Source organism: Drosophila suzukii, chromosome 2R (assembly GCF_043229965.1).
Source record: "Drosophila suzukii chromosome 2R, CBGP_Dsuzu_IsoJpt1.0, whole genome shotgun sequence".
NCBI lineage: Eukaryota > Metazoa > Arthropoda > Insecta > Diptera > Drosophilidae > Drosophila > Drosophila suzukii.
Window position 1 is genome coordinate 1,904,279 of NC_092081.1, and position 62,107 is coordinate 1,966,385.

The 62,107-nt window shown below is 40.4% G+C and overlaps 4 protein-coding genes and 3 long non-coding RNA genes across 27 annotated transcripts; 2 read left to right on the forward strand and 5 right to left on the reverse strand.

Annotated features, from left to right (window-relative positions):
* Positions 1–4,132: 4,132 nt before the first annotated feature.
* Positions 4,133–5,749, reverse strand: l(2)k09848 (lethal (2) k09848). Of its 3 annotated transcripts, none has more exons than XM_017075970.4 (3): positions 5,560–5,747; positions 4,457–5,507; positions 4,133–4,318 (listed from the first exon to the last, which is right to left on the reverse strand). In XM_017075970.4, exons 1-3 carry the CDS (start codon positions 5,645–5,647, stop codon positions 4,195–4,197), a joined length of 1,263 nt encoding a protein of 420 aa, XP_016931459.2. In that variant the 5' UTR covers positions 5,648–5,747; the 3' UTR covers positions 4,133–4,194. The 3 variants fall into 3 exon arrangements, with proteins under 3 accessions (XP_016931459.2, XP_065719854.1, XP_065719853.1); XM_065863782.2 differs by having other exon boundaries at positions 4,280–4,392; positions 5,560–5,749; XM_065863781.2 differs by having other exon boundaries at positions 4,280–4,407; positions 5,560–5,749.
* Positions 5,750–8,742: 2,993 nt separating this feature from the next.
* LOC136116649 (uncharacterized) lies at positions 8,743–9,257 on the reverse strand. Its single transcript, XR_010653670.2, has 2 exons — positions 9,119–9,257; positions 8,743–9,058 (listed from the first exon to the last, which is right to left on the reverse strand). It is a non-coding gene; the product is annotated as an uncharacterized lncRNA (long non-coding RNA).
* On the forward strand, positions 9,249–11,135 carry LOC108010959 (pseudouridylate synthase TRUB2, mitochondrial). Of its 11 annotated transcripts, none has more exons than XR_011603735.1 (6): positions 9,249–9,435; positions 9,489–9,698; positions 9,748–10,350; positions 10,413–10,700; positions 10,767–10,852; positions 10,907–11,135. XR_011603735.1 is itself a non-coding variant. In XM_070994869.1 (4 exons), the coding sequence occupies exons 1-3, from the start codon at positions 9,306–9,308 to the stop codon at positions 10,347–10,349; spliced, it is 942 nt and encodes a 313-aa protein (XP_070850970.1). In that variant the 5' UTR covers positions 9,249–9,305; the 3' UTR covers position 10,350; positions 10,413–11,135. The 11 variants fall into 11 exon arrangements, 6 of the variants coding, with proteins under 6 accessions (XP_070850970.1, XP_016931461.2, XP_016931463.3 ...); XR_011603736.1 differs by having other exon boundaries at positions 10,413–10,681; XR_011603737.1 differs by having other exon boundaries at positions 10,413–10,478.
* A 30,579-nt stretch (positions 11,136–41,714) lies between these two features.
* SmydA-5 (SET and MYND domain containing, arthropod-specific, member 5) lies at positions 41,715–43,484 on the reverse strand. The gene is made up of 2 exons (XM_017075990.4): positions 43,150–43,484; positions 41,715–43,095 (listed from the first exon to the last, which is right to left on the reverse strand). The coding sequence occupies exons 1-2, from the start codon at positions 43,482–43,484 to the stop codon at positions 41,775–41,777; spliced, it is 1,656 nt and encodes a 551-aa protein (XP_016931479.2). The 3' UTR covers positions 41,715–41,774.
* An 841-nt stretch (positions 43,485–44,325) lies between these two features.
* On the reverse strand, positions 44,326–49,223 carry Ars2 (arsenic resistance protein 2). Of its 6 annotated transcripts, none has more exons than XM_065863778.2 (8): positions 49,085–49,217; positions 48,615–48,762; positions 48,373–48,548; positions 48,036–48,312; positions 47,455–47,521; positions 45,429–47,398; positions 45,263–45,367; positions 44,326–44,550 (listed from the first exon to the last, which is right to left on the reverse strand). In XM_065863778.2, the coding sequence occupies exons 2-8, from the start codon at positions 48,755–48,757 to the stop codon at positions 44,481–44,483; spliced, it is 2,808 nt and encodes a 935-aa protein (XP_065719850.1). In that variant the 5' UTR covers positions 48,758–48,762; positions 49,085–49,217; the 3' UTR covers positions 44,326–44,480. The 6 variants fall into 6 exon arrangements, with proteins under 6 accessions (XP_065719850.1, XP_065719849.1, XP_016931474.3 ...); XM_065863777.2 differs by having other exon boundaries at positions 44,326–44,954; XM_017075985.4 differs by having other exon boundaries at positions 48,373–48,560.
* A 56-nt stretch (positions 49,224–49,279) lies between these two features.
* LOC136116651 (uncharacterized) lies at positions 49,280–55,824 on the forward strand. 3 transcript variants are annotated; one of them, XR_010653676.2, is made up of 3 exons: positions 49,280–51,751; positions 51,816–52,354; positions 54,412–55,824. It is a non-coding gene; the product is annotated as an uncharacterized lncRNA (long non-coding RNA). The 3 variants fall into 3 exon arrangements; XR_011603739.1 differs by having other exon boundaries at positions 49,280–50,431; positions 50,648–52,354; positions 54,412–54,870; XR_010653675.2 differs by having other exon boundaries at positions 49,280–52,354.
* Positions 55,825–55,865: 41 nt separating this feature from the next.
* Positions 55,866–59,948, reverse strand: LOC136116650 (uncharacterized). Of its 2 annotated transcripts, none has more exons than XR_010653673.2 (3): positions 59,874–59,948; positions 57,192–57,576; positions 55,866–57,135 (listed from the first exon to the last, which is right to left on the reverse strand). It is a non-coding gene; the product is annotated as an uncharacterized lncRNA (long non-coding RNA). The 2 variants fall into 2 exon arrangements; XR_010653672.2 differs by having other exon boundaries at positions 59,522–59,941.
* Positions 59,949–62,107: the final 2,159 nt, after the last annotated feature.

A 62,107-nucleotide genomic window follows, 5' to 3' on the forward strand; every position in this document is an offset into this window, starting at 1 on the left:
AAAAGTTTTGTGAAGAAGTCGAACAGCTACATCAGCATCTTTGACTTCTAGATTTTTTTTCTATTCCATTAATATTTAATGAATTTTTTACTTTGAAAATACGGTAAAAGAAAACTACTTGCCCGAATTCTTTGAAACTTTGGCATACATTAGTTAATGTGGCTAGCCCAGTGAGCAGTGGAGAGAATTTGTTCTGGTGCTGGATTACAAGTTGCTGCAACTGGGGTTGGACACCCTGTTGAGTTTGGTGTCGCGAATGACCATTGGTGACTTTTGCTTATGACAGAGGTCCCGCGACATCCGATCGAACAGTCGACCTTTTTATAGAGGATTTTTGGGGAAAGTTGTACCCTGGGATGGAAGATTTTTCCGACGTCTTATTGTCTGCTGGTAGACAACACAGCCCTTATAACTTGCTGTATGATTTCGCAGGCCTCTGTAGCATGTTTCTGACCACATCTCACCCAGTTATGATCCAGAAAACAGTTGTTATTTTTATGGTTGAAATACTGGCAACGATGGCATTGTACGACTTCATCCTGTTTGTAGGGTAATTCCACTTAAACACGTTGCCGACATAGAATCTTAACATCGTGGATGCCTTGTTGGTTGAATATGGCCCTAGTTCAACAAATACTACGTTGACGAACTTAGTTTTGTCGAAACGGTTTTTTGGCCTATTGTTCGTTTCACTGAACAATGTGGCCAAGCAAGGTTAGGCTTTCTTTAATGTGTTCATCCGGAGTGGAGTGATGAACACCTCGAATAACCACGCGATAAGATCTATCCTCTTTGAGCTGCCAGGAGTGCTCTACACTTGTCTGAATCTACAGGAAGGATCGAAACGGATGAACGATTTTGTCTGTGGATCGGATATGCCCCTTAAGATTCTGGCAATTATTAATTACAATTGGCGATGGCTTGTGATTGGGTGGGTGTTTGCCAATGTTGTCTTGGCTATTGTTGGATATATTAATGTTGGTAGTATTGTTAATACCTTTTTTACCTACACCCAGAAAAAAATCCGTTCGAAACGTTCAAAAATCAAGAACAAACGTTGTCAAAAAGTGCGTGAGCCCGTTTGTTGACAGTTCATGAACGGTCGTTCGTAAACTGTGACCGAAACTTTAGGGTCGCGTTCCGAACGAATGGTGTCAGTTTAAGAACATTTCGGGCTTAACCTGAGAACATAACAATTTTAAAAAAAACAAGGAAGAACGCTATAGTCGAGTATCTCGACTATCAGATACCCGTTACTCAAAGGGAAATGGAGATATGCAAGCAGCAAAGCGAGATTAAAATGCGCCACCTACCGGCGGTAGACAGATTTAAGCGTTATGGGCGTTAGAGTGGGCGTGGAAAATTTATTTTTGGATCAATCGATAGGTATTGACGACACAAATACATTTCAGTTAAAATTTCTTATCTAGCATGCAAATTGTGGGCGTCACAGGTTTTCGCGGTTTGTGGGCGTTTAAGTGGGCGTGACAAACTTTTTTTAGGTCAATCGATAGGAATTGTTGAGAACAATACATTTCAGTTAAAATTTTCTATCTAGCTTCAAAACTGTAGGAGTTACAGTTTTGGGCGGTTTGTGGGCGTTAAAGTGGGCGTGGCAGTCTACTGAAACAAACTTGCGCTGCGTAAGAAGCTCAGGAATCTGTACGCCAAATCTCAATAGCCTAGCTCTAATAGTTTCCGAGATCTCAGCGTTCATCCGGACAGACAGACGGACAGACGGTCAGACGGACAGACGGACAGACGGACAGACGGACATGGCTAGATCGACTCGGCTAGTGATCCTGATCAAGAATATATATACTTTATGGGGTCGGAAACGCTTCCTTCTGCCTGTTACATACTTTCCGACGAATCTAGTATACCCTTTTACTCTACGAGTAACGGGTATAACGAGGTTTGTGTACAACGCTAGACTTTCTGGACGCCTGGTAGAGATTTATTTAATTTCCCACCTTATGTTTTGTTGTTATTGCTAGAATTCAATGTATTTCGGATATTTTGCTGAAGACAAAGAATTTATATATTATTAGAAGTACATATAAACATTAGAAATAATCTTTTAATAAAACTTACAATTCACAACCGTCTTCTCGCGGACTCGAACCTGTGCTAATGTGTCGGAGGCGGACGCTCTAGCAGCTGGACCACCGAGCGAATTTTTCGAGTGCGGACAATCGGGACACTAGACCTACATATATGTTTTTATGAACGATGTTGATAATTTATCGATTTCGATAGACTTTAACGCGTCTATCGCAGCTTTTTCATGAACGGCGTTCGATATCTGAGAACATTTTTCGCAATTTGGAACCAAGTTGTTCGTCGGTAAAAATTGTTACCAACACCGTTCGATTTTCGTGAACAAACGTTCCAATTGTGGGAACTAAAAATGGAGAACGGATTGTTCGCATTTCATGAAAAATGTTCTTGATTTTTTTCGGTCTTTTTTTTCTGGGTGTACGTTGTTGGATTGACTGTTGCTGCTATCGACGTTGTTGTTGTTGCTGCAGCTACCATGGGTTAAGCCGGTGCTGGTACTGGCCTGATCAGGGTTGTTCCTCAACTGGCTGGTTGTTTAATAAGCTCTTATGAATTCTTCGGTCCATGTCCGAAAGCTCAGCAAATCGGTTTTCAGATTCAGTCGTTTTGGAACTTTTCGAATTTCTCTGCATTTTATTAGCAGAATTGGGAGACCTAGTTTCTGGACGGCGTTTATTGTTACTTGGAGTCCACCAGTCTCCATCGTCGCCGGCTATGGCTTCCAGCTCGGGTTCAATATCTTTGAATGGTAAAGGTTGGGCGTTGATGGAGCTGGTTTTATAAATGCTGATAAATTTGTATAGTGAGGAATTTAGAGCACAAGTCATAGGCTTTTGTGCCTTAGGTAGCTTTGAATGAATGTCAAATTCGAATTTGGAGTCCGACAATGCAAAATATGTGTAGTTAATTTAAGTAATTATTTTATTTTATTTTAAATTTAATTTATTTTATTTTAATTGAAGTTTTCCTTTTATGTAATTGTTGGACAGAGTTTTATTATACGTTCTATTCTCGTTGACATTGACTTAGGAACTGCGCTTAAAGTTAAAGCTTATAAAGAGGCACAGCATAATTGACTGGCGCCTCGTGTTAACATAATTGTTCATTCTATGGCTTATCTTGAGCTTGAGCATGCTGATAAGGTCCACAGCGTTATCTGCAAAAGCCAGCGAATGAACGGCGAGAGAAACTAACCAAAAATAGCTACACTGTAAGAAATTGTATATATACAATAATCTAGATATATAACTTCCATGCACGGAAGCAGTCGTAGCCTAGTGGGCAAGGTGTGCACCTTGCAGCCAGGAAGCACAAGGTTCAAATACGGGAACGGAAGTTTGTTTTTTATATTTTATTTTTATTACGATTTATATATGAATTGAAACTCGAAGTAGCGGTAATTAACAAGATCAACAAATTGCAACTATTGCCTTTTGATCTCTGTTTCACTTGTTTTCGCGATACACCAGATCTAACGTAGCGTCTGAGCACTGTCACTGCACCTTTAGCTGCTGGGTGTTCGAAAACAAATTGGTTTGCCACGAAGGTGGACTTGTCCATAGAATCTTTACAACGAATTTCGCAGCGATGCAAAATCGCGTTTTCACTCCACAAAAGCATGATCGAGACGAAAAAAAAAAATGTATGTAAGAACAAGTTCTATTTTATAAACCTTTTTTAATAAAAGACATTTATATTATTTCACAAATTAAATCACCAAGACATGTCTCGCATGATAACTCGTGTATGGCATAAGTAAAATAACAGTGAGTTCAAAGAAAATGGCGTACGAAGCTGTCATGATAGTACGGAGTCGATCATCCCATAGAAATATCTCATGTGAGATTTCAATGGTGCTTCACCGGTGACATAACGCCTGTCATCCGTGATTCACCAAGTGAACCGCGATTAAAAAGTGATTAAGGGAACTGCAGAATAAATTTATTGAAAAAAATTTACATTTAAGAGAACAAAGGAAAATTGCTTACACACAAGTGCTATTTGTTTGCCGCAACTGTATATCAACTTAACTAGACCCATTTCACAATATAGATAGTAAAATATACGTCAATTCTTTGTTAATATTAAATCTTTTATTATAAACTGTTTAATAACTAGTAAACAAATGTCGCTTTAATTTTGTACACCTTTTCTTTTTTTCGACTTCAGGGACGTGATAGCAGACTTCCGTTTTAGCTTGTCCTTTGATTGTTTGATAGCCGCCACTTCTGTTCCTTCCGAGTCATCATCGCTGTCGCTATATGGAACATGTGAGATTTTAGTTTATATATGTACAGAAAAATACACTTTCACATGGTGAGCGCAATTGTCCTTAAAAAGTCCACCCTAATATACATACATATGTATAATAATAAAGTTAAATATAATTACTTACTTAACAGTGGGCATCTGATCGAACATTTCCTCGTATTCATTGTCTACAGGTGTTGCACTAATGCTCTTGATTTGCCTCACGTTACTAACGACTTCTAGCTCTGCATCACCCTCAGGCTGTTCAATTATCTTTCGCTCACTTTCCAGCTGTCGAATAATAATCTTGGTGGCCTTCGATTTAACGTAACATTGGTAGAGCAGCACTGTAGATTCAGCGTCATGGATGCGAACATATCGGTCTAGGCTAGCAGAGCTTAGGTAACTCCCAGTGGTATCTAGATGAAGATCACTGATCCCACCGGTGAATCCCTTGTAAGTGTGCACATGCGTATTCATACGTCGAGTGTCAAAGGCTTTTAAAGCACCCATTGAGGTCCCAGTGTAAATAAAATTTCCCCGCGCCACTAAAGCTGTAAAACTCATTCCGTGCTCGTCGCTGGCAAAACATGCGATCGGACGACGCTGCTTGCGCGTATCGTAAAGTCGGACGTAGCCGGTTCTCGAGCAGGTGGCCAGCACACTGGGCCCATCCACAAATCCCACGTCGCAGTCCCAGACAGGCACCTCCAGCTGGAGATAGTCGTTGGGCAGGTTCTTAGAGCTAAAGATCTGCTTGCCGTCGGAGCTCAGATCGTATACCTTTAAATTGTTTTGGCGCTCCTTTCCGCCAGTGGCCACAATGCTCCTGACCTGCGCGCACTGACGCAAATTGTCCATTTGGTTGCCCGTGGCAATAACCACGGGCTCAGATTTCTTTTCCGCCTGCAGTTCAAGGCTCTGTATCTGTCCGTTCCCAATGCCGGCAATTAGTTTGTCATTGTACCGTGCCAGTCCAACGATCGGAGCGGCGTTAAAGAATACTGTCTTTTTGGAGCGCCTCCCATCTGAAAAGGAGTGCAGCTCCACTTCGGTCTTAGCTCGGCCGAGAAGGATATCCGTCTGGTCCTCGTTGCCAAAGGCCAGCGACGTGACGCGAGAGTCCTTGCCCAGGGCTCCAATATCGCTCAAGTTGCTTTGTCCATGTGGAGACTTTTCTGAAGCAGGCACCAAATCTATAAAGATGACAACAATTACTGCAATGCTATTCGTCGCGAACAGACTTACATTTAAAGGAGCCTGTGTGTGTTCCGACATACAGTTCGTGCTTTTCAGTGTAGTTTGCGTGCTTGATATTTGCCGTAGTCCACTTCATCGTAACACACTGTTCTGCCCGGAATATAAGTTTCCAATAATAAGTGCGGAGCGAATATAAAATAATTTTACATTACACGTGCAGAGCGAAAAGTGTGACCAGGCCGAAAACACCGAAATATTCCAAAAGAGTAATATCTACTGCACACAGCGGCTAAAAATTGCAACAGCGCTGTTCTCGTTCACATAGAGAATCGCTGAAGCTATTTTCTATTATTTTCCCATTAATTGGCCGGTCGTTCCAATGGCAGTTATGTGATACAGTATTACGATTTTTGAAAAATTGTATTTGATATTCTGAAACATAAAACAAAATGGTACTCCCAAGAGTAGGAGGTAATATAATAAACAAGAAGGGAAGCACTTCAATGTTCTTATGCCCTTGCTGGTCGTTCCCGTGGCAGCATTATAAGTGCAGAACTTTCCGATACTTAGAAAACTAAAAACTAATTATACAAATTTTAAAATAATGTTCCATTTCAACTGACTACCTTGTATGCTTACCGAAAACGAAATATAACGGTCTATGTATTATTTTCACAATAATTATCCAATCATTCCTATGGCAGCTATATGATTAATATTTGATTTAAATTTTATTCGAAATTCTGAAATACCAAAATATTAATATTCCCATGAGTGGGAGCTATAGGATATAGTTGTCCGATCCGGCTCGTTCCGACTTATATACTACCTTCAATAGAATTAAGACTTTTGGGCAGGTTTCGTCACGAAAGAATCGGACAGACTTGGCTAGTGCGACTCGTCTAGTGATGCTGATCAAGAATATATACTTAAAGGGATCGGAAAATGACTGAAATCAATACACCCTCTGGTAAATAAATGTTTTCATTATTTTTTCGATTATTCCTATGGTAGCTATAGGTAATAGTTGTCGGATCCTACTGGATCCGACTTATATACTGCCTGCAATAGAAATACGACTCTTGGGAAGTTTTCATTCCGATAGCTTTAAAACTGAGAGACTAGTTTTCGAAAAAACGGACAGGCGCACGTACAAACGGACATGGCTACATCTACTGGTCTAGAGATGCTGATCAAGAATATGTTCTTCTCATTTACTGCGTTGCAATATTTTTGACTGATTAAACCATCTGCAAGGGTATATAAATAGTGAAATACTGAACTGATTGGCCGCGTTCAGAAGAATAACATGATCACTGATCACTGTTGGATCATTAATCAGTGATCAGGTTAGTTTTGCTGAATGCTCATGATACATTACGACGGCAAAAAAACTAAAAGATGATATTTCAAAAACTGCACCAGAAAATTTTAAATGTTTTTATATTGGTCATAAGTTTTTTTACAATCACTTTTGAAAAAATGGTTTTTACTAAATATACATTTAAAAAAGCAAATTCTTTTGCCACCGCATCTGCAGCTTTGCACACAAAAACTGTGAATTTTTTTAAACTCAAAAAGCCTAAACAATTGTAAAGAATTTAAATTAATTCACGTTTTTTTATAATTCTGTTGATTTTTATTGATATTTTACTCATCGATACACGCTAGCAGTAATGTATCTTGCATTAAGAAAAGGTAGAGTACTATTTGTACGCTCCTTTTTTTCTAATCATGATGCAACAATTTTTGCATTTACTTATTTGACTCATCGATACACGCCTGCAGCAATGTATCATGTATCAAGAAGAGGTAGAGTACTACTCTAACTTTGAACTTGCGAAAACGGTCTTACGGTTTTTTAACTAAATACATTTGTGAAGCAACAATTTTGGGAGGGGAATGCTGCTTTTTTTTATACAAAAATTGTACGTTTTGGTGCAACAGGTGCCAGGAATTGCCCAGAATGACACAAGCTGTAGGTTGGTCATATTCCGTTGCTGAGCTCCACACGTGTATTTTTTATGAGGAAAAACCCCCCCTGTGGCCTTTGGAGGTAGAGAAACATTGATGGTTTATATCTTTTTTAGAAACCTCGATGATTCTTGGCGACCTGCGACATTATTGAAAAATCAATAAAACCTATTCACCACTACCACTACAGCTACCAAGTTCCGATTCAGCGACTTTTACTTTCATAGAGAACACACGTGCTAGAAAGAGACGGGGAAAAGTCGTTACAACTCGCTTCAACGGAAAATGGGACCGCAGACGAACACAGGCGCTCCGAGTCGTTGGAACAATAATTTTTTTATATCGGCGCCATTGCAGTTAAAATGCAATTCCTTCTCAAAAGAATCCTGAAACGGCAAATACATAAATGACCGAAACTGGTCACAAAACAAACACTGAATAATACACTGGAATACTGAATCGATTTCCGTGTGTGGGCTAATTTTTTCGTTGAAGCGAGTTGTAGTGACTTTTTCACGTCTCTAACCATGGAAGTGAGCGATAGGCAAATACGCGGCTAACGTTCTTTGTCGGTTCTGTTTTTCAGCGCGGTACTCAGGAAATACCAGAAAAAATACCTGATTTAGCGAGTGAATTTCGATGAACGCCGTTAGCCGCGACCCAAACGAATACGAAATTTGAAAAAAAAAATTCGTTGAACATTCCATTCATTTTTATTTTGATTTCATTGTGCACCATCAGACTCTTCTTTTTTTAATTGCCCCATTTGTTTTCCGTTTGTCAATAAGCCCAGCTGCTTGTTGATGACCATGCTACATACATTGCCGGTGAACTACAAGAACCAAAAAGAATACGTTTTTTCGACTCGTGAAACTCTTAGCCGATCTGCGTACTAGGCTTTACGGTGGATAAAGTCGCTAAAGCGGAATTTGGTCGCTGAAGAGAAACCCCCTCTGTGTGAACGGGGTTTTAGGCTTTTTTGCTAATATATTTTTGGTAGATGGTGGATGGATCTCTAAGGGAAGACGCTATAATCTGAACTCCTTTATTGCTGAAATTTTCTGTTGATCTTTCAACAATCCAGCAGTTAAGGGAATACCCAGAATAAGGCTCCAAAGGAATACCCAAAACAATTAATTTCAGGTTCCCCAAACTTTCACCCTAGGCTGTTTGGACAGGGATGGATTGCCATCCGTGCTTGCGTGTTTGCACACATCGATGTTTTTCGATGTTTTTTAAAAAAAATTCGATGAGACATCGATGGATTCAATAATTGTATTATAAAATATAATTTAAAAAATATTGGTGGAATTTGTATTAAAACTAAAAAAAACAATTAATTTATACAAGTAACATGCTAAGAAATAAAAATAAAAAAATAAAATCAAAAACAAAAACAAAAGTTCAGTCCATTGAGATCATCTTAGATTCTAAAGGGAATACTTTGTAAAGCTATGATAATTCTTGTTAACAAACATAAGTTGGTCAACGATACCGGACTTCAACCGGGTACGGCCATCTGAAATGATTTGGCCCGCCTTGCTAAAGGCTCTTTCTGACTCGCATGACGTGGCTGGAATACATAAAAATTAATTAAACATTATTATTAAGAAAAAAGTAACAAATTACAAACCTTTAGCGTGCTTTTGTCCTTCTTCTTCTTTGAACAGTGAGGGACCTAGAAACATCGATGGTCCAAAAAAAAACATCGATGTTTTTAGAAATTTGAAAAACATCGATGCATCGATGTTTCCATCGATGTTTCCATCGATGTTTCTGCACCTGTAATAAAAACCTATGTAATGGAAAAGGATGCATAAATGGCTCTTACGAAGGTCTATAATGCTGCCACAGCCTTTAAGAACTTGGGCGGCGTTCTCAACGTGTACAAACCTGCAGGCATGAAGGTAAAGCACGTGCGCAATGCCATTCTTAACAACATTTGCAAGGGTAACATCAAGAAAAAGAAAACAAATTTCGAAAGTAACTAGGCTCTGCTACAGGACTCAACAAAATGGAGCAGCGGGAGCCAGGTAAATTGCGGGAAGGCAGATTCCTGGGCACAGGTACAGCCGCTGATCCTGTACTGCACAATATTGCTTTCCAGACGGATCAGTCAGACCACGTTCTTTCCGCCGGACCTCGATACCTTCCTCGAGACCTGAGCTGCTCCACAGTGTCCAGCCTGGGGGATCACACCAGTGGAGTCCTTCGTAAGTCAAGTTTCGCCCACTATAATCAGTGATAACGATAGTTTTGCAGTTTTCGGGATCAATAGGGGAACGGGTCAGTCTAGCAGCATACGAAAAAGCCGGCCAGTACGGGTCTACCACATAACCGGCCGCCTTGGCAGCGCTACAGAGAACCACTTGCCAGACTCACGAGTCACTATGCGCGCTAACCATCGACACGTGTCAGCGGACAGGATTAGCGGTCTGGCCGCCTCCATACAGGCCTCTCACCAGCGCAAAATGTTTGAGCTCTGTGGCGTTGATTTGCAGACCCAGGAGGCTTACGAACTGGCCTGTAAGGGGCTCCTTCGCCCAGCGGACGAAAGCCAACCCGTTGTTTACGGCATAAGGCTTGTCCACTTTGAGCGGCCGCACTTTACGTTGGAACTGCACTCTATCAACGAGACGCAGGAGTACCTGGTCGCCCTAGTGCACGATTTGGCCTTAGAATTACGCACTGCCGCGCATTGCTCCCAGCTGCGCTGCGTGCGGCATGCCCACTTTGATGTTAGGGATAGTCTGCTCAGAAACTCTTGGCACTTGCCAGGCATCATAAAGAACCTGCGCCATCAACGAGACATACTACGGGCGCACAATCAACAGCACCGAGTCGAGCTAAAAGCCATACACTAATGTAAGACTAAGTAATTTTCTGTAAATATTGTTAATGTAAATGTTGTTAAATAAATGCTTCAGATTAAAAAAAAAACATAGAAGATCGCTTTGGTCGAGTACCTCGACTATCAGATACCCGTTTCTCAGGTAAGAAATCTAAATCTGGAATCTCAGCTTTTTAGCTTTTGCAGATCACAGCATTCACATGGACAACGGACATTGCTAGATCGACTCGGCTGGTGATCATGTACATACATACATATATACTTTATGGGGTCGGAGGCGCTTCCTTCTACTTGTTACATACTTTTCCAAGAATACTATATACTCATTTACTCTACTAGTAACGGGTATAAAAACAAATTAGTGGTAGAGAGTTTTGAATTTCATTCCACATTTATTTCTCCAATTTTTACAAATTTTTAACATTATTAGATCAGTTCCAAATGTAAGAAACAACGTATTTGGGCAACAAATTTGGTATTTGGAATTATGTAAAAACTGCTACATTCGCATCCTACGTATGTATGTACATATGACTCCGCACTAGTTTGTTTCCTTTACTTTTTTTACAGTCTGCCGATAGCGCATCCCAAATCAAAGGTGATTTGCAAACCATCAATGAGACAATTTATGTCCTCGTCTCGCCACAAAACCGTTTTAGTTGCTTCAACTATTTTTTTTGGAAAACTTGTCACAACTGGATGTAACCGTTAATAATTAAAATGCCTTAAAAATATTAAAAATACTAAGCAAGAATACGCTTTATAAGAAAAATTAAAACTTTTCTATGTACCATTCAAATTAGCATTCCCTGACTATCAGATACCCGTTACTCTTGGAAGGGGGTGCGAGGGAGATGGAGATAGCAGCAAAGCGACTGTTTCCAAGATTGCACACCACGCCTCCCCATAACTATGGGGAATTTCACAAAAACCGATTTTATAAAAGTCGTTAAAGTAGTTTTGTTAATCTGAATGTATTAGGATAACGTCCATCTAGAATGTGACTAACGGAAAAGTTTAACAGTGCGCACCACTGTTAAGTTATCAGCTGTGAAAGCCTGTTTTTATTTTAACGAGGTGGCAGCGCTTAAAAATGGAAGAAAAACCTCAAAATCGACTGCAGGAGGTCAGTGCAGATGAAATAGGACGCCTAATCCAAGCTGTTACCCATAGTTGTGGGACTTGACCGACAGGAAGCAATACCACAACGGGGGAAAATCCGCAGAATAGTTGAAGTGCTGGTAGAGATCCACTAGAGAATCCCAGTGAGAAGGAACATGCCGAGTGGGACCTCGCTCTCTACATGGACATGTTGCAGGGCGTGTCCTTGCTAAGAAAGTAAGATCTGGCCAAAAGAATTTGGTTGCCGTTTACTAATAGAAGTATCTTTTTAGCAGCATAGAGGTGCCAATTGCTCTGCCGCTCTCTTTCGAAATTTAGGCTATGATGCCACCTAGGCGAAAAAAGCTTATTTCCCCTCTTTTTCAAAGTTCGATCGAACTTGTAATTCATTCCCACCTCATTCTGCACCGCTCTTGCTCACTGTTTTGTATTTGTAATTAATCGTAAACAATATTGCTGTTGCTTCGCACCTAAGTTAGCTTCAAACTTGGCCTTGAATTGGCTCTTAGCAGAGGTTGGGCAGAGGTTCGGGCAGAGCAATTGGCGCCTCTATATAGATTCTTACTCTATGTTAGCAGAACCACCAGTAATATGATCTCCGACGACCTCTCCGTTAGGACTCCGTACACCACCACCACCAGCTACTTTGCAGCTTAAGCGGAGCTAGAGGACCCGCTGGCTTTTATAAGGAGGAGGAAATTAGGGCGCCCGCTAAGGAACAGCCATACCCTCAAAAAGTGCGCAATTTCTCTAAAATTTGGCTTCTAAGACCTCTAACCTTAAAATGTATAATTCCCGCATTTTTGACTGGTAAAGGTAAGTTTGATGTTATCTTAAAAAAAGAGTATGCATACCTTTGTTATTAAATAACAACTATTTAAAAATTAGTTTACAACTTCATTTCACTTACCTTAGGTTGATATAAATGGTTTAAGTATTTTTGCTAAGAATTATAATGATAATAATAATAAAACTTCGATTTCGCTTAAAAAATGGGGGAAAAATGTTGAAACAAAGAATTTTTTTATTTAATAGACAAAAAAATTAGACTGGACCACCCTCCTTTTTTATTTATACTCCTTTAAATTTTATATACTTAATCCCCATAGTGCATTGCGCCACAAGCGTAGATTCCTTTATTTGCTTACTCGCAAGGACGCACGCAGCTTCGCCTGCGAATATTTCATAAATAGATCGCTGTAGTGTGCTTTACTTTTGACTTGCTTCTATCTCTGCTACATATTTATACCCGTTACTCGTAGAGTAAAAGGGTATACTAGATTCGTCGGAAAGTATGTAACAGGCAGAAGGAAGCGTTTCCGACCCCATAAAGTATATATATTCTTGATCAGGATCACTAGCCGAGTCGATCTAGCCATGTCCGTCTGTCCGTCTGTCTGTCCGGATGAACGCTGAGATCTCGGAAACTATGAGAGCTAGGCTATTGAGATTTGGCGTACAGATTCCTGAGCTTCTTACGCAGCGCAAGTTTGTTTCAGTAGACTGCCACGCCCACTCTAACGCCCACAAACCGCCCAAAACTGTAACTCCTACAGTTTTGATGCTAGATAGAAAATTTTAACTGAAATGTATTGTTCTCAACAATACCTATCGATTGACCTAAAAAAAAGTTTGCCACGCCCACTTAAACGCCCACAAACCGCGAAAACCTGTGACGCCCACAATTTGCATGCTAGATAAGAAATTTTAACTGAAATGTATTGGTGTCGTCAATACCTATCGATTGATCCAAAAATAAATTTTCCACGCCCACTCTAACGCCCATAACGCTTAAATCTGTCTACCGCCGGTAGGTGGCGCATTTTAATCTCGCTTTGCTGCTTGCATATCTCCATTTCCCTTTGAGTAACGGGTATCTGATAGTCGAGGTACTCGACTATAGCGTTCTTCCTTGTTTTTTTGTGGATTCCTTAAGAGGCAATGCAAATATTTTAATTAACTCTTTCATTTAATTTCAAAACTACAATTTCTTCAAAACTTTTCTATAAGCCATATTTTTGGATTTTCCCACTAGTGCTAGTTATTATTATATTAATTATACCCGTTACTCGTAGAGTAAAAGGGTATACTAGATTCGTCGGAAAGTATGTAACAGGCAGAAGGAAGCGTTTCCGACCCCATAAAGTGTATATATTCTTGATCAGGATCACTAGCCGAGTCGATCTAGCCATGTCCGTCTGTCCGTCTGTCCGTCTGTCCGTCTGTCTGTCCGGATGAACGCTGAGATCTCGGAAACTACGAGAGCTAGGCTATTGAGATTTGGCGTACAGATTCCTGAGCTTCTTACGCAGCGCAAGTTTGTTTCAGTAGACTGCCACGCCCACTCTAACGCCCACAAACCGCCCAAAACTGTAACTCCTACAGTTTTGATGCTAGATAGAAAATTTTAATTAAAAGAATATCAGTGGGAGAATTATAAAGAACTTGTACTAATGCATATATGTATACGCGCACACGCACACATATCTTGTTTTCAGTATTTTGGCTTTGATTAGAATTCTACTTGGATGTTGGAGACGGGTGTAAGGAAAAGCTGTGAAACTATTTCTTTATACGATTATATTTGTTGAAGCATAGGAATGCAATTTTAATGTGATAATTACAAAATTAGTTTATAATTTAAAAATAGTTTTGCCCTTTGAAAGAAATCTGATTAATCTGTTAAAGAGAGCGGCAGAGCAAATGGTGTCTCTACATAGATCTATGGGTGTCTCTACTTTATGATCTGGATCGCTCTCACTCACTGTTTTGTTTTTGTATTGGAACATCACCACAATTGCTGTCGCCATAGAGTAAGAGTCTATATAGAGACACCATTTGTTCTGCAGATCTCTTTGGAGACTTTGCCAATGATGTCACCCAGGCGAAAAACAATAATTTCCCTAGTTTTTAAAATGTTTGATGTGACTTTGTAATTTTTTCCCGCGTTGAGTTTTATGGGAAATTATATATCCGCACCACTCTTACTCACTGTTTTGTTTTTGTAATTGAACCTTACTATGTTGACTTATTCGTCCAAGTATTCAATTTTCGAGAATACCAAAAACAATACTAGAAGTGTAACGAACCGCTTCACCTATGGATATATTCTAGGCCAGTTGATGCCTCGAGGTACCAGAGCACGCGACAAAATACTATCCGGCTCTGGCTCTTCGGCTATGGGTGTGATGGTCTTGATGATATCTCGGAATGCCTATTCATAATAATACACAGATATTTGCGTGCATCACCAAACTAAACCCGGGACAGAGAATCACACACATTAAATAACTGCTTGACGTTTTCTACTTCTTCCCATTCCGACTGGTCTGCCCTTCTCGCCTCCTTCGATGTTTGGGAGGTCCTGGTCACGCCAACCCTACCAATGGTCGCTCAGCCCTTAACAGCCAGAGCGACCCCTTTCTTTAAGTGCTACCCTACATTACAAGGCAACGCTAGCTGCGGCCAGTTTTTCGACTTAGCAAAACATTATAAAATTTTATTAAAAGCTAGAAATATAAACCATTACATAAGCTAAACCGTGAAAAGGCATGCAAATAGACAAATAGATAAATATAAACAATAAATATATACATATAGTAAAATGAATTAATAGTCATTTTAAAACATTATTGTTAAATATAAATGATTAGCTGAAGAATGAAAATTTTTCGATAGTTGCTTAAGAATATTTGTTTATCATTTAATAAAATTTGTTTCTATTTTTTTCAATTTAATTTAATTTAAAAATATTTAATATCATTTTAATATAATTTAATAATTTTTACCACTTATATAGAAGGATGCAACGCGCTATACATAATAAGCTTTTAGCTCAACTTGAATTACATTTAATTTTACTCCCTTTTTTTCCCTGAGTTTAGCCATTTTGTTTCTTTATTCCTCCCATTCGAATTACATTTAATTTTACTCCCTTTTTTTCCCTGAGTTCAGCCATTTTGTTTCTTTATTCCTCCCATTCGTTTCTTTTCTTTTAGGTAAACAGTTTTTTTTGATATGATTGACTTTTTCTTATGGAACTTTATATATATTTTTGAAAACTCACCACACCTTTATCTATCCAACGATGAAAGCGCTTTCCTCGTTGAAGATGGCTAAAGAAATAGAATAAAGGAAGCACATGTACAGCCATATATATATTTTTAAAGGCAGGGGAAATTCAAACAGCTATTATGTACAGCCCGTGAGACACTTTTGATGGTCTTAGTTTTAATCTGGGATGTAACTCGAAATAAATCCCCCCCAAAAATAAACTTAACTTTTCCTTTTCTCCTCTTCTTGGCGAACGAAAACTTATTTCGTAATCTTAAACAGAACTCTAACAGTAAATTTTCCGCTTCTCTCTCGCTCCCAGATCGGGATTTGGCTGGAACAGCCAGGATTTCCGGCTCGACTAGATAACTTTAAACTTCCAAAAAAAAAATTTTAAAACGCAGACCGAGGCGGCGACATCATATGGGCTCTCAGAGACAAGCAAAACAAACAAATCTGCTCGATCGAACGTGGGTCTTTTCGATTCAAATGAATGGTTCGATGGTAGGTCGTCGCCTGATTCTTCGTGCTGGATTAGTCGAATATACTTTTGGGCCGGGGCATAGGTTATAGAAAACAAAAGGTCTTATGTGACCAAAAAAAAATGGGGCATATAACTACGCCCTTTTAGTGCGCTGCTGCTTCAATTCGACGAAACGCTTGCGTTGAAATTGGCTCGCTCCCAAGATGTTCGAAGCGTGGATTGCGCATGCGCCCGTTCGATTTGTTTAGATTTGCCCTCTCTCTTCCTTGGGGCCTTCGAACACCACCCAGTTGCTGCCTAGAAAATCCGAATCTGCCTATGCACTCGCTTTTCTTTCGTTTACCCTTTAGTTACTGCTGGCCAATTAGAATTAATATCCCTTCCTTTTGGCATTCTATATATGGACACTCGCGTGTATTTTCGAGTCGGTATCACTGTGTTATTTATGACCTTACTCTGCAGCCGCCAAAAACGGAAAGATCGACGACAACGCCGGAAAGTGGCGGTAACCCCATGTCGAAGGCAGGGTGAAAGCGGAGACGGGAGACACTTGCAACTGTCGCTCTCTCGCGGCTATCATATCCATCTCAGTTCTAGTGGCAACTCAATACCCCTTCTCCGACTGACCAACAGAAGGCGATACAAATGTATCTTTTCCTCGAGCAAGCGCTACAAGCCCATCAAGATCAGATTAGGGGTAAACATTCCAAGACTGAGAACACCACAGCTTGCGAGGCTACTGTTTGATATCTGTTCGTACCCAAAGGTGCTCAACATGACCACACCCAACAAATCAAGCAATAGCCAAGTTGGGAACAGTACCAGGCCCTCAGTAGCACCCACTGCATATGAGAATTGCTGATCAGCATATTATATTTCTCACTAACTCGCCGTCTCACCAACTCAACGTCACACTGACCCGCCAATGCAGTCAGCACATTTTGCAGTGTCAGCCAACTACGCAAACTGCTACCATAATCAAAATTTCCTGATCTACTTTAGAATATAGCTTACTTCACTAATCATTACAATAAACTTCCGTGTTCCAAGTAGTATATAAACATGTTCCAAATGAAGAATAAAACAGTTATCAACACATCTCATAACTCCGCGATTCTACTTCCTACCTCTGGGAATAGGGCTCGTAATACACTATCTTCACAAGCAGCTAACCTACGAGAGCTCAACCTCCGGCATCGCAGTAACGTTCGTTACCATTGCCGCGACGCTATCGTCCTGCCAGCAAAGCGTCCCCGTGCCAGCGACAAGTGTTCATTACCCCCTTGTCCCGCGGTGTGACCCGGACCCCCGGTGTCTACTTCGGTTAGGCACAAACAATATCCTTTGCATGGAACCGGCCAACATAACGCCCCTGTAGATCCTCGAGATCATAATAAACTTGCCCAATCTTCTTCTTCACTTTCGTTTGTACGAACGATGGACCCAACTTCGCATTAATCCAGCTGCGAAATTGCCCTGATTGAAATTCCTTCGATAGACCTCTTGACCTTCACTTAAGGATACTTCCCTTGGTCGCAAATTACATCTTTCCTCGTTCTTTTCAAACTGTCTTTTCATCACCTTAAACGCTTTAATGCGGACAAGATTTAGTGAATCTTCCTTTGAGAATGAAAGTTTCTAAAAGGCTTCAGATTTAAATTGTGACCCATTATCTGTAATAATAGTCTCTGGCACACCAAAAGTATGGAATAGGTCTTGCTGCATGTATTTAACTATTACGTCCGCTTTTAGATTCTTCACTGCCTCCAGAAACACGAATTTACTGTAGTGGGTCAGCACAATAAATATCCCTATACGGACCCAAAGAGTCCACATATAGTTTCTGAAAGGGCCTCGCAGGCTCTGAAGCTCTTCCCATCGGTGGTCTCAATGTTCTATTCGGAGCCTTAGTCATCTTACATGTTTCGCACGCCTGAATATTCTCTTCATCCTTTAACAGCCGTGGCGAATAATAATAACTTCTTAGCCTTTCCCATGTCTTATGAATCCCACCATGTGAAGCTAAGGGATCATTGTGGGCATTCTTAAGGACTTCGGGCACCAGGCCCATAGGAATCCACAGCTTCTAGCAAAAGTTATCGTGAATCGGATCCCCAGACAAGTGTTCAGTTTTTCTATAGATAAATCCATCCGCTACTTTTAAATCCGGAAGACTGCCCGCGTTGGCTTTAACTTTCTCGGTTAGCTCGACATAGTCGGATTCCAGATCAACCACTTACCCATGACTAGCATCTACGGCGGGATAAGGCGTCAGGGACTACATTGAGCTTACCGCTCCAATGCTCCATTTTAAAGTTGAAACCCTGGAGTTTCAACGCCCACCGAGCAAGCCTAGAATGCAGATCTGTCTGCGACATTAACCACTTGAGAGACGCATGGTCCGTGATGACTGTGAAGTCATGACCCTCAACATATGCACGAAACCGTTTTATGCAAATGATAGCAGCCAAACACTCTTTTATAAGACTTTTGCGCTTTGTTCAATTTCTTCGAGACAAATGCTTTCGGATATTCTTCGCCACTGTCCGATTTCTGCACTAAAACACCTCCTACTCCGGAGTTACTGGCGTCGCAATGGATATAAAATAGCTGGCTAAAATCTGGACTACGCAGAACTGGGGCAGCACAAAGCATCTTCTTCAATTTCTTAAATGCTTCCTCTCCTTCAGGAGTCATAATAAATTTCTGCCTGGGCTTTAAAAGGTTTGTCAAGGGTGCTGATACTGCTGCAAAATTGCTGATGAATTTTCGGTACCAAACGATCATTCCGAGAAGTCTTTTCAATGATTTTGGTGTCCTGGGCAATGGAAAATACGTCTGTTCGTACCCAAAGGTGACCATGACCACACCCAACAAATCAAGCACAAGCCAAGTTGGGAACAGTACCAGGCGCTCAGTAGCACCCACTGCATATGAGAATGGCTGATCAGCATATTATATGTCTCACTAACTCACCGTCTCACCGACTCAACGGCACACTGACCGGCCAATGCAGTCAGCACATTTTGCAGTGTCTGCCGAGCCAACTACACAAACTGCTACCATAATCAAAACTCCCTGACCTACCTACCTACTTTAGAATATAGCTTACTTCACTAATCAGTACAATAACCTTCAGTGTTCCAAGTAGTATATAAACATGTACCAAATAAAGAATAATTCAGTTATCAACGCATCTTATAACTCCGCGGTTCTACTTCCTACCTCTGGGAATCGGGCTCGTAATACACTATCTCCACTAGCAGCTGACCACGTTAGCTCACCATCAGCGCAGCTCCGCATCGCCTGTGGTCCGGCATCGCAGTAACCTTCGTTACCATTGCCGCGACGCGATCGTCCTGCCAGCAAAGCGTCCCCGTGCCAGCGACAAGTGCTCATTACTCCCTTGTCCCGCGGTGTGACCCGGAAGTGTCTACTTCGGTTAGGCACAAACAACGTCATTGCAGATATTTTATATGGATCAGTCCGCACTACTCCTTCTCCTACAATATGACCTAAATACCTGACGGTTTTCATACAAAATTTACTTTTCTCCACGTTCAACGTTAAGCCAGTAGCCTAAACATGGCTACCAACGGAACAATGAGCAAATTATCAAGATATACAAGGACTTCGTTCCTGAGTTCAGCCAGTATCACCTTGTCCATTAACCTAGTCATCGTCTGAAAAGCGTTCGTAAGGCCGAAAGGCATGTCTTTGAATTGGTATCATGGCTTGCCAGGAACTGTAAAGGCGGTTGTGTCGCGCTACTGTGGATTTAAATGGATTTGCCACTAGGCATCTTTGAGGTCGATGCTAGAAATGAAGTTGGCTTTGGGAAGTCGACTAAGTATTGCATCTATTTGTGGTAAAGGATATGCATCCCTTTTTGTAACGGCATTCACCTTTCTGATATCGAGGCAAAGCCGAAACTTTCCTGGCTTTTGTACCAACACAACAGGCGAATACCAAAAACTATCCGACTCCTCAATTACGCCAAGGCTGATCATTCGGTTCACTTCTTCATAGAGCAACTTCTCTACCGCTGGCGAAGCCGGAAAGTGTCTTTGCGTCTCCAACATCAATAGAGTGAGACAGAATGCTAGTTTTCCCCAGTCTCAAATCCACAAAAGAAGGAAATTTACCAACGACAGCTTGCAACTCGGCATGTTGGGTACTAGGCAAAACATGAGCATCACTAGTCAACTCGTCTATATTCATCTCGGGTGGCAAAAGCTCAAAGACGGTCCAGAAATCTATCCCCAAATACAGATCTTGGCTTAGTGAAGGAATAATATACAGTTCTAACTTTTTTATCTTTCCCTCATACGGCACTGGTATTTTATATTGTCCTATGACTTTCTGCTTTAACCGTCGGCTGTATTTGCTGTGGTTGCCACTCTTTTAAACCGTATTCTCTGCCTGAGAATTTGTTGGGCCAAACTCCCTCCCACGGCACTCATGGATGCACCTGTATCTAAAAGGGCCAGGTACAACTCTGTCTAACATCCGAATCTCAGCGTACGGGCGTCTATCCTGGTTCTTATATCTGATAGCATTAATAGCTTTAGCCGCTTGAGCCTATTTCTTATTCTTTTCGCATTCCGAGAGAAGGTTCTAACTGGTTTTGTTGTAAAGTTTAGTGATGTTTTGTTTTTCAATATCTTTGGCCAGAAAGTTTGAGACCTCCCCTTACTACCTAACTCTGGTGCGCCTAAAGTTATTGCTGATTGACAACGGAATCCGCTGGCTTTTCTCGGGGGACCCACGGCTGTTATTGGGGTCGTGTGTTCAACTTCGCGTTTTCTTGACACCTTTGGCAAGCATCCTTGTAAGTTTTAGGCATGCCGCATGGTGCAAAATACTCTTTTTTTCACCTTGCACTCGTGAAAGCGATGACCCTCTTGCCTACAATTCCAGCACACTAACCTGAAAGCCTCTACTTCTGTTACCTGATCCACAACCGAAAACTCCGAAGCACAATCATAATCCTGCACAAACTCAGATACTTGCGTCCGATAAGGAGATGGCTTATGATACCCATAAGTACTCTTCACGTCCTCCAGGAACCCCTCCCTACGCCGGCAAATATCCCTTAGCTTCTGCACGGACTCTATGCTTTCATTTAAAAGCTCGTGCCTGTTTTCCGGTCGTAAGTTTTTGCGAAAAGTTTCGATTAGATCCTTTTTTGGAATGGTGCTTCTAGGCAATCCGAGATTTGCACAATGGCATCGTAGAAAGAGTCAGAACTTTCCCTTTTTCTGCTTTCTACCTCGGATTGATTCTCTCAGATCCACATCAGTACGCGTATCTCGATACTGTTTGTGTAAAGCTTCAGTAAGCAAATCCCACCTTGAGCTATCCGAAGTTTTATGAAAGCGCCAATAAAATTTTGCGCGCCTTTCCCTCGAACAGGCTATGCCGCATAGTAAGTCAAACCTTGAATTAAGCGTTTGGCGTGTTTTATACACACTTAACCCGTCTTTATCTCCATCAAACCGCAACTTCCAACTACTAGTAATCTATCCGACCTTATCGGGACGACTGCTCAAATCAGAGCTTGTAAAAGCTGAAATGGGCCTGTCCGGCATTTCAATCTTCCCTATCTCTGACGGAACTCTGAAATTGTGGATTGCTTCTGCCTGCCTTGACGGCTCTTGAATCTGGGCAGACAAAGTTGCCTAAATTATTAGTGCCAATCGATCGGTTAGTTAAGTCAGCAGTTCATTTTGCACCATCTCCAACTGCTGCGCCACAATGGTGCCGATAGCCTCAGCGTCCGCGCCAGTAGTTGCTAGTTTACCCAATGTACTAGCTGTTCCTTTTTTCTTAACGCTTTCTCCTTTGGGACGGCAACCAGTGCAACTGCCCTTAGCCTTGAAGATTGTCTGTACAATCTTTGTGGCCCCCTAGCTCTCTAGGAATTTGGAATTTGGAATTTCGCAGTCTTTCTGCGATGCGCAGTTTTTTGAGTACTAATGTTACTTCTGATTCATTCATAATATTCACCAGATTAAAAGCGGCTGGCGTCCCTCCAACCCTTATACTCAGATCTCTTCGTTCATTTTCGAATCTCGTTCAGACAAAAAACACGTGTTCTGCGTCTTCATTATCCGACTCGCAGTGAGCAGTGCGGATAACGTTCAAATTAAGTTTCTCACGAGTGAATATACGAATTTGCCATGGTTTGAATATTAAAAAATTTCTGAATTTGATTATAATCATAATAATTAAAAATATAAATGCGAATTTGATTAATATTAACGTAACTGGTATTTGAGATTGTTTAATTTGAATAAATGGATTTAGTATGTTAATATTATCAAATGAGAGTTCCGAATCATTAGATATAATATATTCGGATATTAAAAAATCTGTATATTTTCGAGCTGTGATGTATTCCAATATCTTATTGTCTACATTGGTGTAGAAAATATTATTAATTATAGAGGTGCCATTAAAAGTAATTAAATATGACCCATTTAAATGAGTGTCAAATACAGTTAAATCCATTTACAAAAGTGGCTCCATCTTGGATTACATCTACATTTTTATTTTTTTCTCTGATTTTGTTACAAAAAGATTTTTCTCCATTTAGTAATCTGGTGAAACAAGAACCTTCTGGGTTAAGTGTGCAATAATTATTAAATATTTCTGCCTTAAAATAAGACATTACATAGTACTTGTTTCTACATTTTGCGACATGATTATCAATTAATAATTTTCCATCATCATGTGAAATGGGTCTTGAATTGTAAACGTCACAACGATCGGTAATAATAGGGTATTTTATGTAAATTATAATAAGATCTTGATGCAAAGCGATTTTAAATTCAGATATATCTAAAAGGTCTGTTATAACTACAGGTCTATTTTCGTGTTTATAAATTTCTTGTATATCGTCATTGTTTAGAATTTGAGTATTAAATACATCGATTTTGGCGACTGTAATTGTGTCCATTAAATTCATAAGATCGTAAGTAAGCAACGCAGACTATATTTTCTAAGCGGAATTTCTTGATCTTTAAAGGCTGTTTTGAATTCTTTAGATAAAGATTTTATCTCTTTAAATATTTTAGAATTAATAACGAATTGATCGTTATTATTTTGTATTAAATCATCGATTTTATTTTGGACAGTTATGAAATCATTATGATCTGGTGTTCCCGCTATCCATTTTCAAATAGTGCCTATTTCATTAATGCCTCTTTTCGATCTACTGGGTATAACTTGGGAGATAAGTATTTGGATAATTTTTAAATCGTGGGATATTTCCCAAAGAAAAGTGTTGTTGTCGTGACTCTTTAGAAATTCTGTTTCAAGATTAATAATATCTCTATAAAGACTTATATTAGTTATATGAAATAAATCTGCGTATGATTCATAAATAAGAAGATCTTTGGTATCCTTGTAAAGAAGGAAATCATGGTTCGTGTAATCCATAATTTCGGATATGGTTGTTGCTACCAGCAATTATAAGTACATTTTTGAAATCATTATCTGTAATTTGAAACAAATTATTTAATATTATCTTTATGAATCGTACGGTTTCTGTTATTTATAATAACTTTATTAGGGAGATTTTCCTTAACTACTTGTTTTTTATATCTAGAATTAAGCTTGTTTCTTTCCCCATGTTTCTTTTCATAAATTACCTCTTCTTCGTGATAATTCTTATTTTGTCTATCTTTATTGTGGAAATGGAATATTTTCTCTTGAGCTTGTTGCAGTAATTTAGGAATATCTTCGTGTTTGATTTTATTAAATAATATATCAAAAGGTCGTTGGTTAGTTATTGAGTGAATTGTTAGATTATATTTTTGTGCTGCTTTAACTATAATTTCGGAATAATCAATTAGATTAAGCTCATCTTTAATGCAGCGAGCAATTTCTGTTAAAGTAGAGTGTGTTCTTTCTATTTGTCCGTTGGACGTACTATGTCGAGGATCTGCAAAGAATAGAGATATCCCATTTATTTGAGCAAAGGATTTGAATTGGGATGAAGAGAAACTTGGTTCGTTATCTATCATCAACGACTTGGCTAATGGAAATTGTTGTAAAATTTCTGAAACTTTATTTTCTATATTTAGTTTGTTAGGGATTTCTTTTACGACCAAATATTTCGAATAGGAATCTATACAAGTAATGAATATAAGATTTTGGGCGTAATATATGTCAAGATGCAAATTTTCACCTTCTCTTTCTGGAATAGGTGCTCGACCGATAGGAATCTGTACTGGGTGTCTGTTGTATTTGTTTTGATTGCAGATTGTGCAATTCTTTATAAATTTCTTAAGCTTTTTGTATAAATTAGGCCAATAATAGAGTCTAGATATTTGTTTATAATTTTCATCAAACCCTCTATGAGCTCTACAATGAGTTTCTGTGATTATCACAGATCTGTCTTCAGCGTCTTCGACATCCTGGACAAATGTCTTAGTGTATAAAAATGTATTTATAAAATTGTCTTTAAGTGGTTTTTGAATTCTATAAAAATCTTCTAGAGTACAGTGAACTCCTATTGTTATATTGGGTGGAATATATTCTCTTAATATTTATATTAAATTTTCTGGAGTATCATACTCTATTATATGTCTAGTGTTTCCGAATACATTAATCGACTCATGTATTGTATACCTCCCCGTTGCTATTAGCAATTGTTGCTTAAACTGGTTTAAGGGTTTTCGGGTTTCTTGTATAACATTCTCAAAACTACTCTCTGCTGAATGCTGAGTATTTTGATCTGAGACCGATGCGTTACTTTCCGTTAAGTTATTAATTTGTATCCTTGATAAAGCGTCCGCAACAACATTTGTTGCTCCTGGCTTATAAATTATTTTGGGTGAATAGCTTTCAATAAAAGAATACCATCTTTTCATTTCGATATTTGGATTTTTTTGAGAAATGGAAAATGAAAGAGGTTGGTGATCGGTATAGATCTCGATGTTGTTAACCCCATATAAGTAATTACGAAGGTTTTTAAAAGCCCATAGTATGGCTAAAAGTTCCTTTTTATTTGTCGCGTATAATTGTTCAGTTTTGGTTAGAGTTTTTGAAATAAATGTTATTGGTTTTCCTTCCTGAGAAAGAACCGCACCAATTGCTAAGTCAGACGCGTCAGTTGTTAGTGTAAATTTTTATACCCGTTACTCGTAGAGTAAAAGGGTATACTAGATTCGTCGGAAAGTATGTAACAGGCAGAAGGAAGCGTTTCCGACCCCACAAAGTATGTATATTCTTGATCAGGATCATTAGCCGAGTCGATCTAGCCATGTCCGTCTGTCCGTCTGTCTGTCCGTCCGGATGAACGCTGAGATCTCGGAAACTATGGGAGCTAGGCTATTGAGATTTGGCGTGCAGATTCCTGAGCTTCTTACGCAGCGCAAGTTTGTTTTAGCAGAGTGCCACGGCCACTCTAACGCCCACAAACCGCGAAAACCTGTGACGCCCACAATTTTCATGCTAGATAAAAAATTTAACTGAAATGTATTGGTCTCGTCAATACCTATCGAATGATCCAAACAAAAATTTTGCCACGCCCACTCTAACGCCCATAACGCTTAATTCTGTATACCGCCGGTAGGTGGCGCATTTTAATCTCGCTTTGCTGCTTGCATATCTCTATTTAGCTGAGTAACGGGTATCTGATAGTCGAGGTACTCGACTATAGCGTTCTTCCTTGTTTATTATAGTCCGGTTGTACTAGTTCTACTTGTGCAATTAGGCATTCTTAGGAATTCGTATTTCCCATTATTTATTGAAAATTAGGTTTTTTTGTATGTCAGGTTCGTACATGAGAATCTGATGAAATCCAGATTCCAAGTCAATTGTTGAAAAGTATTTGGCTTTTCCGAGATTTGATAAAATCACTGAAGGGTCCTGCAATGGATACCTATCAGGTATAGTATTTTCATTAAGTCTTTTATAGTCAATTACGATACATAGTTTTGAAATTCCATCTTCATTGAAACCCTTTTTTGGTACCACTAGTACAGGGGAATTATAAGGACTTCTACTTGGCCTTATAATTTCTTCTTTTAGCATTCGACTTATTTCAGAATTTACAAAATCTGAAGCTGATAGAGCATAAGGGTATTGTTTGCTGTAAATGGCCCTATCATTTACGGTGTTTATTTCACCGCGTATATCTGTCCTAAAAGGAATCTTCATATTTATTTTTGAATGCTCTTCATTTATAATATTTAATATTTCATTCTCCAGATCTTTTCTTGATGATATTTTTATGTTGTTTATTTTTTGATTGTCGGATAGTTCAACGACGGCGTGTTCGGAATTTTTAAATTCCAAACTTTTATTTTTGTCGGATATTTCAACGACGGCGTGTTCAGGATTTGTGTATCCTAAACTAAATTCGCTTTGATTACCCATTTCAGATTCGGATCTGATTTGAGCCTTTTTATCAAAGTATTTTTTTAATATAAATTCTTTTAATGGAAGAATGGTGTTTTCTTCTGTTAAAGAATGTTGGTTTAAATTGTTTCCGTTATCACAATTTAATTTTTCTTCTATTCCGTTATATTTAATAACTCCCTTAGCTGTATCGATTACAGCTCCTATTTTTTTCAATAGGTTATAGCCGACCAGTAAATCTGAGTCTAGCCCTTCTATTTCATAAAAAGTATATCGCGTATCAAAAATAGTTATCTTATGATAATATTTAATTATTGAATATCAATTCACTGTGGAAGCTTATTCTTATTTTTATAAAATCCTGTTTTAATATAACACGAGGTTGCCCCAGTGTCAATTAATATTTTAAATTTTAAATTTTTTTTTTGTGTCATTTCTAATTAAGTAGGGTAAGCGTACTCCTGACTTTTGTCTAAAAAATGGTTCTCCTCAAGGTTATTATACCCGTTACTCGTAGAGTAAAAGGGTATACTAGATTCGTCGGAAAGTATGTAACAGGCAGAAGGAAGCGTTTCCGACCCCATAAAGTATATATATTCTTGATCAGGATCACTAGCCGAGTCGATCTAGCCATGTCCGTCTGTCCGGATGAACGCTGAGATCTCGGAAACTATAAGAGCTAGGCTATTAAGATTTGGCGTGCAGATTCCTGAGCTTCTTACGCAGCGCAAGTTTGTTTCTGCAATGTGCCACGCCCACTCTTACGCCCACAAACCGCCCAAAACTGTGGCTCCTACAGTTTCGATTGACCCAAAAAAAGTTTGCCACGCCCACTCTAACGCCCACAAACCGCCCAAGCCTGTGACGCCCACAGTTTTCATGCTATATAAAAAAATTTAACTGAAATGTATTGGTCTTGTCAATACCTATCGATTGATCCAAAAAAATTTTCCACGCCCACTCTAACTCCCATAACGCTTAAATCTGTCTACCGCCGGTAGGTGGCGTATTTTAATCTCGCTTTGCTGCTTGCATATCTCCATTTCCCTTTGGTCCCTTTAGCTGAGTAACGGGTATCTGATAGTCGAGGTACTCGACTATATCGTTCTTCCTTGTTTTGTTTTATCCCACTTGTTCTGGCTATAATTATTATTTTGATATTTATTATAGCTTTGATTATAGCCGTTGTTAGCCCTATTCTGAACCTGGATAGACTCGTCTACCTCCATTGGTTCTGGTTTATTTAGTGGCTGCCTATAAGTGTTCCACTGATTTTGTTGGTTATTATTAAATCTACCCTGGTTCCAAGAATTATTTTTGTTCTGATTATAATAACCATAAGTATTTTTGTTCTGGTTGTTGTCATGATTAAACCTTAAATTATTATTGTTTCGCTGGTTATTGTAATTGTTGTTTTGTTGTCTTTGCTTGTGGTTGAAATGTGTTTGACCATTTCCACCAGAGTTTGGCTCACTATTTTTTCTTTGAGTAGTTGAGAAACTATTTGCGAAATGCGCCCTCATGTTGTTCCTTTCCAATTCCTGAACTATGACCATTGCATTCGGTAGGTCAGGTGGATTCATTGAGAAAATTGTATCTGAAATTTGGCCGTTGAGGCCGGTAATGAAAACTCCAAGAGTAGTCTTCCTATGTTTTTCATTCATTTCTGCTGTTATCGGTTTGTTTCTACCGTAGGTCATAATTGTTTTATTAATAAGTAGAGATAATTTTCTATTAACTGTACCATAATAATCCATAATGGATAATTTTCCCTGACTCAAAACACTTAATTCCTGTTCAATAATATGAATAGGACGTTTGTCGCTAAAGACAAAGTCAAGTCTGGCCATTATGGCATCGAAATTTAATACCGTACCGTTATGGGTTAAGGCATCGTTTGCCATTCCCGTTATTTTGTTTCTTAATATTGATAAGGCGGAATAAAATCTTCACTCCCTCTGGCATATTGCCCCATGGCTATATTATTAATAAGTAGAGATAATTTTCTATTAACTGTACCATAATAATCCATAATGGATAATTTTCCCTGACTCAAAACACTTAATTCCTGTTCAATAATATGAATAGGACGTTTGTCGCTAAAGACAAAGTCAAGTCTGGCCATTATGGCATCGAAATTTAATACCGTACCGTTATGGGTTAAGGCATCGTTTGCCATTCCCGTTATTTTGTTTCTTAATATTGATAAGGCGGAATAAAATCTTCACTCCCTCTGGCATATTGCCCCATGGCTATTTCAGCTGATTCTCTCCAGCTTACATATTTATCTTCTTCTCCTTTATATTCCCTAACAAATTTGATGATCGCATAAGATGTGTCGCACTTGATATTTGGATCTATAATCTCTATCTGATAATCCTCAACCGATTTAATTTTATGAGAAAGTTGCGATCTTAAATTAACGATCTCCTCCTTTAATGGATTCAATTCAAAATTTACAATTTGTTTAATTAAATCTCCTACATTTAACATTGTATTGTTTGTAATCGCCTGATGATGTTCTTGAGGCGGATTTATGTGGAGTCTTTTATTTGCTCCAGTCTGGCTTGTTGAAGGTTCTGACATTTTGAGAATATTTTCGAAATCAGAAATTAATTCTTCCACTTTGTATAATTATATTTCTTTTTTACAAATTTCTAATTAAATAATAATAATAATAATAAAAAAAGATAGTATCGCTCACGAATCGTCCTCCTTATTTTTCTTGTCGTTGTTTTTCGGGTCGTCGTTTTCTTGGATGATGATCCTGCTTGGGGTCGTCCTTCTTTTTTGTATCTTAAGGTCTTCCTTCTTTCTTCGATTTTTAAATTAAGGTCTTCCTTCTTTTTTTAGTGTCTTTTTGTTGATGATTTCGAAGATTTTTGTTAATTTTTGTTTTTAAACATTTTTATAATTTAAATTGTTTTCCCAACGGTTATTTGTTTCGATGAATTTTGTTATCACTTTTTAATTTTTTATATTGTCCGAGCAGTGAATTTATGTTACGATCACTATTTTGTAATTTGAGATTTAAGGGGATTATTCCATTATTTATTTTCCACCTTAGTTTTTTGATCAACACCAACTTTTTAAATTTTTGCCGGTTGTATAGAGTTTAAGGGGATTATTGCATTTATTAATTTCCACCTTATTTTTATCAACAAAAGCTTTATATATTCGTCGGTTGTATCGGGTTGTTGGCCGCGCAAAATTCCTTTTTCACTTTTAAACTTTTTTGGGTTTATTTAAAAGCTTTGCTTTAGATTTTTTAATCACACGGCCCCACGTTGGGCGCCAATTAAGTTTCTCACTAGTGAATTGATTAAAAAAATTTATTTTTATTTTTAACAACCACTTATTCACTATTACAATTTTTCAATAGGTCGAACTTATTTAATTCACTGCTCTTATACTTTTCCTCGAATTGTTCTACTGCTGGATTCGGATCTTAAAAACGGACTGCCTGCCATCTAGTTCAATGATCAATAATTAAACCTAGGCTTAAGAGATTTTATCCCCAAAAATTGATAAAGAGAATGACTCAAGAGAGTCGGAAAATAGGATGATGCAATCTGCAATTAAGCTCTCGGCTCAAAGTTGTTTATAAATTGGGTAAGAGCCCCTAAATAATGTGTCATATAACTTTCATGCTTAAACCTATTCAGGTAGTATTTAAAGCATCCATGTCCTGTCAGCAGTTGCGTTAAGTAAAAGTCCACATGTCCATGCTTCCGTCCCAACCATCTCTGCAGTTCTGGGATAAGCTTATAGGTCCATCGTCCTTTGCTAGTATTTACCCAACATTCTTGCCACTTAACAGTGGTAAGTTCTCTGCACCTTTTCCGTAGGGATTCAGCAGTTGTAACCCATGTGCAGGTCAATCGGTGTGACTCCCGATATCACCAGCGCCGCCTCATGGGATACCGTGCGGAACGCACAGCATACCCGCAGGGCACACAATCTCTGCACGGAGTCGCCGTCTTGCATATAACTTCCATTTTTTGTGGCTCGAGCCCATATGGGAGCAGCGTACATCAGTGTCGCCGTGAAAACGCTAACCGGTAATCTACGTCCTGGTTGCCTCGGTACTCGATTTTTCGCCATAATTCGCGAATTTGCAGCCGCGGTCCTGCTTGCCTTGCCACTAGCGTACGCTAGATGTTCTTTGATAGAAAGCCGGTGGTCGATCATGACACCCAAGTATTTTAGACTTGGGCGAGATGTAATTGTGGCTTCTCCAGTTTTGATAGTAGCAGCCGCCACCATTTGCCTGCTACTTATCAGGACTGCTTCAGTCTTGTGCCAAGGCGAGTCCCTTGGAGTCTAGCCATGCGCTTGCTCGTTTCTTTCCGCATCTGGAAGTTTCTTTGCCGTAACTACTATGTCCACGACATCCGCGAAGCCAATGAGTCGTGCCCCTTCGGGCATCGTGATCCTAAGGATCCCATCGTACATGACATTGGGGGACTCCCCCGCTGACCCTGTGGGTCGATTGCCCGAAATCAGTTTCGTACAGGAGCAGGCGGCCTTCGAAGTAGCTCGCTATAACTCTCTGTATATACACTGGTACATTTAGGTTGCTCAGTGCATTTAGTGTGTGGTACCAGCTAGCGGAGTTGAAGGCGTTTTTAACATCCAACGTTGCCGCCATGCAGTACTGCTTAGTGCCGTACAGCCACGTTTTCCCCTCAATGTGCGATTTCGCACAGTTTACCGACGGCGTCGATGGTAGATAGCCCCTTCCGAAAACCATACTGCATCTCTGAGAGACCGTTGGTTCCGACAAGGGCACCTTCTAGCCGGGAGTGGATTCTTCTTTCAAGAACTTTTCCCACCGTATCCAGCATGCAGAGTGGCCTATACGAAGAAGGCTCTTCCGCCGGCTTTTCCCCCTTTGGTATGAGTACCAGACGCTGTGTTTTCCAGCGACTAGGCAACACACCTTCTGTTAGGCATGCGTTATACATGTCAACATACTCTTTTGTATTTGCTCTTATGGCAATTTTAAGAACTTTATTCGGGATTCCATCTGTTCCCGGTGTCTTGTCGTCCAGTATTGTATTCAATACCCGGAGGACTTCTTCGGCACTTGTGAGCTTTATGCTCGCCGTGTTCACTATCTGTGAGATTCGCGCCATACTCTCTTGCTGTGGCTGACTGGGCATGTCGGTGATAAGCTACTAAATGCCCGCAGCCGTTTTGTGACGAGTTTATATGCGAAGCCCCATGGGTTGGAGTCAATTTCTTCGCATATATTATTAAAGCACCTGCGTTTGCTTTCTTTTATATATAAAATATAACTATAGTTATACAAGGTGAGTTCCAAAGTAAACAGGACTTTAAAAAAAGAGACAGAACAAATAGTTTTTCCGGCAAAATCAAATTATTTTATTCAAAATAGTCTCCTTCTGCTTTAATACAGCGTTTTGCACGGTCCAAAAGCATGCCGAACGAGTGTTTTATCTCGTTGCCCGGTGTGGCCGCCAGTAGGTACACAGAGAGAATTATTTAAGTAATTTGTACTCAAATTGAGTATTTTTGTACTCAAAAATTTAGCATGAACAAAAATTCTCACATTGAGTGCAAAACACTCACTTTCAGTACAAATTTCTCAAAAAATTTGTACTTAAATTGAGTACATTTGTGCTCTTTATTGAACATTTTTCCTCAATATGAGTACAAACTGCACTCATTTTAAGAAATAATTTAGCTTGAATTTTAGAATCGAGTATCCCCTTTTCTCAAACTGAGAAATTTCCAGCGCTCAAAATGAGAAACAAGTTCTTGATAGTGAACTTCTAAATTCTCAAATGAAGAACTGTTGCGCTGAAACCCGCTCCACCCATTCCCAGAAAAAAGGGTAAAATATTTTTTTTCATTATATATATTATATATATTATATCATGAAACAATAAAATTAGAATGTTATTAAATGAACATTTAAAACGCATTTTGAAAATTATATGTGTATGTAGTATGTACATTGTACATAAAAAACTAAGAAAACTAGACACGTGCTTCACGCCACTTACAATCACACATACATATGTATGTACATACATATTGACGTACACGTTTTGGTAATATTTTGGCAGTGTTTGTTATAAACACAGTTAAAATAAAAAAACTTACCCTCGAGGTACGGAAGGGTCGCACGAATGTCCAATTCATAAAATAGTTTTTTAGCTTTGTGTTACGCGCACGGCTTGACTTAGCTAAATCACACGGCAAATGACAGTCACACAAATGCGGCGCGCACCACTTTACACACCCTTTAGTGAGAGAGAGACAACCATATACTCAACGAACTAAAGGCCGCTCATCTCTCGTCTTGTTCGCAGAACGGAATTCTCTAGAACTCCTTATGAGAATTCGCAACTCATTTTTGAGTTTATCGGTTACTCATAATGAGAATATTTTCCTGCTAATCTGTCGCCTTGGATTTCCGCAGCTCCATATTTCCGATTTTTTGCTATTATTTGCTACCCATTCTCCGGAATTTTTATACCCGATACTCGTAGAGTAAAAGGGTATACTAGGTTCGTCGGAAAGTATGTACAAGGCAGAAGGAAGCGTTTCCGATCCCATAAAGTATATATATTCTTGATCAGGATCACTAGCCGAGTCGATCTAGCCATGTCCGTCTGTCCTTCTGTCCGTATGAACGCTGAGATCTAGGAAACTATACAAGCTACAATACTGGGATTAGGCGTGCAGATTTCTGAGATTCCTGCGCAGCGCAAGTTTGTTTCAGCAGTGTGCCACGCCCATTTTAACGCCCACAAACCTCAAAAAATCGTAGGTATGAACTTGGATATCTGGGAAACTATCAAAGATAGAGAATTGGGATCTCCGATTTTAATTCCGTAGCCTTGCACGCAGCGCAAGTTTGTTACGCGAATATGCCACGCCCACTCTAACGCCCACAAACCGCCCAAACCTGTGGCGCCCACAATTTTTATGCTACATTAAAAATTTTAACTGAAATGTATTGGTCTCGTCAATATCTATCGGTTGATCCAAAAAAATTTGCCACGCCCACTCTAACGCCCATAACGCTTAATTCTGTCTACCGCCGGTAGGTGGCGTATTTCAATCCTTTGGTTCCTTTAGCTAAGTAACGGGTATCTGATAGTCGAGGTACTCGACTATAGCGTTCTTCCTTGTTATTCCTGTATTGCTTGCTTATGAGTGCCATGTCTACGTTTTTCTCGATGACATTTTGCTCCAGCAAAGATTGGGTTTATTAAAGATTTAGGTTTATCTGAAGGAACTTAATTTACCCCTAAGCCCTTGCATTCCCCTCTCTGAAGTACGGGCATCTCCCACTCATTGTTGGGTGGTCGCAATCTTTCTCCTTTTTGCACTTGCATAGCATGCAGCAGTTGTAGCATCCTTTAAAGCAGTCTTCCTGAACCCTGCAATTCCCTGCTATTTGGTTAAACTCCATTCACCTAAAACACCTTTTTGGTGATATCTTGTTTCCCCTTATTTCAAACTTGGCTGGCATCACTGGCCGGTGCCTTATGCATCGCCTTTTTGCTGTTACCGCTAGCGTTTTCCCAGTTTCTTGGCCCCTGGGTCGCTTGCTGTTGCCGCTCGCGAGCACTTCTGCGCAGGTTTTTTTAGCTGTCTCCTTAGCTTTTTCCTGTTCTTCGATTATGCATTGCACAGCCGACGGGACTTCCCTCTGGAGATAGTCAATTTCGTCGACTATATCCCTCATGGGGTTTGTAATGGAACGCTTTCCGTCCATTAGCTTCTTCAGCTCCCTGGCATTCGATCCCAGGCAAGTCAGCTGTTTCAGCACACCCCCTGATCTTCATCAGCAGCTTTTGGGCTGCTTTATTCTCCTGCTGAGGGATGCTAGGCTGCCTGCCTCTGCACTCCACCATTTTTCCTGGCGATCTCGCCATTGCATTCCCTTTTTTAAACGGGTCAGCTCCCATGTTGGCCCAGTCAGGTAGACTGGACAATGGCGTGTGGAAGCCGTCGGCAACAGCTTGCGCCGCCAGGCTTTTGTTTTTTTTTTCTAATTTTTTAAAGAGCCACCTAAAATTTCCCCATGTGCTACGGCACGCACTTATGTGCCTGCACCCTGTCTGAAGCTTGCTGCTATAGCACCCGCAGCCCATTTCGCACACTACGATCAGCTGACAGCGCAGGCGCTTTCCACCACTGATTTAGTGTTTGCGAAAATAGAAAGCGCAAGTGAAAAATTTGACAACAACTAAACAAACAACGAGTGTCACCTACGACCGGCCTCTGCCTGGCCGCCAAACCTGTTGGGGGTAGATTCCCAGGCTGCTCCTAGGAGTCGTCCAAGGCCGGTCATCTGTCCACCAACTGATGTCCAGGTGCGTGTCCAGATGCTCCACGCCGGATGGCCGGCTGCACTTTTGGCTTTATGCTGAAAATTTGAGGAAAAAAAACGGAGCGATTTTAAAAGGCGTCCGCACTCTCTGCTTTCACAACTCTCTTTTCTATGAAAACGGTCGAGCCCCTAGTTTGTGCATGTCATCCGTGGTCACCTGCCTCGCTTATGGAAGCAAATGCACCTGCTAGTCCTATGCGGGTTGCACTGTGTAGAGTATACACACGTCTGTTTGCTTCCTACTCCGATGTTGTCGTCTGCGGCCCGCTAGGCAATTCAAATTTGATGAAAGGCTACACCCATGGATATATTCTAGGCCTCGAGATACCAGCGCACGCGGCAAAATACTATCCAGCTCTGGCTCATCGGCTATGGGTGTGATGGTCTTGCTGATATCTCGGAATGCCTATTCATAATAATACATAGATACTCGCGTGCATCACAAACTAAAACCGGGACAGAGAATCACACACATTAAATAAGTGCTTGACGTTTCCTACTTCTTCCCATTCCAAGCAACATTCCTAACCACGTTAGATCAACCACAGCCGATGGTGAGCTGCGTTAGCTCAACCTCAGCGATGCTGCGTTAGCTCAACCTCAGCGCAGCTCACCATCGGCTGTGGTTGAGCTAAAGTGGTTAGCTGCTAGTTGAGATGGTGTATAACGAGCCCTATTCCTAGAGGTGGAAAGTAGAACCGCGGAGTTATAAGTTGCGTTGATAACTGATTTATTCTTCTTTTGATACATGCTTATATACTACTTGGAACACGAAAGCTTAGTGTAATGATTAGTGAAATAAGCTATATTCTAAAGTAGGTCAGGGAATTTTGATTATGGTAGCAGTTGCGTAGTTGGCTCGACTGACAATGCAAAATGTGCTGACTGCATTGGCGGGTCAGTGTACCGTTGAGTCGGTGAGTTAGTGAGACATATAGTCATGTATACCCACACATAGCCTCACTTATTAGAATAAGATCACGTTAATGTGTATATACATGGCGCTAAGCTTTTAGTTGTAGCTTTCAAGTCTAGAGAAGAAAACTTGGAACATTACGCACGCATCAATAAAAAACCTCTTTGTTAAGCGAAATCATCGTTTTCGTAAAACCATTTTTACTCGACAAAGAAGTCGATGAAGGCTGAATGGATCAATCGACCTTTTTGGGACACAGAAGTCTCAACCCTAAAAAGCAGCGATCAACACCTACATCTAACGGACACAGAAGCCTCGGCTTGGAAGGCAACCTCTCAGCCTTCCACATAACTATATAATATGCTGATCAGCAACTCTCATCTGCAGTGGGTGCTACTGAGCGCATAGTACTGTTCCCAACTTATCTACTGCTTGATTTGTTGGGTGCTGGTCATGTTGAGCACCCTTGGGTACGAACATTCTACCCCCATTGGAGGTACCTTCAATTAAGGCGTGATGTCGGTCAGCCCTTGGACGAATTGTATAGAAAGCACCTAACAAATCTTTCCTTCAGTTGCGGAGGTTCATGTTTGTGATAAAGATCCTTCATATCTTCTTGATGCTGCTTAACACACCCCTTTGCGATAAAATTGACATTACCGAGGGGACGGAAATTGTGCCCTCGTAGAACTTGATCATTTGGCACGTTCTTTTGGTTAAATTTAGAAATGTTGAAGAAAAGTCAGACTTCTTGTAGGTTTTAAGATGATGAGAAGTCGGTTTTGTATTTATTGGTTTTTCTCTTGCAGTAAAAAGTTCAATCAGCTGCAATGAACCATTATATGTAGCGGTTGATTCTCGATCGGTCGAGTCAGTGTCGCTAGTTCTTGATTTGCTACATATATCGTCAGTCTCTTTTATTTTATGATCCGTCAATGCTAAGTTCGTTAAATGAATCCCTTTTTCATCGAGAGAAATCTCAATCTGCCGTTTGCTATCTTCTTTATCAAATTGATTGTCACTAGCCGGATTTTTATCTTTCGTTACTTCATAAGCAGCGTTCGGTCCTGCAACATAATCTGCGTCTTTTACCAAAATAGGGTTGATTTTCGTATCAGATAAGGTTTCTTTATTAAGAAAACCTGTGACTACATAACCAAGCCTTGTGCCTTGTGCCAAAGGATTATTAGGTCCTAGTCTAAGAAGTTCACCGGTTATTACACGAGATATACATCAACCCCTAAGGTTAGGTCAATGGGTCCAGGTTGCCGAAAGTCAGGATCTGCTAACGACAGTCCCTCGGGAATATTAAGATCTGTTGCAATCGGTACTGACGGTTGATCTGTAATGACTGTGGGAATAATAAATACCTCTACTAGTGTTTCAAAACCTGAAGTATCTGATGAGAGCTTTAATATTGACCTAATTGCTGTTCTTATTTTCCCTCCGATTCCAGATATTTCAATCGGTGACGACATTTTTTTTAAGAGATAGCAGATCTGCCATCCTCCTTAAGATAAGATTCACCTGTGATCCAGCATCTATTACAGCGCGACATGTTTGTGGTTGACCGGTTGGCCCTTGTAATAATACCTTGGTGGTCGCGAGCAGATGATATCCTCTAGGGTTGTGGTAGCCTGCAATGGTTGCTGCGCCGGCCACTGGATTGCTAGTCGGTCCTTGGTGTAACAGGAATGATGCCGTTCATCCACAGTTTTCAACCTTATGAGCTGTAGACAAACAATTTGTGCACCTATTTGAATAATGGCTTGGCGCCGTGTTTTGGGATCCATTTCCTGAACACGGCTACATGCTCTAAGAACTGAACTGACTGATGGCGGAGTGTTGCAGTAGGTTGAGCGCTTATCATCTCCAGCATGCAAGCGCGCCGCTCAATAAGCGTCAGTACACCCCTTAACGTTGGAATCTCCGTTCGTGCATGCGCTGAATTTTTCAGTGCAGCTAGAGACTGTTTTTCTGATAAGAAAACACAGGATTGGATCCCAGGATTTTGTGCTGACATAGAGATTTTTAAGAGTACTCATTGAGTTTTTGATAGTGTCATGTAAGGCACTTAGTTGGCATTTTTGCAATGGCCGTTCTGGTACCTGGCGTTCATTCGCAACCAGGTGTCGTCATAATCACCCTGTGAGAAGGAAGTGTCTGTCCAAAGGTTCTTGCTTTTCCACGAAGCGAACTCTGTTGAATGTAGTAGTAGTTTTTGACTGGCCGAATATGGTTTATTATGTACAAATTCCACAAAGAGATCATGGAACCGTGGCCATTTCGTATTCCTAGTATAGTGTGTGGAATTGGGTTAGCTCTGCTTCTGCAAGAGCTACTGCCCCAGGTGTGCTGTTCAGTTCATTGTGGGCCTGTTTTAGTAGCGCCCAATGGAGGTCCAGGTGCCTTTGTAGGGCTAGAGTGACCGTTGGAGCATTAGAGGCTAATGTTAATGATGATTCCAATTCGTTGCATCTTCTCTGCAACAGTCGGATAACCGTGTCAATCGCGGAGTCTTTCTTGATTGATCTCCTGTTGTAATTTTTATGTTGGCCGAAGTTCGTCAGGAGGCCTTCGGAAGCCCGCTTCCAGTCGGCATGTTGTCCAAAATATTTTTAGATACTAGTCGTGAAGCGTATTCACTTCCAGTGGGTAATGCCGCTTGTTGGACTTCTTCATATAGGTCGCAAAACTGCTGCTAGAGATCGTATAACTGATTCAGCTTACTGGAATAATAGCCGTCTCGGTGGCGTCGTTCGACCGAATCCCCGCCATAATTCTTTATGAGCTCTTGGATCTGTACTTGTAGCTCATTTTGGTTGTCTAGTATTCGATTGTGTAAATTGATTCTTGTGTGACATGTTTCCTCTATGAGTGATGTAGACATAATGTGTTTCTTGGAATCGAAGAATCCTTTGAAGCCGGATAAAGTTGTGTGTTCTGTGAAGCTGGATGAAGCTGTGAATCCTGTGAAGGTGGATTAAGCTGACGATCCTGTGAAGCTGGATGAAGCTGAGCATCTTGTGAAGCTGGATGAAGCTGAGTATCCTGTGAAGCTGGATGAAGCTGAGCATCCTGTGAAGCTGGATGGAGCTGAATATCCTGTGAAGCTGGATGAAGCTGAGTATCCTGTGATGCTGGATGAAGCTATGAGTCATGTGAAGCTGGATTAAGCTGAGTATCCTGTGAGGCTTGATGCTGAGTATCCTGTGAAGCTGGATTAGCTATGGTTTCCAGGGCGGGTGGATGTAGTGTTAACTTAACGGTACTTTTCACTAGTTAGAGGTTCAGCTTTTGGTTGGAAGGGGTGGTTAGAGTGTTATCCTTTGTTGGTAAAGGATCACGTCGGGGTCACCAATGTTTGTGCCTAACCGAAGTAGACACTCGCAAGACGATCGAGTCACGACAATGGTAACGATGGTTACTGCGATGCCGGACCACAGGCGATGCTGAGCAGCGCTGAGGTTGAGCTAACGTGGTTAGCTCATAGTTGAGATAGTGTGTTACGAGCCCTATTCCACAAAAAAGGACAGGGAATTTTGATTATGGTAGCAGTTGGGTAGTTGGCTCGGCTGACACTGCAAAATGTGCTAACTGCATTGGCGGGTCAATCTACCGTTGAGTCGGTGTGTTAGTGAGACTATTATATTTCAGCATTAGCAATTCTCATCTGCCAGGGGTGCTACTGAGCACCCGGTACCGTTCCCAACTTGGCTACTGCTTGATTTGTTGGGTGCTGGTCATGTTAGGTACGAACACGTATATTATTTAATTACATTTTTTTCTACTTTTTATACTAGTTACTCGTAGAGTAAAAGGGTATACTAGATTCGTCGGAAAGTATGTATCAGTATGTATTCGACCCCATAAAGTATATATTTATTCTTGATCAGGATCACTAGCCGAGTCGATCTAGCCATGTTCGTCTGTCCGGATGAACGCTGAGATCTCGGAAACTATAAGGGCTGGGCTAATGAGATTTGGCGTGCAGATTCCTGAGCTTCTTGCGCATCGAAAATTTGTTTCAGCAGCGTGCCACCCCCACTCTAACGCCCACAAACCGCCCAAAGCTGTGGCTCCTACAGATGCTAGAATAAAAAACTTAACTGAAATGTATAGTTCTCATCAATACCTATGGATTGACCCATAAAAAGTTTGCCACGCCCATTTTAACGCCCACAAACCGCCCAAACCTGTGACGCACACATTTGCCTGCTAGATAAAAAATTTTAACTGATATGTATTGGTCTCGTCAATACCTATAGATCGATCCAAAAAAAATTTGGCACGCCCACTCTAACGCCCATAACGCTTAAATCAGTCTACCGCCGGTAGGTGACGCATTTTAATCTCGCTTTGCTGCTTGCACATCTCCATTTCCCTTTGGTCCCTTTAGCTGAGTAACGGGTATCTGATAGTCGAGGTACTCGACTATAGCGTTCTTCCTTGTTTTTTTTTTAATTTAATATAGATTTTTACTTCCTTTTACCACTTAAATAGAATACATAATTAGCTTTTAGCTCAATTTAAATTACATTTAATTTTATTCATTTCTCTTTTCCTTCTCATTCGTTTCTTTTCTTTTAGGTTAACCATTTTTTTATATTTGACTTTCCTTATGGGACTTTATATTTATTTTTGAAAACTTACACCTTTATCCATCCACCGATGAAAGCTCTTTCCTCGGTGAAGATGGCTAAAGAAATATAACAACTTATTATGTAATCTTAAACCGAACTTAACACTAAATTTTCCGATTTTTTTTTCAGATCTCAGATCGGGATTTGGCCATAAAGTAAGAATCTATATAAAGACACCATTTTCTCTGCTTAAACCTCTGCTGAGAGCCAATTCAAGGTCAAGTTTGAAGCTAACTTCGATATTTCAACACATCCAACAAGTGCAAAGTAACAGCAATAGTGTTGAGGTTCAATTTCCCATAAAGCTCACCGCGGGTACAAATTACAAAGTCACATCAAACATTTTAAAAACTAGGGAAATAATCGTTTTTCAGCTGGGTGGCATCATTGGCAAAGTCTCCAAAGAGAACTGCAGAGCATATTGGGTCTCTATATAGATTTCGCTGGAACAACCAGGATTTCCGGCTCGATTAGATAACTTTAAACTTCATAAATTAAAAAAACGCAGACTGAGGGGCGACATCATATGGGCTCACAAAGCAAAGCGAAACTAACAATTCTGCTCGAACGAACCTGGATCTTTTCGATACAAATGAATGGTTCGATGGAAGGTCGTCGCCTGATTCTTCTTGCTGGATTAGTCGAATATACTTTTAGGCCGGGGCATAGGTTATAGAAAACAAAAGGTCTTATGTGACCAAAAATAATGGTGCATATAATTACGCCTTTTTAGTGCATTGATGCTTCAATTCGACGAAACGCTTGCGTTGAAATTGGCTCGCTGCCAAGATGTTCGATGCGTGGATTGCACATGCGCCCGTTCGACTCGCCCCCACTCTTTTTTGGGGCCTTCGAACGCCACACAGTTGATGCCTAGAAAATCCCCAAAGAGAATTACGAATCCCGTTAGATACGGCTCAGCGCCAAATTAGAACTAATCTCCTTTCCTTTTGGAACTGTATACAGGGGTGGTCAAAAGTATTTTCACAAAACAAAAGTTAAATGTACTCATAATTTGAACTTACTTCTTGTTAACTTTAGCATCAATGGAAAGGTAATTTAAATGCCGTTTGAATGATACAATACATTTCTTAACCCATTCAGTACTTATTGAAAAGGACGAATTTGTGTGAAAATCAACTTTTTAAACTTTTTTCCTCGACTTGAAAACTTAACTTTTTTGATGCAGTTTTTTTAAGCAAAAATAATAGGAACTGCCAAAAGAATTTTTCAAAAATAATTTTGCTTATATTTTTTATGCTTTTTTAAAGGTGACAATGTCGGAATAAATTTGTATGAAAAAAAAGGAAAATATGGCTCAAATTCATGTTTCTAAACATTTTGAATTCTTTCGCACTTGAGTACAAATTCCTACCGAAGATATTTTCTTGTAACCCCCTACTAAAAACATTAAGTGTATTTGCTCAGATAACTTGTTTAAAAATCGTGTTTTAAAGTGACTTTTTGGTGGTAACTTAGGTTTTTCGACTGAAGTCACGTTTTTGGTTATAGGTATAAGCCAGAATTAGATTTTCACAGTGAGAGATTTCCTTTTGAAGCTTGGCGTTTAGTTTCTTGCCCGCTACGGATTCTTTCTCCTTCTTCATGACCACCTGCGCTTCCTTGAGACGTGCCTGCGCCAGTTGCAGAAGAGTAATTCCCTCTGATGATGTCCTTCGAGCCTGCTCCTCCAGAGTATGTGCCATCTCAATCAGAATGACCGTCACGTAGATAGCGAGTTTAATACTGTACGGATCAAGACGTTGGCAAACGCTGTATAACTCATCGCAGATGCGCAGTTTTCGCTCCAGCTGCTCGTCGCTAAGCTCACACAATTGCAAGCCATCTTCGTTGCCATAAAGCTGGATCAATGTGTGTCTAAGGTTGAACGTAAGAAAATGGTTTGGGTGCAACATTTGAGACAGGCGGGACAGAAGCAATTCAACCTGACTCGCGGAAGGACATCCGCTCATAAGGCCCTCTACCTGCTCGGTCATATGGGTCTGCAGCTCAGTCACGTAGGCGGCGTCCACCTTCATTGGGCAAGAATTGCACTTCCACTGTGTTTTCTCGTCCAGCGGATCCACAGGCAGATGGGTGCCAGAGCATGTTTGGTTTACATCGCCCAGACACGCCAGTGCACTTATATAGGTACCGTATTCTGTTGGATCCAAACAGCGACTGCACTGGCAGCCAAAATGCTTTGTTAGCCGCAGATGCTGCTGGCGTAGTTGTGTGCCCCACAAAATATTAGTATAGGTGATCCGTAGGTGTTCGCCCTTTCGCAGGTCACAGCCAGCACGCACAGCAATCTGCTTGTTGATACGATCGAACAGAAAGTCGCAATTCGGCTGACAAGCGTGCTCCATCATGCAGGCCTGACGAAACAGCCCGCTTAGTTCCACACCAGTCGGTTGCTCGATGACCATAAAATTTGTTTCGATGATGCCGCACAGTCGATGCAGTAGCTCCGGTCCGTAATCGTCCAAAAGGCTCGGCTTTAGTCGGTGTAAAAACCGCTGCTGCAGGTAGCTGACAACCCGATTTTCTGCCTCCTCGTAGAGCTCGGTGCCCCTGCGCTCCTCCTCGTGGGACTGCATCTCTAGCAGGGCAGTCCACTTTGCCGGATTTTGTCGCTGCAGAAGCAGACATTTGAGCACCAGTAGTGCATCTCCCCTAAAGTAATCGTTCAAGGAACGGACATTTGAACGAGGAGGTGGCCCCGAACCCAGGCTAAGCACACTGCACTCCAGGTCCTCGTGCTGACAGCCGGCGCTGCAGACTGGCCATTGGCATCTAAAAAATTAATAGTTAGAAAAGATGCTCTCCAAGAGAAAAAGGGTGTTTCACCTGCGACACTGGTGCTTGCCTAGACGGCTCGGCATAAAACAGGCCACGCACGGAACGATGGAGGCCTCCTTCTCTGCGTCGGAGAGGTACCACTTCGGGCCCACCACCAACGGCTCCTCGATAAAGATTATCTGACCGGCTGCGATGTCCTGGGTAACCATTAGATACCTGCCCAGTTGAGCATCCTGCTCCTCCCTGAATGGCCTGCAGCTGCGCTTGTGCTGCGGCCAGTGCTGCTTCTGGTGCTCTCGACCGCAGTAACGCACTATTTTGCACCTTGTACAAGCCTGCGAAGCAGCCACTCGGCAAACAGGACAGTCAATGCTCAACTCCATTGTTGCTTCTGAATGGGTACTCTTCCACTACCAAACTGCTCTACATTATTACGTTGGCAAAGCAAATTTTCTTTTTGACTCGGTTGATTTCAGCACGCCGGCGACTGCGGGCTTATTTTTAGCACGCTTTTACAAACGCATATCTCTTGGCCCTAGCCAAGAGAATTAATGTATGTACATTAGGGTGGACTTTTTTAAGGTCATATTAGCTCACTATCTGAAATGGTAGTCATTCTGTACATAATAAATTAATGCAAAAACAAAAAATTGTACTTTAGCACAAAAAAAGATTCTTCCTTTCCTTAATTTGTCAACTTTTTTGTTTTGATCGAATAAAGGAAATAAATGTAGATTATTTCATGAGTTAAATCAGTTCGAAGTAGCCTAGAGCTCAGAGCGTAAAGCTTCTGTTTTTGGAACAAAGAGGACCGTGTTCGGTCCCCGAACAATCGCTTTTTTTACTGTACAGGAGACTTAAATTAATTTTAGTGGTATTTACATTGAAATAACAATCGTATTTTATAATTGTGAAGATCGAGCATAATGTTAGTCCATTAAATAATGGTTAAGGTTATTAAAAACAAGCTGTCAAAGTTAAAAATCAAGTCTACGGTATCTAATTTTTTTCAACTATTTCTTTCTGCTATGCATTAAGGCTACCAAAAGGAAATATTTAATGGGGTGAGAGAATGACCTTAAAAATTTCATACAAAAAAAGTCCGCCCTAATGTACATACATACCTCATAGAACCGCGGTGGTCCTCGCACTGCTCTCCGTCTACGATGGGGAAAATAAGAACCAATAGTGTGCCTCTCCACAAAGACCTTGGTACCTCTTAAATTAGCTTTTCATGTTCACTTTATTTTGCTTTCAATCTTGGAATACAAAAGTATACCATACAAAACAGGCGTCAATTGAGATAACTTAGTTTGAGTGTATAGCAATTAATGTGATAAATACGATTAATTTAGTTTGTGATCTACGCACAAATAGTTTTAGTATGGTTCTTGCGGCGCGTCCAAGTCCCGGTAGTGTGATCTGGGCCGATAATCAAAACCACCGGGTCTGTAAGCAACGGAAATGAATATAGATATTGAAATTATTTACGCAAGGCTAGTGGCAGGACAGAAATACAAAATATTACAGTGTTTTTGTTTTAGGCTATGGATACGAATTTATTTTTGGAAATGAAAGTTATCAACGCTGTTTGTCGGATTCTTGATACAATTGGCATAATATTGTACAGGAAAACGGATATCAGTAGTCGTATATAAACCATCTTTATATGCAGTAGATACCGTTCCTAGCATTGCTTGAACTGCTTTTAAAACATGAGCTCGCCAATAAAAGCTGCATCGAGATGGCCTGTCTGTATTGTGCTAATCAATTAGTCAAACATATCGGAATTGGCAGGCGCATCCAAATCATGGTAACCGATAAGCCGGCGCTGGTGTTCCAAAGGCAATTCTCTGCAAAAAATTTGCGACACAAAAAAGTTGTGACAAATTTTGATTTAGACCAACAAGAGAAAACAAAGTAAAAAAAAAAGGAAGATAAAGGAACGACTAAATGCTATCGGGTTGCGAGAATTAAATTCTTCAGATTACCAAGAAGTATGTGAAGTGTGAGGATTCTCTATACGATTCTTGGCAAAAAAAAACTGAGCAAAACAATTTTATCGGATCGATCCATTTATCGCTTCTAAGAAATACTACTGTGAATCCTATTGTTGATAGAGCTCATACAATATAAGTTTAACTGTTGGTGATATACTAACCTGCGAACAGGAGGAAAGTTGCGACCTCCACGACCCCCACCCATCATAGGTGGGCCAAAACCGTAGGGCATCGCCGAAAATGGTGGGTACATTGGCGGGCGGTAGCTAAAGTTAAGGAATTAAATTAATTACTCTCCTGTATAAGAGGGGCAGCTGCTTCACTCACCCTCCTCCTCGTGTGGAATCGGATTCCGGGCGCTTAGAGCTGCCTGGGTGCTCGGGAAGCTGCGGGCGCTTGGGATCGCGCAGGTAGTTGTTAAAGTACTGCACTTCCTTACGCACCTCGTCTACCTTTTCCTCGTGCTTGTTGAATATGTGCTTGCGAATAAACTCGGGCCCTTTGAACTTTTTTCCCGACAGAGGGCATAACCACTTGTCCTTGGCCAGCTCTTGAGTGTTTGCCTGCACAAACTTTTCCACCTCGGTCTCGGCGTCCTTGGCACCAAGGTCCTTAATCTCTTCGTCGCTGAGTAACACTATCTTGGTGAGAAACTGTTGAAGCTTGCTCTCGTAGGTCTTGATATACTCTTGCACGTCGTTGCTGGTCGTCCGAGCAGGTGCCGGACCGCGGGCATGGATGATGCCACACCGATTGGGCATCTCGTCCTCGTATGGATATTCGCAGTGATTATAATAATCTACGGAGTGCACAATACGCAAATAAAGTACTAGGCGGTCCAGAACGGCTATTAACTGCTCGTCACGCTCAATAGGTTCACCCTCACTGTCCTTGCTCTCGCCGGTGAGACCCAAAAGCTCTTCCTCCTCGGCGGACGCCTCTTCGATAAGGTAATCGGTGATGTTTTGCAACACCGGATTTTTCGAATTGAAGCCATACGTGGAAGAACTGCCATTCGCTGGGAATTTGCTCACACGGTTGGCATTTGCTTTGTTTGCTGTATCTGTCCACAGATTAAACCTTTCGTCCAGATTTAAAGCGATCTTGGCGCACAGCTTAATGTCAGATCGCACCACCTGCTTGTGGGCGGTAATACCGTTGGCTGGGCGTACCCGTCGACTTAAGTCTCGATTGACAATCGCTCCCATTTCGCAGTCCCGCAGCCGCTGGTTGTTCAAACCCCAGCAAATTTCTTTAATGTTGACGTCCCGCATGAAGGTTATCCAGCCGCGGCGATACCAACGGCGCTCTACTAAGGGGTCTGCAATTGCCACTCTAAGGTATCCGTTAAAACGGTTGCAAACGGCCTCAATCTCGGCTCTTGTTATAGAGGGGGCTAGGTTGCGCAGAAAGATAGAGGAGGTGCGATGCAGGGCTCTTGGTTGACCATCCTTCACTTTGTCTAGGTCAATGGTTTCGGTTTCGACTGCATTGCTTTTATCAGAAGAGCGCTTTTCTTCTCCCGCTTCTGCTTTGCCCCCGTCTCCATTTTCCCTTGCCACGCTTAATGCTGTTTCCGGTGACTTTTCTGTCTCGGCACTCTCCTCTCTATTCCTTTCTGCGACTGGGGCTTCGACCTCAGAAACTGCATTTTCTAGTACCTTTTCTGGTTGACTTTTCTGTGCCACCTTTGCATTTGCCGTTTCTTGCCTGTCGTTTTCCGCATCGGCTTTTTGCTGACTTCTTATTCCGTCTTCCACGTCGTATTTCTCCTTAAGCTTCTCATCATCTGAGCTAGAGCTGGATTCCGAGTCGGAAGAGGAGCTGTCATCATCGCTGTTAATCCGTTTGCGTTTTTTTGTCTTTTTTTTATTTGGCTGCTTGTCCTCAGTGCTGGAATCGATCACCTTTGAATCCTCCATCACCTCTTTCTTGGGCAGAACATTTTCAGCTTCCTCCTCATCCCAGTTCTCCTCGTCAGAATTGACAGACTTTACAGTTTTCCGCTGAGGAGAGACGACTGGGAACGAACCTTCCTCATTCACCTTCTCCTCCTTGGGACTCTTTATTGTTTCGTCTGTCGTCCTGGCAGAACCTATGACCTCCGCCTTTCGGTCATAGACTACCGGATCCTTTGGCTTCTCGTCTAGCACTTTGAGATCCTCGTCAGTGCCGCCTTCCAGTTTAATAACACAGGTGTCCAACACACGGATCAGGGCATCACCTTGCGAGGAATCCACTTTCACCCCTCCAATAGTTCCGTTCTCGAGCAACTCCACGAAAACATCAGTTCTCCTCTGTAATAAATGAGTTTCAGAATGACTTCTTAGATTAGTGGATTAAGTAATAGTACCTGAAGAAAGCCTCGCTGCTCCTCGCTGCGCCTTACACTGTCCTCGGGGTGGTATTTATTTTTGAACCTGCAGGTAAAAAAGTATTACGTAAATTAGTACGGTGGAAAATAGAATATTTCCCTAATTGGTTTTAATTTCTACTTTTTCGCTTATTCGCCAGGCTGTTGATAGTCAGATGGTTAATTTTTCACTTTTTATATCGATTTTTTTTGTGGAATTATCACCCAAAATCTTACCTTTCAGGCATAGCGCTTTCGTTATTTATGGGTTTGATTTATAGTTATTTGGGTTTTTGCTCGACAATCGAATTAAATAAATCGCGGTTTCAAAATAAGAACACACCTCGGCATTGCTCGCCGGGTAATTAATAAATTTTAATTTGGTAAATATCAGTTAGCAGCTCTGCGAGATGGCGCACAACCCTCAGAGAAGTCTCTGTCTCACAAACCCAATAAGCTGCAGAGAAAAACTTAATATACAAAATGTTATGAGTGTCGAACAAGACAAATAACGCAAGGGGCCTGCAGAGGCAGAGACATCAACGAAACCGTAGTTGATGCACCGCTGGTCAGCTACTAACCATTCCTCGTCCTTGTGGGCCACGAAAAACTCGTTAAGCTGCTGGCGCTTAAAGTCCGTCTTGTATTCGGTGTACTTGCGCATCACTTCAGAATCGGAGATGTTCTCGTCCTGAGTGTCTAGGAATTGTTTCAAGTTGAGCATGGCCGGCTGAGTCAAAGTATCGCCGCCGCCGCTTACAGACTCCCGAGGAGGTGGGGCATGGCCTGCGTGGGAGTAGGCTGACTGCATGGACTGGTAGTGGTCGTTCCAGGCTTGCATCAAATAAGGGTCATAGCCTTTATTGGAAGAGTTTGCTTTTTAGATCCTTTTTGAAAACCAAGACCCCTTGAACTTACCCCCGAACCGAGGATTGGCGCGCACATCCCCGTCGCCCCAATCGGGGCGCATCCTTTTAGCGGGAGGTAGATCACGGCCGGGCGATCCATAGCGGGCCCTGGGCCCAGGTCCTCGGTAGTCGCTGTAGTCCGGCCTGTGGCGGGCTCCCCCACCGCTTCCGGCCGAAGCTCCGCCCCTGAAGGGATTGCTGAAACGTCCAGCAATGGTGTCATGTAATAGTTGAATGGTGACCTCCACTTACCGATCTGCCCACTCGTCGCGGGCGCCGGCGGATCCGCCCACCGGGCGACGATCGTCCCGGCGTTCCGTTCGGTAGCTGTCACTGCGTTCCCCGCGGAACTTGTCTCGCCGCTTGCGGTCGTATTCGTCGTCCGAATCAGCCATTGTGTCTGCAAAGATGAGATAGAGCTGTGTAAGTGAAAGCCTCGTACCTAACCTCACTCCCAGGCTACCAGCATCATTTCGATTTGGTCTATTTTAAGGGAATGGCTGAAAGATTCAACCTAGCAGGAGATTAGATTTGTATGTAGGTGAATAGCAATTGTTGTTTTCTGTAAAGCCGCCATCTTGCAAATTTGCTTACAATTGCTTACGTGTTTTGTGGCTGGCTAATCAAACACAATTTACTATACTTTTAACAGAAGTGCGTGAGCTTCGGGATATAGACCATTTGCAAAAAGTGTTATCAATTTAGGAACAACAGGCAATTACCTTTAACTTTTCTTTCTTTTTGGTTTTAAGTTACTCTCAACCTCGAGTAGCTGAGATAAAAACTTTATCTTTACTAAAATAAATTTCCCACGTCTGTCAATCAGTGAGACCGTTTTTGAGTGACGCAATATACCGTTTAGAAAAATATTTCGCAAAAGAAAATACCATACAGCCGTGTCTTTAATAGCCTATTCAGACTGAGGAGGCGACTTTTTCTTCCATAAGAAATACTCGTGCTAGAAAGAGAGGAAAAAAGTCGCTACAAATCGCCATACCATACACGCCAATCGATTCAGTTTTATTCAGATTTTTTACGAGCTTAGGTGATTTTTGTACTTGCATAAAAAAGTCAACGAAAACGGTATTTTCAATAATTTGTTTTCATTTCGGTGCACAGTTGTACGTTGAGTAACATTTCGACATTTGATTTTCACGTCTTGAATTTGAAAACATGAATATAACAAAAAATTAAGTTATCGCGAAATTCACATTGCATACTGATACAATGTAACCACAACCACATACGCACATACATGAAGAAGACTATTTAAATCGTCGTTCAGCCTAGTACTCACATCGATGAAAACCGCGAAATAGCCATAGGAGTGAGCGAGAGGCAAATACGCGGCTAGCGCTTTTCTACTGGTCTGTTTTTCAGCGCGGTACTGATATGAGCTATGGAAATACCAGAAAAAATACCAGATTCAGCGCGTGAATTTCGAAGAACGCCGTAAGCCGCGGCCCAAAGAATAAAAAATGTAATCTTTGGCGTTGTTCATGCAAAAGGGGTGTGGAAACTCAAAATGAAAAATGGAAGGAAAGCCCCCAACGCGCCTGCAGTAGGTCAGGGCTGTTGCCCAATATTGTGGGACTCCCCGACAGGAAGCAATACCACAACAGGGCAAATCCGCAGAACAGTTGAAGAGCTGGAGGATATCCACTACAGAACTCCAGTGCAACGGAACATGCCGAGTGGGACTTCGCTCCCTATATGGACATCCTGCCGGGCGTGTTCTCGCAAAGAAATTAAGTTCTGGCCCAATAGTACTAATAGAAGTATCTTCTTAGCAGAACCACCAGAATGATCTCCGACGATCTCTCCATTGGGGAACCACAGAACTCCACCTCCACCAGCTACTTGAAAGGTAAAGCGGAGATGGAGTACGCGATGGCTTCTATAGAGACGAGGAAAAAAGTGCGCTCGCTAAGGGACAGCTGGAGGAGCCATTGCCAGCCATTGTCACTTTCGTGGGCGACTTCCTGCAGCATCAGCGGAACAATCCCGTTCCCAGGACGATGGCGAAGCATCCGTGGGACGGCAAATAGGAGGCTAACGCCCTTCGTCGGGTATGTTTTTCAGCGAGGTACACAGATGAGCTAAGGAAATACCGGAAAAATACTAGATTTCGGGATACACATAAAAAACTGTAAATAAACCATTTACATAATTTAATTGCTTGTAGTTAATTAATTATGGTATCAACTTAAATTATAGACTTAATCTTAATAGCGCATCAGTAAACGCAAAATTGCGACGCACTTAAAAATCCCATCTCTTTCTAGCCGTGTATTTCTTATGGAAGAAAAAGTGTCTAAAGCGAAATTTGGTAGTTGAAGCGGAAACCCATTGTGTGTGAATAAAGTAACACAGTAATACTCGCATACTTTTGTCTGACAAATATAATTTACGATTAAATAATAGTATGTAATTATCTTTGCACTTAAGTGTAAATATAAAAAATTTATCAAGTAAAATGTTCGAATAAAATTGTTATAACGATTTTTAGACATTTTTGTATACATTACATTGATCCTTATAATTAAAATGCAATTACGCCCAGAAAAATGTTTATGTTAGAGGAGTGTAGGGTAAGGTGCCAAGTAGGAAAAGGTAACGAACTTGTCAAATCACACATAAGACGTTCCGTAAAAAATTCCATATAATTATAGTCGATTTATCTTATCGTGCCGACAATACATTTACAATAATATTATTAAGAATTCGCGTAATTTGTTCGTGAGGTAATTATACCCGTTACTCGTAGAGTAAAAGGATATACTAGATTCGTCGGAAAGTATGTAACAGGCAGAAGGAAGCGTATCCGACCCCATAACGTAGATATATTCTTAATCAGGATCACTAGTCGAGTTAATCTAGCCATGTCCGTCTGTGTCCGTTTTTTGTGTGTATACATCAGTTCGTCACCTTACCCTACTACTTTCAAAAGTAAGAAAATATTGGTTTACGTTTAGAGCTGTAATTTCGCCATCAAACTCTTATAGGAACATGCTCAATAGATGTCAGCAACTTTCTGCTTTTAAGCCTTTGAAAAATATTTATTTTTGGAGAATTGACATTTAAAAAAATGAATGTTTCGTTACTATAGCCTAGTACTCACATCGACGAAAACCGCGAGCTAACCATAGGAGTGAGCGAGAGGCAAACAGGCGGCTAAAGCTTTTCGTCGTGTCTGTTTCTCAGCGCGGTACTCAGATGAGCTAAGAAAATACCAGAAAAAATACCGAGCTTGCGAGTGAATTTTTCGAGGAACGCCGTTAGCCGCGGCCCAAGGAACAAGAAATTTAATTTTTGGCGGTGTTCGTGCAAAGCGGTGTGGAAACTAAAATTTAAAAATGGAAGAAAAAACCCAAAACCGCCAACAGGAGGTCAGTGCAGATGAAAATGGACGCCTAATCCAAGCTGTTTATTATTCTGGCACTTCACTAACAGGAAGCAAGCAAGATGAAGTGTTGGAGGAGATCCACTAGAGAGTCCCAGTGGGAAGGAACATGGGACATCGCTCGATCTTCGACGAGCTCTCCAATGAGGTCTCCACCTCCACCAGCTACTTGACAGCTAAAGCGAAGATGGAGGACGAGCGGGCTTCTATAGGGAGGAGAAAATAAGGTCCCCCGTTAAGGGACAGCTCAAAGAGCCATTGCGGGTGAACTTTGAACTTTCGGTCACACTACAAATAATACAAAGAATAAGCCGATCTAAGTACTAGCCCTTCAGTTCCAAAACAAATGTTCACTTGTGAATCACCTTGTGAGACCCGTGGGACATGTCCTCTTGCACAAGTGAAGACAAGTAACACTCCATATAGGCAATTGTACGGGATATCTGCATTTTCACAAGTGAAAATTCAAACGAAAATTTTTCGAAGTCCCACGGAATTTCACTTGTTCCTTACTCATTTTTCGTATGGCCTATCACGTGCCGGTGTCATGTCCCACGTGAAATCACTTGTGAAAATAACAATATTTCTAGTGAGTTTTCACTTATGAAAATATAGAATTTAAAATACATACATATTTATTTACTTTTAAATTCATTTTAATTAAGGAATGTGCCGAAAAGAAACTGCACACTTTCAATTGTCAAAAGCTCTCAGTGGGAGCTTTCGATCGTGCCATGCGATGCACCGTTAGAAAGCTCTATTAATTCTGCGTTGTTTGCATGTTCTCTTTTCAATATTCGTTTTGCACATTTCGCAATGCCTCGAATTGAAGAGCATGTTCGCCAAAAAATTGTGCACAATTACTATACAGAAAACGGTGTTTCGTACCGAAATTTGGCAAAACGCTACAAAGTTAGTGTTAATAGTGTTAAAAATATTATAATCAAGTTTGGGGAGACATGCTCTCTAAAAGATTTGCCAAAGACTGGTAGGAAAAAAGGTCCAAGGGATGCCAGCGTCGATAAGAAGGTGCTGGCCTTAATTCACAAAAATCCCACGATCTCAGTTCGAGATTTGTCCAAAAAAACGCGTACGAGTACAAGTATGGTTCAACGCATAAAACAACGGCATGGACTAAAGACGTATAAAAAACAAAAAGTTCCAAAAAAGAAGTCTGCGTCAACAAAACGTCGGCAAAACGAGAGTGCGCAGACTTTATGATCGCTTGCTCACTGATGCAGTGGAATGCGTTGTAATGGACGATGAAACATATGTAAAATTGGACTCCAAAACTTTACCAGGCCCCCAATTTTACACAAAAGCCAAAGGTGAAACAGTTGACGACTCGGTCACCAAAATTGAAGTGGACAAATTTGGGGAGAAAGTCCTGATATGGCAGGCAATTTGCACCTGTGGCTTAAAAACCAGCCCATTTTTTACAAAAGGCACAATTAACGCTGACGTCTATCAAAGAGAGTGCATTAAAAAACGTTTAATACCATTCTATCGAAAGCACAACGTGTCGACAATATTTTGGCCAGACTTAGCGTCAGCGCACTATGCCCGGTCAACATTGGCGCTCCTTGAGGCGGAAAACATCAAGTTTGTTTCAAAAGAGGAGAACCCACCAAATTGCCCAGAGCTGCGTCCCATTGAGAGATATTGGGCCATCGTTAAGCGAAATTTATTAAAAAATGGTAGTCTCTCCCAAAACAACATAGACATGAAAAAAAACTGGATGCGTGCAGCCGGCAAGGCCACCAAGGAGGGTGTGCAGAACCTGATGAGAGGAGTTAAACAAAAAATTCGCTCAAAAATAGGATGTTAATTTTTTTTTAATTCTGTTTATAAAAATTGAACGTTTAAGTTTTGCTTTAAAAAAAAACCAAAGAAAAATTGAAATCGAATAAAAAACATGAAAGTTATAGTAGAAAGAAAGTGTGCAGGTTCTTTTCGGCACATTCCTTAAATAGTGTTATTTAGGTTTTCTGTTAAAGGACAATTACTGTTAGTACATTGGTCTTCGCCTTCCTTAAAACTTTGTCCGGGTCCTCCGAATACTTGGCCAACGCTTCTGAAAAAATTTATGGGCATATGTTTAAAAAATGCGTTTATTTGCATATTTACCTTTAGAGCTGTGTTTCAACCTTTGCGGGATTTAATTTCAAAACATTTCATTGTCCACTTTCGGCTAACGGAACCCACTGAATACTTTAATACTTTAAACTAAGATCAATGCACAACATATTAATCTTAATATAACACTTACCTGACTTTATTATTTTCACTTTAAAAAACGAAAAAAGTAAATCTGCTGCTTCGCTGTTGGCGCGTGCCACTGCACCTATACCCTTTCTAAAGCAAAAAATATCCGACTGTATAATTTTTACTTCTTGAGTAATAAATACAATATGATTTTTTTTTAAAACGGTAATATAAAAATGTTTTAAATATTTAAATCAATTTTAAAGGACTACATTTCTGTAACTTAACAAAAAAATTATATTGTAATATTAATGTATAATACGTAGGTATAACACTATAAGTAAATTAAATTTGATTAATATTAATATAATCAAATAATTTATTTTTATAAAACAATAATAGATTTTTTTTCGATATACAATAATGCTCCTAATATATTAGGGCGTTCACATGTCGCTGCGCCACAAAAATTTTTCCGCCGAAATCTTAGTCGCAAGCCGAACATAACGGAGAGACGAAAAAAAAATAACGGACCGGCCGAAATTTGTCTCTGAGAGCGCCGAGTACAAACAAATTATAAGACAAAGAAAGAGAGGGATCCTCCGATTATCTGCCTCTCTTTGTTGCACGACCGTTTTCGTCGGGAGTCTTCTACTCTGCGTCGACTTCTCTGCTGACGTCAACAGCGGCACAGCGTTTAAGGCACAAAAAAAAAAGATTTTTGCCTTGAGCCATGTCACCGCGTCCCTACTGCAGAACTGAAGGGTAGCACTACACCCCCTATGTTAGTATTAGTTTTGTAAACTTTACTATGATTTAAAATAAATAAATAAATGAAGCATACTTTTGTGATGACTTCTGAATATGTCAAATAAACATTAAACAAATTAAAAAACAATATTTTACAAACAATATTTTTCTAATAATTTGATTATATATAATCTTATAAGAATCTAAAAAGATAACAAGAAGAAAAAAATAGAAAATTTTTTTAGGTCGATTTTTAAATAAACGTTGAGGTGAGAGCCTCCGAAAGTAGCAATTTTTAACGGTTCATAAATCATTAATGACATAATATTTTTTACTGATGTTCTTTTTTTTAAATTTGTTTTCTCTCAACTTAATCGTGTATGAAAATGGATTGAGTGCGTCTTCTAGTTATTTTTATAAAAATAAAAAATCGAAAAGTATATAAAATGTTCCGATTTTGGCTTGGATTATCTATACCATATAACATTCCAAAAAATTTTACTTTTAGTTCGTTGATAAGTTCAATCTTTTAAGAGAAAAACGTAAGAAACTGCATCCTTCTAACTTTTTCAAGGAAGAAATTACAGATTTTTGGTCAAAAAATTAACTTTCTGGCCCAGTGTGCTTTGGAAGGTTGCGATATTTAATGTGCAAATAATAGAAAGGCTTGCAAGAGTATAGAAACTTCGGTTTCCAAAGCTAGCTTCCTTTTTTTTTTTTAGGTTTTGATATAAAAGTATTTATTTAAATTTAAGTTTCTAAAAAAAATTTGATTGCCTTTTTGTGCTTCTTTTTAGAAAATCATCTTTTATCAAAGAATAAAATAATAATATTTCTAGTTGTATCGGATGTAACAAATAAATTTTAGTTTTTTCCTCGCTGCAAGCGTTTTATTTAATTTTTATAATTCAGCTATAATGGGAAGAGAAACTGGACGAATTTATATTCTCTTTCTCGCGGCAAATCTATTCTGTGTTCAAGTTGAAGAGCTATTGTAATGTCTTAGAAATGTGAAAAAATAGTGATATTACCAAGGGTCTAAGGGTTTATGTGTGTAGCTTAAGTACAACAAAAACTAAATGAAAAGATATTATTAAAACAGAACTTTTGACGTTTTCTCTCACTCGCTGAGAACTTTTAAGCATAATGCAGAGGAATGAGTATGAATTGTTTGAGGAAAGATTAGAAGGTTTATTTTAAAATTAAAAACTTCGTGGACCGGCACATAGAGTGGAAGACCGATTTCTCAAAGCAAAGATAGATATGTATAGTCATACCATTTGTTTGCGAGGTCAGACAAGGCCGCTACGAGAAATCTTTAAACTTGACAACCAAACCAAGCATCGAAAAATTCAGAACTTAAGAGAACAACATTCTTCGACTGTGCTAACTTATTTTACTTAATCTAAACTTAGAACTAATGGTATATAGGTAAAACCTGAAAGTTATGTACTAAATCTCGATTTTTTGTTGAAAATTGCAATATTTCGATGTTTGTTACTAGGTCAGGTACATAAAATAATTAATAAATTAATGTTAAAAAATTACGCTAAACTTAAAGATAAACTGTTAAATACTCGTACCAACTGTTGGGACACCCACGGTCCCACAGGGTTTCCACTTATTTGAAGCTCTGGTTCACAGAAAACAGATAGCTGATATCTTTATTTAAATTCAAATGAGTTCACAATTAATCAAGTTATTAACATTTTTTCTTACACTTTGGTTTGCCGCTCTTCAACTTCTCATAGCATCATTTTCTTCTTCTTACATTCCTAAGTTTTCCAATAGTAACAATATAGAGATGTCCCTGGCTAGCATTGTTGAACAACTTAAAAGTATTTTTAAACTAAAACCTAGTACTCAGATCGGCTAAGAGTTTCACTAGTCGAAAAATCTTATTCTTTGTAGTGTGACCAAAGTTTTCAAAGTTCACCCGCAACCCATGTAGCATGGTCTTACTGTTAAGCAGCTGGGTTTGTTGCCAAACGGAAAACAAATCAATTGGAGAAATTTAAAAAGGAAAAGTCTGCTGGTACACAAAGAAATTTAAATAAAAATAAATGGAATGTTCAACGAATGTTTTCATTTATGTAAATAAGTAGTTTAAAGCTTCCTTCTCGTCCCACGGATGCTTCGCCATCTTTCCCGCTCCACCGCAGTACAGGTCCGAGTCCCATTAGGCATATTGGACCTTGAGGAAGTGGGAGAACGGGGTTGATCCGCTGATGCTGCAGGAAGTCGCTCAACATCCTGGCAGTGGCTATGGCTTCTCCAACTGTTCCTTAGCGGGCGCCCTATTTTCCTCCTCCCTATAGAAGCCAGCGGGTCCTCCAGCTCCGCTTAAGTTGCCAAGTCGCTGGTGGTGGTGGTGTTCGGAGTCCTAATGATGAGATCGTCTTACTGGTGATTCTGCTAAAAAGATACTTCTATTAGTACAACGCAACCAAATTATTTTGCCCAGATCTTACTTTCTTTGCGAGGACGCGCCCGGCAGGATGTCCATGTAGAGGTCGAAGTCCCACTCGGCATGTTCGTTCCCACTGGGATTCTCTAGTGGATCTCCTCCAGCACTTCGACTGTTCTGAGAATTTGCCCCTTTTGTGGAATTGCTTCTTGTCAGTGAATCCCACAATAAAGGGCATAAGCTTGGATTTGGCGTCCTATTTCATCTGCACTGACCTACTGCGACCGGTTTTGGGGTTTTCCTTCTAATTTTAATTTTTAGTTTCCACATCGCCTTTGCACGAACACCGCCAAAGAGTAAATTTCTTATTCTTTGGGCCGCGGCTAACGGCGTTCATCGAAAATTCACTCGCGAAATCTGGTATTTTTTCTGGTATGTCCTTACCTCATCTGAGAAATAGACCCGACGAAAAGCGTTAGCCGCGTATTTGCCTCTCGCTCACTCCTATACTTAGCTCGCGGATTTCGTCGGTCTGAGTACTAGGCTTAACAGACTTTAAATTCAAATAAATCGACTTTTGAAATTGGACAGTTAGCGCGCGGCTAAACCTTCTTATTAGCCTCGCAACACCAACATTTTTCAGATTTATTGAAACATTTAAAAAGATTTGAGATATTCACCTTCGAAATAAGGCAGAAGGAAATATGGCAGCTATAAGAAAAAAACTACTGATTTTAATATTTTTTTTTTCAAAAATCAAATTAAGTTAAGAAAAGTAATGGAAAAACTAGATGGATTTCTAGTATTCTAGTACGAATCGGCTGAAATCGCGAAATGAAAGCGTGAATTCGGCATCGCATAAACACAGTATATGAATTCAACCTGAAAGCGTGAAATGGTCACAATTAAACTCCGGTAACTCTATATAACTATCGAAGTTGCCAGATCGATATAAATACATAAATAAAATGGAAACTAGTTTTTATCTTTTATTTTGATGGTAGAAAAAATGTTATACTTGCACACACTTTATCTTTAATTTTAGCAAGATTATTTCATTCGAATCTAAAAAAATTTTCGGTTTTATTATCGTTCACACCTTTTTCCACCGGTCCGGCATCTCTGCCGGCTGAGATTGATAAAATGCATGAATTCGGCCGCGTCGCATGAACAGGAGCAAATTTTATTTCACGCTTTCAAGAAATCATGAAACCCTTAGCATAAACATAGTAATAGTCAACTTTCGTGTGTTGCCGAATTCACGAAATGGCGTTTATGCACACACGAATCGGCTGAAATCGCGAAAAGAAAGCGTGAATTCGGCATCGCGTAAACACAGTATATGAATTCAACCTGAAAGCGTGAAATGGTCACAATTAAACTCCGGTAACTCTATATAACTATCGAAGTTGCCAGATCGATATAAATACATAAATAAAATGGAAACTAGTTTTTATCTTTTATTTTGATGGTAGAAAAAATGTTATACTTGCACACACTTTATCTTTAATTTTAGCAAGATTATTTCATTCGAATCTAAAAAAATTTTCGGTTTTATTATCGTTCACACCTTTTTCCACCGGTCCGGCATCTCTGCCGGCTGAGATTGATAAAATGCATGAATTCGGCCGCGTCGCATGAACAGGAGCAAATTTTATTTCACGCTTTCAAGAAATCATGAAACCCTTAGCATAAACATAGTAATAGTCAACTTTCGTGTGTTGCCGAATTCACGAAATGGCGTTTATGCACACACGAATCGGCTGAAATCGCGAAAAGAAAGCGTGAATTCGGCATCGCGTAAACACAGTATATGAATTCAACCTGAAAGCGTGAAATGGTCACAATTAAACTCCGGTAACTCTATATAACTATCGAAGTTGCCAGATCGATATAAATACATAAATAAAATGGAAACTAGTTTTTATCTTTTATTTTGATGGTAGAAAAAATGTTATACTTGCACACACTTTATCTTTAATTTTAGCAAGATTATTTCATTCGAATCTAAAAAAATTTTCGGTTTTATTATCGTTCACACCTTTTTCCACCGGTCCGGCATCTCTGCCGGCTGAGATTGATAAAATGCATGAATTCGGCCGCGTCGCATGAACAGGAGCAAATTTTATTTCACGCTTTCAAGAAATCATGAAACCCTTAGCATAAACATAGTAATAGTCAACTTTCGTGTGTTGCCGAATTCACGAAATGGCGTTTATGCACACACGAATCGGCTGAAATCGCGAAAAGAAAGCGTGAATTCGGCATCGCATAAACACAGTAAGTATATCATATATAAAGCTTGGAGCCAAAATATTTGTTAAAACTCGTGCTTTTTGATCTATTAAGCTTTATAGCACCGCCATCCCGAAAACTGTATCCACGCAACAATACCAAATGGTCAATGAGGCTGACGGATGAAAGCGTGGCAATATATAAACACAATGCCGCCGCTTGCTGCCAGGTTTTTGCAGAGACAGATATAACAAACGTTATTTTGTTGGTCTGCGGAAAAGCAAATGACGAAGACTTATGTTTGGTTGTCTTGGCATGTGCGTGCAAAATAGAGCTGTAAAATTATCGATACATTAAAACATCCATACTTTTACAGCTCTATTTGCAAAAGCATTTTTGATCATCGGCTGCTTCTAAAGCGGGTCTTGTATCCAGGCATGACGCGGTTTTTGCTTATAAGTCTTGGGCATTTTAACTCTCACACGCGATCGATTAAAAAATTGTGAAATACCCAGATGGTGATGGTATATGTTTACGTGTGTGAACACCACAGTTATACCGATTCCGGGGTTCCAAGCGCACTATTTGAAACCTACATAAGTATTTTTTTCGTTGTAACCTTGGCTTGTGGCCAACTCACACTAGAGCTGCAAAAACATCGATGGTAGCTCCATCGATAGTTTTGATAGTTTGCGGACTAAACCTCGATACTATCACGATTGTATCGCTCATATATAAACATTAGGGGTAAAATGGGTTCCTTGTTGGTATGGGGGAGAGAAGAAATGTTTTTTTCAAGTAAAGATACGGCTTGCTCCGCATTAAAGTGGGACCTGAAACCCTCTTTTTTAAACCGAGGGTCTAAATTTGTGGCCAAACGAGTGGAGGACCTTTCTTCAAAGGGAAACAGTCGTTTTTTACACTTCTCAATTAAAAGTGTGCACAGTTCTTCGCCTTCTTTGATTCTTAACTGCTTTCTTTTTTCGTACAAACTCAGCAAAAGTCCATTCGATATGGGTATTACGCATGATACAGTTACATTTGTACTCGAAGATAATTAAGTTGTAACTTCATCGAAAGGAGCCAGTACGTCTTTTCAATCCTCCAAGACCGCAACATCGTCCGCTGCCAGGGGCTCCGGCGCCTTGGACAAGCTTAGAAGAACAGGAGAAATATACTCCTTGGTCAACAGTATGCGCTCTAACATTTTGAACGCGCTGTTCCAGCTTGTATTAAGCTGTACGGCTTGTCGACTCCTTGCGCTTTCTTAAGCTTTTCGTAGGCGATAGTGCTGATAAGTGCTGATGACAATGCGTTTGCATTTAGTCAAAATCGTTTGAATTGATTTTATAGAAAGCGAGTCCTTGTCAACGAGGTTTAGGCAATGCGCGTGGCACGGCAGATGTCTTTTTTCGAGCAGCTCACATGCCTTTATCATGCTGCTAGCATTATCTGTTTCTATTGCGCAAACTTTTGGCAACAGATACCAGTTAATCAGTTCCGCGCGCAATGATGATGCGATGTTATCAGCAGAATGGTTTGTTGCACATAGGAGTGGCTGCGTTGACAACATTGCCGATCTCAACTGGAACTTTTCGTCAATGAAGAGCACCGTAATGGTCAAATAACCTGTGTTGGCCTTGCTTGTCCAGCAGTCCATTGTAATTGCGCACTGATCGACTTTAACAAGAATGGTCTGCAGTTTTACAGTCATCTCCGGGTAAATGTTTTGCATTTGTACGTTTTGCAAAGTCGTGCGTGACGGCAAAGTATAGCGCGGATCCAACACTTTCAAGAAGTTTCTAAACCCTTCGTCATCCACAATAGAAAACGGTTGAATATCTTTGGCAATCATCTGCATCAACGCCGTGTCAAGGCAGACTTGCTGTCGTACTCATCGTTTTTAAAAAATTTGTTGACGGTCGCATGTGTTGGCTTGTATTGATTTTGGGTCGGGTGGAATCTTCTGAGATGATCAGCAAGGTTGTTGGTGTTTCCACTAGTCATACACACCTTTTTACATATGAGGCATTTGGCTGTCTTTCCATCTTTGGTCCTCTTAAACAGATCCCACACCGAACTTCCAAGTCGGTTGACCTTTTTTAACGACTTGGCTCCTTGCACGTTGCACACGATTTCCACATCATGCTCCACAACCTGCTTCACATCCTGCTCCACATTCTTGTCTCCACCTATACTTTCATGTAGAATGTTTGTGAATTTAAGCTCTTTATATCTTTGCCATCCACTGTCTTTTTGCACCGCCATCCATTTTTAAGGAACCACAACAACACCGGACCCACCAGAATTATAATGTTTCTGTCGAAAACGAGAGAAAATTAGTATATATTAAATATTCCGTATGCCAAATGTGCGAACTTTCTTTTTAGTTCGAAGTTCAAGTGATTGTAATGTTTCGTAAAACTATCGTGATAGTCTGAAAAATATCGAAATCGGTCACCGGCGGCCAACCATCGATACTATCGATGGATCCATGGATTTTTTTGCAGCTCTAACTCACACAAAGATTTAATAAAGATCAGAGTGAACTCAAGTGGCCGGTTTTTTGTCTTCCTCCATTCGAAATAAGGAACACCTCTGAAAAGATAGCTGGCCCCAACCTTTTGGTCCTTTGAGCCGGATCACCCTACCAGTGCAAGCCAGCGAATTGCCATCAAGGTTCCCAGGCCTAGAGAATCCCTCTTTATCAACACACCAAGAACTAAGTTCTGAACATAAATACAA

Excerpts from the sequence above, each read along its gene's own strand:
- Ars2 (XM_065863776.2), bottom strand. The coding sequence starts at position 48,757 with ATGGCTGATTCGGACGACGAATACGACCGCAAGCGGCGAGACAAGTTC. Across the intron at positions 48,561-48,614 it reads CGCGACGAGTGGGCAGATCG|CAATCCCTTCAGGGGCGGAG; the intron begins GTAAGTGGAGGT and ends TGGACGTTTCAG. Across the intron at positions 45,368-45,428 it reads GATTCCACACGAGGAGGAGG|CTACCGCCCGCCAATGTACC; the intron begins GTGAGTGAAGCA and ends CCTTAACTTTAG.
- LOC108010959 (XM_070994869.1), top strand. The coding sequence starts at position 9,306 with ATGGCTCTTACGAAGGTCTATAATGCTGCCACAGCCTTTAAGAACTTG. Across the intron at positions 9,436-9,488 it reads TCTTAACAACATTTGCAAGG|GACTCAACAAAATGGAGCAG; the intron begins GTAACATCAAGA and ends GCTCTGCTACAG. Across the intron at positions 9,699-9,747 it reads TCACACCAGTGGAGTCCTTC|TTTTCGGGATCAATAGGGGA; the intron begins GTAAGTCAAGTT and ends ATAGTTTTGCAG.
- SmydA-5 (XM_017075990.4), bottom strand. The coding sequence starts at position 43,484 with ATGGAGTTGAGCATTGACTGTCCTGTTTGCCGAGTGGCTGCTTCGCAG. Across the intron at positions 43,096-43,149 it reads GGCAAGCACCAGTGTCGCAG|ATGCCAATGGCCAGTCTGCA; the intron begins GTGAAACACCCT and ends TTAATTTTTTAG.